We start from the raw sequence: 72,089 nt of genomic DNA on the forward strand, positions 1-72,089 counted from the left end.
AACCTCCACCTCCGGCCACCAAATTCCAGGTACAACACCTACTCAACACACTGATTCCACTTCATAACTACAACAATTCCAAATAACAACTAGAAACAGTCGAAATCAATCAATGAACACAAACCCAGAAAAATCAAGAACCCTAATTCGATCCGGCCTCTACACTTCAAATCGTGTTACAAGGCCATAGGGGAAATGATCAGTGGCAAAAACCAAACCTTCGATGAAGAGATGGGGACCGGAGGTGGCCGGAATCGCCGGAAATCGGCAAAAGTCCAAAACTGCAGCCGGAGGAGGTTTTGCTTCGATCCGTGGTTTTCCGGCCAAATCGTGGAAAACTAAGGATGCAGGGGTGCTCAGAGGGAGGAGGCGATCCTGGGATGACCGGTGGCACGCCTTGGGGTGGCCGGAATCGCCGGCAATCGGAAGAGGAAGGAAAATCGCCGAACCGGAGGAAGAGAGAGCTCGGGGGGAGGAGAGAGAAAGGGGAAGGGTGGGTTTCCGGAAATGGAAACCTACCCTAGGTAACTTTCTATTTTAATCAAAAAATTACCGTGAACAGTAATTTTACTATTTCGGCCATAACTCTTGCATACGAAGTCCGATTTTTACGAACCACATATGCACGCGCTCGGTTTAACGTCCCCTACAACTTTCGTGAAGAACATTTTCTCAAATTTTGACCCGAATAAAAAGTCAACTTTTAGGGCCACAAAAATATCCATAACGGTTCAAAATTGAAAATATTTAACAATTACCGTCCAACACGAAAGTAAATTGTTAATTCTAGGTTCGGGACGTAACAATGGTGCTCCAAAGGAGATGATGGACTAGATCAATTTTGAAGTAGACATATAAAATTTGTTCTCATTGGACCCCCTGAAGTACTCCCTGTTTTGCCTTTTATCGGACCCAATGGCACAGTTTTCTGCTTTGCTGGACTGACCTTGCTGTACTTAAAGTGGAACTGGGAACGCATATGAACTCCCAATCAAGTTTTGTAAAAACCAAAAGAAACTAGACTCTGAGACCTTTTTGTGTATATATGGTACGTCATCTAATTCCATCTGAGCTGAAAACTACAACCATCCAAATTTGACTAACTGGGCGGCCTGCACTCTGTTTCGTGTACAGCTTCAAGTCTTTCCTTCGCTTTTCCTTCCTATCTGACCTGAACACACACTAAACACATCAAATTGAACAAAATATGAATGCAAATAAATAGAAAACGGTAAATTATTGGGTTACCTCCCAACAAGTGCTTGAGTTAACGTCTTTAAGCCAGACGGTGTCCTCTCTCAAGTTTCAGAAGCTGGGGCGTCGTGGAGGGGTACCTCCTCAACATCATGCTCCACAAAGGCCTCGTAGTAGGGCTTGAGATGATGGCCATTCACCTTGAATTCACTGCCAGTTTTGTCACTCCAAATCTGTATAGCACCATGAGGAAAAACATGAGTAACAATAAACGAACCAACCCATCTAGAATGCAACTTACCTGGGAATAACCGTAGACGAGAATGGAAAAGCAACACTTTCAGACCCACAACAAAAGTTTTTCCTCGAATCATCTTGTCATGAAAAGCCTTTGTTTTCTCCTTGTGTATGTGTGCACTTTCATATGCATCATTGCAGATTTCTTCAAGCTCATGGATTTGCAACTTTCTATGAAGGCCGGCTGCATCAATGTCCATATTGAAGTTTTTCACTGCCCACCACGCCTTGTACTCGAGTTCAACAGGAAGATGACATGCTTTTCCGAATACAAGCCGAAAAGGAGACATTCCTATTGGTGTTTTATAAGCAGTCCTATATGCCCACAATGCATCGTCCAGTCTTTGGCTCCAATCCTTGCGGTTAGGGTTCACAGTTTTCTCTAAGATCCTCTTGATTTCTCGATTGGACACTTCTGCTTGTCCACTTGTCTGAGGATGGTAAGGTGTTGAAACCTTATATGTGACATTGTATTTTAGAAGCAAAGCTTCAATTGTACTATTGCAGAAGTGTGATCCTCTATCACTAATGATAGCTCTTGGCATTCCAAACCTAGAAAAGATGTTAGATCAAAGAAAATCTGCAACAACTCGAGAATCATTAGTTCGGGTGGCTTTTGCTTCCACCTACTTCAAAACATAATCCACAGCAAGAAGTATGTAGAGAAAACCTTGAGATAAAGGAAAAGGCCCCATAAAATCAATACCCCAAACATCAACAATTTCGACCATTAATTTGATTTTTAGGTCCTATATTTCCAAGTCTTTGATACCTATCACAAGACATACAGAAAACGTATGCATCTTTGAACAAACTAGGCCAAAAAAAACAGGATTCTAACACCTTAAGAGCTATTCTCTTAGCACCAAAATGACCCCCACAATTTTCAGTATGACAGAATGACAAGATATGATTAAATTCAGACTCAGGTACACAATGTCTTATCAAACCATCAACACCAAATTTCCACAAGTAAGGATCATCCCAAACAAATTGACGAGCATTTTTGTTTAGTTTATCTTGACTAGCATGTGATATAGTATCCGGAATCTTTCTAGAAACAAGGTAATTAACAATATCAGCATACCAAGGCTCACTTACCTCAACTCCGAAGAGTTGTTCGTCCGGAAACATCTCCACCAAAGGAATGGCGTCACTCTCTTGTACCATGCGACTCAAGTGGTCTGCTACCACATTCTCACTTCCCTTCTTGTCTTTGATCTCTATATCAAACTCTTGAAGCAAGAGGATCCATAGAATCAACCTAGGCTTAGCATCCTTTTTAGACAATAAATACTTCAAAGTTGCATGGTCAGCATATATATAATCACTTTAGTTTAAAGTAAATATGATCAAAACTTATCAAGAGCAAAAACAAGGCTAACAACTCCTTTTCAGTTGTGGAGTAATTCAATTGTGCATCATTCAAGGTTCTTGAGGCATAATAAATGGCATATGGCTTCTTGTCCTTCCTTTGTCCAAGCACAGCTCCTACAGCATATTCAGAAGCATCACACATTATTTCAAAAGGCAAGGACCAATCTAGAGGCATGATCACAGGTGCAGACGTTAAAAGATCCTTGAGCTTCTGAAAGGCACGTTGGCAATCCTCACTCCACACAAAGGCAACGTCCTTTTGGAGGAGTTGATTCAAGGGGCGTGCAATGGTGGAAAAATCCTTAATGAAGCGTATGTAAAAACCTGCATGACCAAGAAAAGAACGAACCTCTCTCACAGAAGTGGGAAATGGTAAGTAACGCACAACATCCACTTTAGCTTTATCAAATTCTATCCCTCTTGAAGAAACAATATGACCTAGGACTATCCCTTGTGTCACCATGAAGTGACACTTTTCCCAATTCAAAACAAGGTTAGTCTCTTCACAACGTTGCAAAACTAATTCCAAGTTTTCAAGACAATTTTCAAAAGTATTACCAAAAACACTAAAATCACCCATGAAAACTTCAATTATCTTTTCAATATAGTCAGAGAAGATACTTACCATGCATCTTTGAAATGTACTTGGTGCATTGTAGAGTCCAAAAGGCATACGCCGATAAGCGAAAGTACCAAAGGGACATGTGAATGTTGTTTTCTCTTGATCTTCCTCCGCAATGTGAATTTGATTGTAACTAGAATAACCATCAAGAAAACAATAGAAGGAATGACCTACTAACCTCTCAAGCATTTGATCAATGAATGGCAGAGGGAAGTGATCTTTCCTTGTGGTAGCGTTGAGCTTCCTATAATCAATACACACACGATGTCCTGTGATGGTTCTTTGAGGCACAAGCTCATTCTCTGCATTCTTATAACTGTGACTCCACATTTCTTTGGAGCCACCTGCACGGGTGCCACCCACTTAGAGTCTGAAATAGGATATATGACACCACAATCCAAAAGCTTGATGACCTCCTTCTTCACAACTTCCATCATAAGAGGGTTGAGACGGCGTTAAGCCTTTCTAGTTGGTTTTGCCCCATCCTCAAGAAGTATTCGATGCACACAAGTGGTAGGACTTATTCCCTTAATGTCCGCTAATGTCCAACCAATTGCAGTTTTGTGAGCCTTGAGCACATCCAAAAGTCCTCTCTCTTGCTTTGCCGTGAGCTTTGAGGAGATAATCACAGGCAATGTTTCCTCATCTCCCAAATAAGCATACTTCAAATGATCCGATAAGGGTTTAAGTTCAAGTATAGGGGCCTAAATCACTGAAGGAAGAGGTTTATTAGTAGAAGGCGGAATGGAAAGAGTTTTAGGGGAGTATCTCAATTGTGCATGGAGAAGCTTCAAGGGATGCTACGGTCACTATCATTGAAGGTGAAGCCGTCTCTTTTAAGTCTTCCATGGGAATAGCCTTACCTTTGGAGTCTAAGCCAATGCTTTGCTCAATGGTGGTGGCCAACACGTCATGATTCATTGCTTCAAAGAAATCCTGTGCAAGAGTATCTAATACATCAATAGAAAAGCAAGTATGTTCATCAACTGGATACCTCATGGCTTCAAAGATATTGAAACCAATAACTTCTCCCTCAAACTCCATTGTTAGAGAGCCTGCATATACATCTATTTTAGTACGAGCTGTTCTCATAAAGGGTCTTCCCAATAACAATGGTGTTGGACTTGGGGCATTATCCTCCATCTCCAAAACATAGAAATATGCCGGAAAGATAAGTTTATCAACCTGCACAAGAACATCTTCTAAAAGGCCCTTTGGAAAGGCTTTAGACCTATCTGCAAGTTGAATAATAACATTATCTTTTTTAAATTCTCCCAAACCTAGAGACGCATAGACAGAATATGGCATAACATTAATCGATGCACCTAAGTCTAGCATGGCATTCTCAAACCTGTGGTTACCAATGACACATGGTACTGTAAAACTTCTAGGATCTTTGCATTTGGGAGGTAATTTCCTTTGTATGACTGCAGATACTTGCTCACTGACCTTCACCACTTCTTTTTCACGCAAATGCCTTCTTGTGGTACAAAGTTCCTTCAAAAATTTTGCATATTTGGGCACTTGCTTTATAGCTTCAAGAAGAGGGATATTCACTTGCACCTTTTTGAAAGTGTCTAAAATAGCTTGTTCACTTTCCTCTTGATTTGATTTAGCAAACCTGCGTGGAAAAGGCATAGGAGAGCAGAAAGAGTTAGTAATAACCGGAATTGGGGAGCTGGACATCTTACCTTTGGTTTCTGGTTTCGTAGGGGATTGCAATGAGTCTTCAATCCCCGAAGTCACTCGGTCTGAGATTGCAAGTTTAGTTTCAATCCTGGATGGGTCAGAAACACTTTTTTCCTTCTTCTGTGCCTTAGGGACATCATTGAGTACTCTTCCACTTCGTGTTGTTACTGCTTTGGCGGACTCAAACCCTCATCTTGGATTTGGTATCATGTTGCTTGGAAGTTTCCCTTGATCATGCAACTTATTCAACTTGTTGACACATTCTCCCACTTGTTTCTTAAGGTCTGAAATTTCCTTCCCTTGACTTTGCTGTGATTGAATGAGTTGTTGAGTAGAGGATGTCAAAGCTTCGAACATCTTGTCATACTTATCCAAGATTGGAGTCATTGAAGAAATAGAAGCTTGATGTGGCGCAGAGCTATTTGTAAATCCCCCTTGAGGATGTTGAATGAACCCTGGAGGTGTACAGTTGTTGCTTTGAGATGCTTGAAAAGGGCCCAAGACATTATCATTGTTACTCTACCAAAAATTTGGGTGATTAATTTCTTGAGCCAGGATAATATGCATATGGATCATTCTTTACATGTTGTCCTCCTTGCTGAAAATTTCCCACAACTTGTACCTCTTCTTCCTAATATAATTGAGGGCAACGATCAGTATGGTGGCCTTCCATTGAGCACACACCACAAGCTGCAGCTCCATGCTTCTTGTTACCCAAGACCTAAGATAACATAGAGGTTAGATTTGATAATTGAGATTTAATTTTAGAATCGTTACCTCGTTTTGAAGAGAAAGTTTGAACACGTCTTGAGGTATTATTAAATTGTTGTGCATTCAATGCACGAACTGCTATGAGCTTCATTCCATCCTTATTGTACTTGTCCATAAATGATCCTCCAGCTGCTGCATCCAAGATATCTCGCTCTATGGGTATAAGGCCATCATAAAAGGCCGTCAACAAGCTATCCTCACTCAAACCATGCTTATGACATTGAGTAAGCAAGGTTTGAAACCTCTCAAAGTATTCAGAATAGGACTCGTCCATTCCTTGTTGAATTCCGGTAATTTGCTTCCTCAATGCAATAATTTTTGAAGTGGGGAAATACTTCCCCAAGAATGTCTTGTGCATGATATCCCATGAGGTTATATAGCCATTTGGAAGCCTATACAGCCATGTCTTGGCCTTTTCTGCGAGAGAAAATGGGAAGGCCTTCATCTTCATGATATTCTCATCTGCATTCTCCGGTGTCATGCTTGAGCAAATAAATTGGAACTCTTGGAGATGCAAATTAGGGTCTTCATTAGGTAACCCGTGAAAAGTGGGCAGCTTGTGGAGAAAACCAGTCTTGAGTCCCTGTCTTTCCTTCAGCCGTTGAGGGTAACGAATGCATGATGGAATACCTCCAGCTATTAGGGACATTGAGAGCTCCCTAATGGTCCTTCTTGGTGGTGGTGGTGGCAGCAACTGCTGATTGTCTTCATCATCCGACATTTGAAAAACAAAAGTGGGGATGATGGGTTCGGCCTCTTCTTGAGTAGCTTTTGCTTCTCTTTTCAACCCTCTGTTTTCTCGTACTAGCTACTCTAACTCAATATTCAAAGGCACTGACTCCCTTTTTGGGTTTTTCCTTGTATGCATGCACTAGTGAAGCTTCCTTCAATGAGAGAAAAGAGACGCAAGTTAGTTCAATAAGAAACTGGAAAGAAAAAGAAATTAAGAATAAATTCGAAACTAATTGTAAAAACTAGAAGAACAAAGACACAAAAACATAAAAATAAAGGTAAAATTTGATCCCCGGTGACGCGGAGCCAAAATTGCTCTGCTAAAAGCACGCAATTTAAAACCCTTTTTGTTGTCAAGTTGTAGTAGTGAAAGTAAGGGATCGTTCTATGCCAAGGATCAAGGGTTCATCTTCAATTTATGTAACCTACAAAACAAAATAAACTAGAATGTTAAACTACAATATAAAACAAATTGAAAAATGTTGTAAAATGAAAGCAAAAGTGTTTCAGAAAAAGAGAGAGTTTGGACGCATGGAGATAGAGTGTGTCTATTCATCTCACCATGAGGGGGTTTATATAGGAGTACATGATGTATACAAATAGGCAATGTTTAATAGCAACATCAATTACTCCTATTCACAATCCTATCAATCACTAATCTATAGTGAAAGGCATCTATGACTTTCCATCTATTTACATGATATTAGCCATAACTATTTACAACACTCCCCCTTGGATATTTCATGTCAATAGTGTTGCCTTGTCAAAAATCTTGCCAAGTAATAAAAACCCTGTGGGAGAAAAACAACCTTGGTCAAAGGAGAAAAAGAGCACGACGCGCGTGAATGTGGGGTAGTCGTATCACAATAGAGATAGGTGCACTACTAGAATTATGGCCCCAGACATCGGCCAAAAACCGATGAGAAACAAAAACCCGACCGATGTCTTTGTGGGTGATGAGAAAGATCCGGAAAATGCAGACATCGGTTTTTAGCCGATGTCTAGTATTCATTTAGACATCGGTTCCTCATTATAAATCGATGTAAATAGGTTTAAATGATAACAAACTTGCATGTTTTACTATTGTTAAACCCACATTTTATTGTATTTAATGCTTAAAGAAATATAGATTATACAACACAAGTTTGTGCTTTAACATTGTTATTGATTTAAGAACCGATGACTGATACTGTTACAGACATCGGTTCCCATAAACATTTCTTGTTCTTCATGATTTTGAAGGGTAATTTGCCACATATACCACGATCTTAGATTCAATATACAAAGTCTAGTATTGTAGGAACTGATGTCTGGTACTCAGTAATATATCGTTTTTGACAAAAAATCGATGGCTGTATATTTTAGTAACTTCCATTTTAATTTTGGAACTGATGTCTGGTACTCAGTAATATATCGTTTTTGACAAAAAATCAATGTCTGTATATTTTAGTAACATCGATTTTCATTTTGGAACTGATGTATCTATATTACTGGACATCAGTTTTTATGGTTAAAACTGATTTCAACTTTATATCTAGACATCACATTCTATAAAGAGGATGATGTCCACAAAATATGTTGCTGCTGTTATAAATTGCAATTTTGATAGTTGACAAGAGTGATTTGAATATTGGAGTATTATATCTGAAATCATTATCCTTAACAGTTTACAAAATGGGCAAAATAAAACCTCAATTCACCTACTACAAGACTATCATAGCAATTAGTATTCATGTTTGTTCATAATTGCTACAAAAAAGTTAATTAAAAGCTAGCCTAACTCAAAATCAAGAAACTGGTCAGAACCTATAGCTGAGTCTGTAAGTAGTCGGCTAGCCTAACAATTACTATTGCAGTTTTGTTCACAATTGCTGTAGTCACTTCATCTACCACAAAAAGGTGCGAATTGGGTGCGCTGCAAGACTGAAGAAATCATATGGATAGTTCATATTGTCTAAAAATTCTTGAAGATCTTCCAACTTTGCACCAGAGTAGCCTGCAAAAGAGAGTATATTGTAACACAAACATGGAAATGCAATGTTTCCTGTTACATTCCACTTGCACCACTGACTATCATGAACATTTTATAGCTATTACCATTACTATCATTCATCACAGATGAATCTTTGTATCAGTTGTAGATCTTATCTATCTTATTCTGTTTCGCTTCTTCAGCCTTTCTAGTCTTCAGCTTTGCTGTTTTCGTCCCAAGTTGTGATGATGTTTTAATCATATCTGCACAACACAATAATTTACAATGAGTTTTGATATAAAATTCATCAACGGATACTACCACCCAACAACAAAATATAGATACACGCAAAACAACTTCAATATGGTAATTGTAAGGATTTTCCTATTCATTAGTCTTCAATCATGAAACCAGATACAGTAAAATTGCACATAACAAAATATAAGCTTGTCTGTTGAACAAATATAATTGTAGAAGGCCAAAAGAAAGAACTACTACTTCTGGCAATTTGGGGACTAGCAGCTAGAAAATTATTCTCCATGTTAGATCAGTAAATTATATCTCATGAGAGCCAAACAATGATAGAGGACAAGAAGTCCTCAATTAAGCCTAGAAACACTCAACAGTAACAAGGAAAAAAAACACTTCAAGATAACGACATTAGTCAAAGTAATAGCAGTTTTCCAATCTTATGATAGGGCTGATAACTGATAAGAAGTAATGTCTAAACTCTAGAGCGACTGATGCCCATAGAGCAGACCAAAAAATGATTCGACCCCAAAACATAACTACAAAACGGAGCACTATTTAAAACTGATATAAAGTAAGTTCCAAAAATGAGAGGGAAGGAAAGATATGGGATAAGGATTGACTAAATATGAGGAAAAAGACAGTTATCGAACTTATCGTGTATTCATAAACACACATGCAATCATTTCTGACTCACTAATATATATCTCAAGATATAAAAACCTCATACATCTAAACCCATGCTTCCTAAATTAATATTATTCATTAGCAGCACTACAAATGGATGCTATAGCACTTTAAAATTTAATATAATTTGAAATTGTGTCTAGTTAATTACCCTGGAACATCTCGTGAAAAGAGTTTCGGTCATATAACTGCAATGTCTCATTGACAAGCACAGATAAACGGTCACTAGAAGCAGACTGTTGTTCCAATAACTGGAGCTCTCGGTTCAATGCAGCAGATTCCTCACCAACCTGTAATCACACTTCCATTAGAAGAAAAGTACAATTTCATGCAAACAAGATATCCTTGATGTTCAAGTTTCATACATGAAGCTCAGAATTAAAGGTAAAATGTCAAAACTGCGAAGGCGAAAACATAATGATGTGCAAGCCTAGGTCAGAATGTTACGTATGGTGAAACATAGACTTTGATTAACAACAAACTACTCACTGTGATAAGGAGCTTGCCTTTTTCAAAAGCTCTTTGATCTCTCGCCGCAACCAAGTTTCTGCAGCAATCTTTGGTCCTCTCTGAGACCAACAAACCCACCCAAACCAGAAAAAAATTCTTTTCAGAATCAGAATTGAACCTTAAAAAAACATGAGAACGAATCCAATTGAAGCATGGAAGCGTCGAAATTGCATGATTAAGACAGTGAATTTACCGTAAAAAGGACATTAATCCAAGTATGGGCAAGGAATTGACCACCTCTAGACTTTAAGCAGGAAAGGAGCACATCAGAAGATCCTTGATTAGCAGGTCTGGAAGACCTAGTTTACTTCTTCACACTATTGATTTTCACTACAACTGGTTCTGAATAGTATGGACAACTTCCAAATAAAACATCCAATGACCTGTAATGCAAGTACAAAAAAAAAATAAAAAAAATAAAATAAAATTATTTAGTAACCATAAAAGGAATCCTATGTTCACCACTGTAGGTTATGACTTGACATGACTGACAGATGCAGCCCAAACAATCACTACAAGAGAAAATGTCATCAGTGACAACCCAAAGTTGTTGTAAAATGTCTAAATTTCTCGCTTAATTGAAAATGTGACGACTTTGGGTTGTCGCAATCAGTTGTCGCCTAATGTGTTTTACTGATTGTCAAAAGCGACCAAATTACACGGTTGTCACTTTTTCAATATGCAACGCAATTGGTTCATTGCATATTACAAACTATGAGACACACAAGTGTGTTACAAAAAACTATATGCGAGACTTTATATTTGTTACTATTTTTAATATACGAGGATTCATTTACGTTGCATATTCCATTTGCGGGGCTTGTATGTTTGTTGCATTTGAAATATGCGACGCAATTCGGTCCTCGCATATATGAATATGTGACACATATACATTTGTTGTAGATACTTACATGTGAGACTTTTTGTTTGTCTCATATAATTTCGTTGAGGAATCAATTGCGTTGCTTATTGAAAATGCGACAATTGTGTAATTTCGTCACTTTTGACAATCAGTAAAACACATTAAGCGACAACTAATTGTAACAATTCAAAGTTGTCACATTTTCAATTAAGCGAGAAATTTAGACTTTTTACGACAACTTTAGGTTGTCGCCCATATCTTTATAAAGATATGCAATATCAGCATAGTTGTCAAAAATATAAAATGTAAAATTAAATATTTGTTGAAAAAAATAATAGGCGAGGTCACATATAATGTTGCATATACTGATTTACAACATACACAAAACTATTATCGTTTGTTGCAAATGATCTTAGATGAGGCTAGTTGTTTGTCTCATTTAACAATTATTTATTTAAAAATTCCAAAATAATTTTAATATTCAAAAACAAAAAATAATTTATTAATAATATTCTACAAATAATAATATTCAAAGACCTATTAAATCATAAACCAAATAAAGTCTACAAATATTTTACCCAAAAATAATATACATAAAATAAAAAAGATAAAGAAAAATAGTTTACTAAGACTAGCTAAAACCTAAACCAAATATTACTGAAACCCACTTTGTGAATCACAAGTCTTCATCTTCATCAAATGTCTCATCTTTCGAATTGTCTGCATTGTTTCGGACACCATCTTCATCTCTTAGCTATCCTCCATAACTCCGCCACAATTCGTACTCTTCTCTTTCGGCCCAACTTACGCTGCATTACCAATTTCTTTTGCTCAATCTAGAGCATGACACTTCTATGGAGATTTTGAAACCTATCAACCAAATAACATGTTCAGGACCATGATATAAGATGTTCTGGACTATTTCTAGTACAGGGACAAAAAAAAAACTACGGTCTAGTTTTTCATTACAAAAAGAATACGACAATCAACTTCCAATCGAGCGTCAATACCTCCCAAAAGATTTTAATCGCCAAGGTCCCTTCAGATTGACCACCAGTGTATTGTGTGTTCTTTCTAAAGTCATCAAAATTTGTCATTGTTCCATCCGAAAGCATTTATTTATTTTGTTTGGGTCAAAAGTACAGAAATTTGAAAGGAAAAGTAACTTTGAGAGGGAGTTACCTGATTAAATTTCCCTGCATTAAACAATTTTAGCCAAGTTGGTGATATCAGATCAGTTACTACATAGAATGCATTTGAAAATAGAAAAATCTGCAATTCAACATTGAAAAAAGCACAATTCTTCAACTATCAGAAAAATAAGAAATAAAAGGGTGACCTTGGTGTTCAATTAGGAGTATTTTCAAATGTAAAAGAGTATTCAACACAAACCTGTCAGATTAAGTTTATAATCAGCAGTTACATGGAAGTACTGCAATTTGTTCTTCCTGGTCACACTAACATCCTTTCCACTAGGCTTGAGCTTAATAACATGTCGTTTTCCAAATGACTTTCAGTTCCTATAAAGTCCAGATAGAGTTCTTCAACATCACCATCATAATGTTGCCAAGTGATAACTGATAACCACATAAACAATTTCAGGCCTATTAACAGCCTTCTTTAGACCAAACATGGGCAAGAACTAAATAGCTCAAAAAATTAGAGTAAATACCTTTCCTCCACTATGGAAAAGCTCTCGAAGATAATGAGATTGTCCATGAATATCACTGTAGATAGCTATTGGGCTTTTCACAGGCTGCAACACAAAAACCAAAATGGTTAACTAAACCTTAAGACAATGTCAAAAGCATGATGTGATCAAAACCTATACAATGCAAATGAAAGAAAAACATGAATGAAGCCATCCAAAACACACACAAAAAAAAGATCATGCATATTCTGTATGTCATGATCCACTCGATTTAGATATCGAAATGAAAAACAGCCAACAACATCCATTATTTAAAGCAAAAACATGTATTCAAGATAAACAAAACACCAAGAAATCAAAATTCAACTAGCTACAAATATATCTAGCAAAATATATAAGACAACCTTAAAGCTTTAACTGAACACCAGAACACTCAAGGAAACAAAAGAAAACTATATGTACATTTTCCAGTAATCCTTAATAGGAAACGGGAATACTTTCCAGTAATTAATCCTTTAGTTTGTGATTTAAGCCTCAAAGCTCTTGTTAACAATATCAATGCATATGCTCTAGTTAACTATTGTACTTTATAAAGTAACGAACTGTGAAAAGATTCTGTCTGTCAGTAAAAAAAATTGATATTCCGAAACACAATATTTACCTTATGAAGTATGAGCTGAATAGCTAGATCATGAAGTTTAGACTGGAGGCTGCACCATTCCATGTATATTGAATCAAAACTAAAGGTCCATGTAACTTACTGGGAACCAGAAATCATACAAGTCCAAAACAAGATCCAAGGTATATGTAGTAAAAATTTGAAGCAGTAATTATATGAGAGGAATAGGAGGAATATGAAACAAGAGGCTACAACCTTTAAAGCCATCAATACAGATGTTGCAGTAGTGCATCAGCATACACATTTCCAGATGTATGTCTTGTCTTTGCATATGCTAGGAAGGTACCCAAGAAATTTGACATGAGCATAGTATATAATAGAATTCACATTGCAGAGAAATGGAACAAGCTAAAAAGCAAAGAAAAATGAGCAATTACTTGATAAAACACTACAAGAATTCCAGGCATTTATGGCGTAAAATTTATGGCGTGCATTATTGCACGCCGTAATTTTTACTCTTTTACGGCGTGCATATTTTGCGTGCCGTAAATAACCTTTCTCGTTTAGTCTTTTACGGCGTGCTTTATAGGAGCGCCGTTAAAGTGTTTATCAATTAGTCTTTTATGGCCCGCGGAAGGCGCACACCATAATTGTATCATGCTTTTACGGCACACATATTGTGCATGCCGTAAAAATAGCTATCAAAAAAGTCATTTACGGCTCGCACAAGAAGCATGCCGTAAAAAAGGATTCTTAAGGCGCGAAATTTTCCCTAAAAATTTTGACTTCCCTCTCAATTTTCTCTTTCCTCATTTCTCGACTTTCCCAAAATTTTCTTTCTTTCCTTAGTTTTCTCTTCTAATTAAGAAAGCCTTACCCAGTTCGCAGAGCCTCAAACCTCTTCTAATCACTTACCTAATGGCAAAAATCTCAAACATCGTCTAATCACCTAGTTCTCAAGCTGCTGCAAAAATTTGAACTCTTCCCCGAGTTCTGCTCTTGCGCAACCGGTTAGATTTCGTGACCTGCCGTTGTGTGTTTGGTCGAGGACAAAGATGGGTGTCTTAGATTGTGATTTCTAATCATATATTCAGGTATGGCCATGTGATATTGTGGATTCATATAGATTTTGGTATATTTGCTTGGGTTTTTATATCAAAATTGAACTGGGTGTGTCTAAAGTGTTGGATTTATAGTTGGGTATTTCGTAATCTAAGATAGGTGTTTGATTGATTTGTAAAATTTGAAACTTTTGGTTTGATTGATCAGTGTATTGAATTAGTTTCTGAATTCATTTGGTCGTTGGAATTGGATTTGCTTTGAAAAATTATGGGGAGAGAGAGAGGCCTATGGATTTTGAAAATGGGGGAACCCATTTGTGAAAAAGTGCTTTCTCATTCGTAGAAGTTAGGCAATGTATAAAGGGACATTGCTTTATCTGCTAAGTGATGGCAATGCTTGTGAAACCTTGAACCTTTTTCAAATTTGCTCTGGGGCCTTTTCTTCTTTCTTATGATGTGTGTTGATGGTTGGTGTTCTGTGATGTTTTTGAGATGTGGGTATAAAGGACTATGGTTGTTGAGTAACTTAAGGGTTTTGGTCAAGGGGTTTTGAGTTGAGGCAGAGACTGGTGTTGATTATTGCTCCACTTTTTAAAAAGGTCAGCGCTAATTGCTTCACTTGCAGGTTGTTGCTGTTACACCCCATATCTGAGATTCCCTTTTTACTGAGATGCATGAAATTCCTTTTGGTTACCGTTCGCGGTTATAATTTTAACGTTTAGGGGGTGGTTAAAAATTGACTTTTTGTGAGTTAATAATTTGAGAAAATTTCCTTCATGAAAGTTGTAGAGGGCGTTAAACCGAGCGCGTGCATATGTGGTACGTAAAATTCGGAGTTCGTACACAAAAGTTATGAGTGAATTACAAAAATTACTGTTCATGATAAATTTTTGATATATAGGGAAAGTTACCCGGGTAGGTTTCCAAAACCGGAAACCCACCCCTCTTTCTCTCTCCTCTCCCCCGACTCTCCCCCTTTCTCCTTCGGGTTTCCTTCCTCCCTCCGATTCCTCACTTTCCGGCCACCATCCGGCGTGCAACCGGTCACCACAGGGGCGCCTCAACCCGCTCGTGATACCAGTGACCTGGGATTGGGGAGTTTTGGCCGTGAAAGCCCGGATCGAAGCAAGAAGTGCTCCGGCTGCAGTTTTGGGATTTTGCCGATTCCCGGCCATTTCGGCCACCTCCGGCCACCATATTCCCATCGAAGGTTCGGTTTTTGATGGAGATTATTTCCCGTAAGGTGGTTCATTCCAATTTGTATTGTAGAAGTCGAATTGACAATTTTTCATTTCTAGGGTTCTTGAAGCTTCGGGGCTTTCCTTCACCAGCTTGATTCGACCACGTCGAGGTAAAATCGGTTGATGTTGTAGTTGAGAAGTTGGTTGGGCTTGTTGTGTAGATGCTAGTGCCGGAGTTTGGTGGTCATCGGAGGAGGTCGCCGCCGGCGCGTGGTCCCCATGCGCCGCCACTGTAGGTAGCGCATGGAGGCGCGTAGAGTTGTGTTTTAATTGTCGTTTTAATCCCATATACCCTATAGTGATTGTAGAATGTAATGCATGAAGTTTGGTGGAAATCGGAGGATTTACAAATTGAGTTTAAATGATTAATTATTGATTATTGCGAATTCGATCGCCGAATTCCTTTCGATTTCACTCTAGCTATTGCATCAATGACAAATTAATGTTGGAGCATTAAGGTTGGATGTTGTTGAGAGTTGAGGAGTCGGATATTAGGAAGGGGGATGTTATGAATTACCAATTATAAGTATCGTAAAATTAAAATTCCGTCCTGTGGATTATATATATTTATGATTGTTATTCGTACAGGACGAGAGGAGTCTCCATACGAGGAGAATCACAAGCGACGTCAGGATTGACCGCATATTGTGAGTGGACCTTTGATTTTAATTGATGCATGCAAATTATATTCCGCAAGTTTTGAGTTTATCGATTTATCAATTTAATTATCGAGCATTTTATTTTGGTTTGGATTATTGAATGTTTTTTTGGTTTGAACTTTTGAATTGAGATTCGTTATGCTCGATTTGAGGATTTTGTTTTATGCGGATTCGGAAATTTATACTATTGATTTTATATTTATATTCAGCTCTTGGAGCTTTTTAAGAGATTTACGAAATAAGAATTCGAGGAAGCAAAACTTAATACTTCTTTATACCCTACTTATTTTAGAACTTGAGCTGATCTTGGCGTGCGGGGTCACGTCTTTATATACTTCGATTCTTATTTCGTGAGATATGTGGGGAAATTATACAGATTTACTGGCTTTTGACGATCTTCTTCCTCACCATACGCGGGTCATGTGAATAGGTCTCCTCCTCACTTACTTTGTGTTTGTGAGTGGCAGTGAGGTAGCTTTCTCCTCCTCACGTGGGTAGTAGTCGAGGTGATATTCTCCTCCTCACACAATCTATGTGTGAATGGAAGTTGAGGTCATTAGTTCTCCTCCTCGCACAATCTATGTGTGAATGGCAGTCGAGGGTAGGTTGAGCCTGAGGGGCTCCATTCCCGTATGGTGAACCCATTTTCCCCATGTTCTTTTGTTGTTGTTCTTGACTAGCGGGGCTAGTCGGTCTTTTCTTAATTACTGCATGCATCGGGAGTTTTTAAAGAAATAAATGTGAGAAAGTATAAAATCTTTTTTATTTAAAGTTACTTATTTTTGTCCACTCACGCTAACGTTTTTATATACTTTTCCCTGGGCTCTTCGGTTTCAAATGCCCAGATTGCAGTGTTGTTGCTCGGTATTCGAGTGTGAGCCATAGTGACCGCACCTGCTTCCGCCATCACATTCTGTAGGTTACCTGGTTAACCTACTGTATTCCTCGTCTTTTTATATTCCTAGAATGCTCTGATTACTAAGGGATATGTGACTCAACTTATATGTATTATATTTGAGGTCTATGACCTAACTTTGGTGATTGTAGTAACTTGTACTCTTTGGAGATTATGTACGATGATATTAGCTTTGGGATGATTGTTTGAATTTGGGAGCAGGGTGGCTCCAGGAGTTGTGGTTGGATGATTAGAAGTGAATTTTGGTTTTCCGCAAGTTTTTGGGTTAACCATTTTTAAGGGAGGTTATGTCGAAATTTTTTGGTAAATCTCCTTTAAAGGTGGGTCCCACAGGGCCACTTCGGATTCCAGGGTGGAATTCGGGGTGGGTCTTGTCAGTTGCTAGTTAGTTAGCTCTTTCTATAGTTTTTGAGGTGCTTTGGGATGTGGCCTGTGTGCATTTAAATTTAAATTTCTGCTTTTGGGTAACAATTTGAGATTGAATTGAGTTTCTTTGCTTCCATATATGTGGTCTAGGGATCTGATTCCAATTGGATTTCAAATTTCAATATTTGCTTGATTTCAAGCAACAAGTTGCTGGTTTTGAGGTGAAACTCTTCTGGGATTTTAGTGTAGAAGTTTCTTCATTTGGATTTATCTCACTGAAAAGTAGTGGCTAATTGTATCTAATTCAGCTGAGTGTTATAGGAGTGTAGGTGTTAGCTCGAGTTGGATATTTCTCCCTGAAAATTTGTTATATGTTTGTCCTCTAGACGTCTATGCAGTATTACTTCTCTGTAGCCACTTTTTTTTTTTTTAATTGCTACATTGTTAAACATTTAGCGAAATAATGATTTGGTCAAGGTTGTTACGTTTAATCTAATATTGTCATCATGGATGTATATGGTTCAAACTGGAAACGAGTACATCATATATATATATATATATATGGTTCAATTATGATAACTAATCATTAGCACGTGGTCAACATCTGTTGCTTGGTCCCAATTTGGCATATTCATAGTCATTCAATAGTACTTCTCATGATCAACATAGTGATCATTCCTATTCACTTGGTAATTTTGGGCAGGTCAAACTCTAACCAAGAACTCCATGATTGTAGGTTTCTTTTCATTGTGTATAAGAAATTAAATTGATAGTCTAATGATGCGCTATATCTGGAATCTCAATCAGCTATGCGTTATGTTCAGTTTCTACTTCTTACACTCTGTCTTTTTTATTTCTCTCCTTTTTAACTATAATGGGACTAGGTGAAAAAGGAATTGAATCTTGAAACCTAGCTATTAGTATACTTTTACAATTGAAAGCTTGCAAATTTGATCCGACGAGTTATTATTTTTATGAAAATTTGTTATATGTTGCCTTCTGGACGTCTCTGTTGTATTACTTCTATCTAGCCTTTTTTTTTTTTTCATAATTGCTGCATTTTTATATGATTTCTGATATAGTTTTCATATTATCCATCTACATTTTTTCAACCCTTGGAGATATCAACATTGACAGTTCAGTACTAGCTAGAGTTGGTAGCAGAGCAGCTTTGTATGCAATGAAGTATTAAATGATCTACTTTTCGTGAAATGCATTTAGCAGTAAGATCTCTCTCTCTCCCCCTCGTCCTTGTCATTTGATTTCAAAGTTCCTTTAACTAAGGCAAGCACATATTGAAACAATGAAATATAAAGAAATGCATATGTGAAGCTCTGTGTTTAGTTGGTTATTTTGTTTTTATTTATGTTTTTTATTACTTTTAATGGTTAGTAGTATCTGGATAAGTATAGTTATAGTGTTTAAATTGTAAAATTTTTGCTGTCTAAATACAAGTTAGAACGTAGCCCAAGGAAAATGAAGGTGAAACAAAATGGATACAGAATGGGCACACTGTAAAAACAGGTTATATCTAAACCAGGAACCCTTATATTCTAATGATATAAGCCGAAATTCCATCTGATAAACATTTTATTATTTTTTTGTCTTAGCAATCCTAGGGCCTTTTATGATGGAGCGCGAAAGTTTGTTACTAGTGTTCATGCAAGTAAGGGGTACCCGAAGAGGATCCAATGCCCTTGTAGTGGCTGTATAAATATCTGGTCCCATCCACCTAAGGAAGTTTTAGATCACTTGGTCTCAAATGGGTTATATGAAAGTTATAGTAACTGTACTTTTCATAGGGATGAGCCGAACACTTCTGTACAACAAGAAATGGTGGATAACATGGAGAATTTAGAGACATATAGAATGTACAGAGATGCATATTTAGATGATGAATTTATGGAACCTGCCCCTGAACCAATAGAGCCTAATGTTGCAAATTTAGTTTCCGAAGCAGAACTTCCTTTATACACAGGTTGTCCTTCCTCAAAGATGTCAGCAATAGTAATGTTTTACAAGTTTAAGGCAAGGAATAGTTTATCTGATAGTGGCTACGATGAACTTCTAGAGATGGTTCGTAGTCTTCTACCTTCAGATAACATACTTCCTAGTTCTCTGTATTCAACAAAAAAATTACTCAAAACATTTGATCTAGGGTATGAGAAGATTCATGCTTGTGTTAATGATTGTTGTTTATTTAGAAAGAGTCTAGAGCACATAGAGACTTGTCCTAAATGTGGTGCCTCTCGGTGGAAAGTAAATAAGCGCACCCAAAAGATTGAGAAAGGAGTCCCTGCAAAGGTCTTGAGATATTTTCCTATAATCCCTAGATTTAGAAAGATTTAGAAGAATGTTTAAGGATTCTGAAAAGGCAGAACAGCTTACATGGTACCACACTCATAAAAGTCAAGATGGCAAGATGCGTCATCCAGTTGACTCACTTGCATGGAAGAAGATTGATAGCAAGTGGCCTTCATTTGCAGAAGATCCTCGTAATCTTAGACTTGGTCTTTCATCCGATGGATTTAATCCGTTTGGTGATCTTAGTTCTCGATATAGTTGTTGGCCTGTGATCTTGGTTGCATATAACCTCCCTCCATCGTTATGCATGTCCAAGGAACATTTAATGTTGACATTACTAATCCCCGGTCCTAAGCAACCGGGAAATGACATTGATGTGTACTTGGAACCCCTTATCGAAGATTTAAAAGAGTTATGGGTCAATGGGGTTAATGCATATGATGCATTCACCAAGTCTACCTTCAACTTGAAAGCTATAATGATGTGGACAATAAACGATTTTCCTGCTTATGGGAATTTGTCAGGATATTCCACAAAGGGAAAGAAAGCGTGTCCAGTATTTGGTGTTCAAACATCCTCTCAATGGCTGCCAAATGGAAGAAAGCATGCATATATGTGCCATAGGAGATTTCTTGCACATGATCATCCATATCGGCATAACAAAACTTGGTTTAATGGAACTAAGGAACATAGAGTGAGGCCTAGAAAGCTAACTGGTTCAGAGGTATTTCAAGTAGTGAAGAATATTAACAATAATTGGGGTAAGGAGGCTAAGTGTTGCACGAAAAAAGAAAAAAAAAGGTTGGCAGCAGTAACAATAGAAAAAGGAGAAGAACTGAAGGTATAAAAAGTTCAGTCAATCAAATGGAGGATGATTCCTACGATAATTCAGATGATGACAGTGAGGATCCTTTAAAGCCTTCGAAGAGATGGAAGAAGAAATCAATGTTTTTTGAGTTACCATATTGGGAGGTACGTTTTATTTATTTATTATTATTTAGTTTCATTAGAGTTTGCTGAAACCTTGTAACATTGATTGCAGTAATTTAATATATACATTCTCTATGTTGCGGACTTTGTTATTGCGACACAATTTAGATGTGATGCACATTGAAAAAAATATATGTGAGAGCATCATTGGCACTTTACTCAACATGAAGGGAAAGACAAAGGATAACTTGAAGTGTCGGAAAGATTTAAAAGTGATGGGTATTAAAAAGAAATTGCACCCAAAAGAAAATGGTTCCAGCAACTCTAAAAGTGATGCAGCACCTTACGTGCTTTCAAAGAAGGAGAAGAAGATATTTTGTAAGAGGTTAGCCAAGTTAGGATTGCCAGATGGGTATTGTTCAAATCTTGCAAATCGTGTCTCTTTACAAGACAACAAGATCATGGGTTTGAAGTCACACGATTGCCACGTTTTGATACAACAGATTCTTGCAGTAGCTTTAAAAGGACTTCTGCCTAAAGGACCAAGAATTGCAATTTTTCGCGTGTTCTTTTTTCCATCAGTTGTGTCAGAGAGAGATTGAGAAGAAAACTATAGGTGTTCTTGATGAAGAAATTGTAGAAACTATGTGTATGTTTGAAAGGTTTTTTTCCTCCCTCTTTCTTTGACATTATGGTTCACCTACCGATTCACCTTGCACAAGAAGCTCTAATTGGTGGCCCTATACATTATCGTTGGATGTACCCCTTCGAAAGGTGAGCTTACATTGCATTTCATTAACTACAATTGGTTATCTCTCCTGTAAAGTATCAATACTAATGCAGATTTTTTTTCCCTTTTAGGTTTATGAAGGACCTAAAAGGATATGTCAAAAATCGATCAAACCCTGAAGGATGCATTGCAGAAAAGTATTTGGCTGAAGAGATGGCATGTTTTTGTAGTGGATACATTAAAGGAGCAGCTAAAATAGGTGTTCAAACTAGACGCAATGAGGATTTTGAGCATGAAACAATACTAGAAGGGCGACCACGTGGTGAGGGGAAGCTAAAAGTGTTCAGTTCTTCCATGCTAGAGATTGCTCATCGATTTGTGTGGACAAATAGTTCAGAAGTTGATCCATGGAAAGAGTAAGTTTGATTACTAAATTTATTTGTTCTAGTTTACTTTAGATTGTACTTGTCCAGTTTTCTTATACATTTATTTCCTATCAGACTACACAGGGAAGAACTAAAGTGTTCTGATACACGTCTTGAACAAGATGAAAACCTTCTTGAACAGAGACATCTTAGTACTTTTAGTGGATGGTTAGCTGATAAGGTTAAATTTGGTGATTCTAGAGATATGTCAGAAAGGGTGAAATGGATTGCTTGTCGGCCAAAAGCAGATGTGGTATCACATACAGGCTTCATTATCAATGGAAATTTATTTCAGACTGAGGACAGTGAGAAGAGTACACAAAATCGTGGTGTTTTTGTTGAAGCAGACACTGTGTGTCGAGCAAGTGCAAAGGATAATTTACAAAAGATGGATAGAGTCTCCTACTATGGTGTTATAAGAGATATAGTTTTGCTAGACTATCGTCAATTTCAGGTCCCCTTATTTGATTGTTATTGGGCTAACATAGGGACCGGTATCAAATTGGAAGATGGTTTTACATTAGTGAACTTCCACAAGGGGCAGCATCAGTTTGATAGAGATCCATTTATTTTTGCTTCCCAAGCGAAACAGGTTTTTTATTCAAGAGAGAGTGACACATCGAATTGGCATGTTGTACTCAGAGCACCACCAAGAGCTTTTTTGAGAATGATAGTGTTGATGAAAGTGCTTACATGCCAGTAGATGTATCACAGCTAGACCTTGACGTTGAGGATGAAGAATGTGATAGATATAATAATGAGGAAATCAATTCGGTAATTGTAGGAATTGCATACAATAATATACGTGTGTGTGTACTATTAATTATAGTTATAGTTTTAATTTGCTTGTTTGTTGGCTGAACAGAGTGACGGTGACTGAATAACTCAAATTTCACTGAAGCATTGATATAATCTATCAGCACAGCAATCTAAGGGTAAGATATAGTTTGGTTTTCTGGTTTTGGATAAGATTGTTTTACATGTTAGTACATTTATCATGGTTTTTTTGTGTTTCATAGAACATATTCTGCTGACCCTATAAAGTATGGATGGAGGAGAGACTTCAAAACAAGGTGGAAAGAGAGCCAAAAAGCAGGAAAAAGCTGCAAGAGCAGCTGCTGTTGTTGCAGCCAGGGAAGAAAGGAATGAATCTTTGAGAATCTCTAATGGAAGTTCAAATTCAACCCCTGCAGAAGATGATATTCTAGAAGGCCAAGCTACATCAAACCCAGAAAAGAAAAAAATTCCACCTCGGGGTAAAGCCAAATTATTGGATATTGGCAAAAAAAAAAAAAACGTCCTATTCTAGTTGAATTCAATGAAAGAGGCCAGCCTATTGGACAAAATGCAGCTCTCTTCTCCTCTTTCATTGGAGCCTCAGCAAGAGAGCTAATACCAATGACTGCTGCAACTTGGAAAGATCTATCTGCTACTTTCAAAGATCAGATTTGGATACACATCACAGTAAGTTTTCTAAACTCATATATAGGAATATGTTGCAACAAGCTTTTTATGTTCACCTTTGTATTCACTTATTTGCTTTTGTAGACAAGTTTCATTGTTGATGAATTCTACAAGAAGCATATTTTTTGAAAAATGATGAAGCTTTGGCGAGATCATTGATCGTTAGTGATAAAACAAGTGGAAGAGCAAGCCAAAGTTGTTGGTTTACAACGTGCTACTGCCCTTCTCAAGCCTAACAACATAGAATCCATGGATGAGTGGTTAGCTTTTATTAAAAACAGAACTAGTGCAGGATTTAAGGTATGTTTTAGACATATTTTATAATATATATACAAGTCTAAATTTGTCTTGCAATATATCAGATTTTAGAAAATGTTTTGACCACATGTTTATCATAGGAGAAGTGTGAAAAATTTAAGAGAATGCGGGCAAGAAGAACTTTACCACATAGAACAAGTAGAAAAAGTTTCGCGCGGCTTGAAGCAGAATTGGTAAGAATAATGTGGTTATTAACGACATATGATTTTGTTCATTTGATAACATAAAGATCATTTTTACTTGTTGATTTGTAGAGGGAACAAAGTGAAAATCCCGATGCGATATCAAGGTCTGATATATGGATACATGCTTATGAAGCAAAGAAGAAGAAGGGTTCAGAGGAAGTAGTTGAGGATCCAGAAATAGTGGTCAGTATACTCTTGCTCTTTTGGTACTTTTTTTTCATAATGAGTTATGGATTTAGTTTGGATTTTGGTGAAGAGATACTAGAAGGGTTGGTGTAAGTCTGCTTTGACTTGTAATTATCATTCTTGCAAGAATAATATCTTCATCTCCATTAATTCTCTGACTAGAAGTAAATTTGGTTCCATTCTGTGTATGTTTTCAATTTGCTTGCTTTGCTAGTTTGGATTATTTTTTTAATGGAATGCCATAGATATTTTTATTTCTTTAACCAAATACTTCAATAAGAAATATATATCTATGCCACAAAACTAGCTACTTGACAATCTAGTTGACATATGGTATCTACAGAAACAAGTGAAGCAGAAAAGGGTAGAGCAAGAACCCTCACAAACACCTACTTTGAAAGATGATGCTGTAGCACAAGTTCTAGGTCCTGATCCATGAGGACGGGTAAGAGGTTTAGGATTTGGAGCAGTCCCTTCAAAGTTAGAATATCAAACCAAAGTTGGAAGCAAAGTTGCTAACTGAGAGAAACAAGTGTCCAATCAAGCACAAAATATGCTTTCTCAATCACAAGAGATTGAACGATTGAAAGAAGTGGTTGCCACTCTTTTAGCAAGATCAGCGAAAGAAAGGAATAACCATGTAAGTCTTTAAAATACATATATGAACTTTTTTATTTATTTGTAATTATTTACTTTGGGTCAATAAGTCAACCAAGTTATTGATTTCTTTGCTGTTATAATAGCAGGTTAGTAACAGTGTTCAGCATTCTGCTAATAAGTTTGCACTATGAACGCAAAATGAAAATCCAAGTGTTCAACATCATAGCAGTGATGGAATACAAAGCAAACACAATATTGCTAGTGTTCGAGGTTCTGAAAGTGGGAGGCCACAAAGCAAGCAGAGCAACCAAAAGAAAACTGGAAGTATTCAACATTCTACTGGTGATGGGTCGCAAAGCAAAGACAAGGAAGGTAAAAGGACCAAAGTTACAAAGGATGATCAGAATAGAATCGAATTGTTAAGTTGGTTTGAGATGGAAGAACAAGTTGTTGCAATTGCAAAACTAGAGTCAAAAGATCCAAATGCAAAAGTCCATCATGTGCCCCTTGGTCATGAATGCTGGAAAGTTTGGGTGCTTGATGTTTTTGAGGATATAGCTTTATATCGACCAACTAGGGAGTTTGGAACGCTGAGTATGGCTCAAGGAAGTACAGTTGCATGGCCTATCAAGTACATCAAACAAGTTTAGTTTATAAACTTTTAGGTAATATATTCTAACACTAATCTCCTCTTCCTTATTGTTTTGAGTAGTGTTATTTGTTTTTGGTGGTTAAATAACATCCACCTAGATTCTCTATTCTGGTTTGTTCTTATATTGCAACTATCTGGATTTGCTTATAATTTAGTTATAGTTGTAGAATTAAGGTTGTTATATGAGGACTATCCCATTATAGTAGGGTGAATACTAAATAGCACTTTCATTAGTTCCAAGTTCAAATTATAAATATTTTCAAAAACTTTAGTTCAAGTAGTTCATGAAGATAGGAATTTCTTTTGAATACCAATTGTTGGACAGATTTAGAGAACTACATGAACTCATCGTATTTCTTATTTCCAGTATTGTACTATGCTTTTAGTGATTTAGAATTTGTTTTGATCCTTTGCTAGTATCTTATTTAACTCTAGTTTAAAGAAGTAGAAAATCATGCAACCAATGTGTAACATATATTCTCCTAATTGCTTCACTAGCAGGTACTGCGAAATTTTGAGGTGTATGCGGATTATTGCCTTATGTTGCTATTGTTGGTAACTTGGCTGAACTGATTGGGACATGCATTTTTGCAGTTGGCTAATGGTGCTTGAAAGCTTGCAATTACCCTGCAATATATTTTTGAACTGTAATATGTTACTTTTAAACTCAAGTTTGTAGGGACATGCAAATGCAATTGTTTTGTAGTTTAGTTGCATATGGCATGGAGCCAAGTTTGTACAGACACCCTATTTCAATTGATGGAATATATATATTTGATATATCATATATGTTAATTCATATTTGCTTGATCTCTGACAATCTCTATCTTTCATATGGTTTTGAAGTGAATTATTGTTAGTTGAGTAGCTACATTGAATATACTGCCATATTTGGCAAAGAAGCAGCAATATAAAATTTCCTGCAAACAAGAAATGTCAACAATGGGGTGGAGAGTCTTTCACGGCGTGCCATACGCATCGTAAATAACTCTATGGGCATTCTTTTATGGCATACCATGTGTGCCGTAAATGAGTTCTACAGAAAGTCTTTTACGGCGCGCTTTGTTGAGCATTTATGGCGCACCTATATGTCAAATTTGAGATCAAAGAATCGCTTGGAACACTTTTATGGCTTGCTTCGATGAATTGTTATGGCGCACAAATGCGTGCCGTAAATGTGATATGTCTTTTACGGCGCGAGCTTTTACAGCGTGCTTTTGTGCGCCGTAAATAGGCTTTTACGGCGCACATGGTGAGCCGTAAAAGACCAGTTTTGGTGTAGTGAAAGACAGAGAGGGAGGGTCATTGGAGTAAACTAAGATTGAGTGCCTAGTTTTAGCAGAATTGTTTCGGTAGATGCTGCCGCGACAAAATAGAAGTCGTCTGGCGCACCGTTTGCGAGGGCGAGGAGCGTGATGGCGGCCATGGACGGCGTGAGGTTGAGAATTGGTGGTGATGGAGACAGAGAAAGGTAGAAAAGAAAACAGCAGAGTCTCTAGATTAGAGTCTGAAGTTTAATTAGGTTTTCTTTTTCTTTTTTTTTAGATAGAAAGTTAGGTTTATCTTCTCTTTACTTATTTATTTTTTATCGGATCCGCTAATTTTTAAACTACGCCGCTTCTTTTTTTAATTGGATGGCGCCCTTATAAAAAATAATTCATTCCAAATCTGTATTTCATATTATTTTAGGTTTCAAAATTTAGGATTTTAGACTACAGAAAAAATCACCCCTGCTAGGTATCATTCAAAAAAAAAAAAAATATTAGAGAGCGAGCTTGTGATATATGAATTGTAGATTTGTAGGTTGGCAGTCTAAGCAAGGTCTTACCTTCCTAGTAAAAGTTGCATTTCGTTAAATCTTATTCCGTTAAAAGAAATTGACAACTATTAAGGCACTAATTTGGTACCTATGCATACATGAATTGTAGGTTGTGATATATGAATCGTAGATTTGTAGGTTGACAGAATCTCCTTATCCAGATTCTCCTCGAGGTGATTTCTCTTCACCCAAATTCCACTTCAGTGGATTACTCCTCACCCATATTCGTCTTAAGGGGATTTCTCCTCACAGAGATGCACCTTGAGGGAATTTTGCCTCACCCAATGCAAATCTGCTTTGAGAGGTTTCATCTTGAGCGAATTTCACCTCACTCAAATCTATCTTGAGAGATTTTACCTTGAGACATTTTTTCCAAACAGATTGTGCTGCCTCTCTATTAGGCCATTTCTTGACCAAAAACCATTCTTAAATTTTACACCTCCGCATAACCTTCATATTTCATAATGTATGTTTCTCTATGAATAATAGAGTAACTTTTTGATTGTTTTCTCTTCTCACATTTTACAGATATTTCTTTATTTTATCGGGATTTGAAATTCCTCGCTTTTGCTATTTTCTCTTGTAGTGAATTCTCAATGTCAATATTTTCAAGGGGAAATATCACCAATGGTCACTGAGTTATGACTTATTCAACACTTAACTCACTGTATTTTCAACAATATCACTTAACTCACTCAATTTTACATCCGTTTTTCACTTAACTCATAGTGTTAATTCTACCGTTAGAAGCCGTTAAAATTGAGGATATATTTTTTAAAACACTTAAAAATCATTTTTAACTTAAAAAAACAATCCGTAGAATTCTCCGCACTTCATTATCACATTGTGCGGTTCAGGGATCAAGATGAGACATAATGGGGACATTCCACGTCAATTCACGTCGTTTATCAGGAACTGTAACGTTCTTATCTCCCCCTAACGGCAGGAAGACTGTCTTATCAAAGTGACAATCTGCAAATCTAGTGGTAAAGAGATCGTCTGTCAAGGGCTCTAAAAAGAGTATATGGATGGGGATTCATAACCGTATGTGCCCATCCTTCGTTGGGGACCCATTTTTGTATGTTGTGGCGGCGCAATTGGCACGAAAACTACACACCCAAATACGCGTAAGTGCGAAACATCAGGTTTGTACCCAGTAACCAATTCTAACGTGGAATAAGGTTGGGTGACAATGGTCCTCAGTAGGACCAACATAGCTGGATGCAAAATTGCATAGCCCCACGCAGATACTGGAAGCTTGGTGCGCATTACCAAGGTCCGTGCGATCATTTGTAATATTTTAATGAACGCTTATGGGGGACCATTCTAGGTATGAACATAGGGATGCTCAACATAAATCCCAAGGGACATGCAAGAATCATCAAAAGATTTTGATGTAAATTCTCCAGCATTATCAAGTCTTATGGACTTTATTGGATAATCCGGGTGGTGAGTCCTCAATTTAATAACCTGGGCAAGGAGTTTAGCAAACGCAGCATTTCTTGTGGACAATAGCGTAACATGTGACCACCTTGTCGATGCATCAACCAAAACCATGAAATATTAAATGGTCCTCATGGTGGTTGGATAGGTCCACATATATCCCCTTGTATCCTTTGTAGGAAAAGGTTGGAGTCTTTTTCAGTCTTTGCATATGATGGTCTTACATTTAATTTTCCCAATGAGCATGCTTGGCATAATGTGTTACTATACACAAGATCCTTATTGGTAAGTGGATGCCCGTGGGATGAATTTAGGATACGACGCATCATATTTTGACCTGGTGTCCCAAACGGTCATGCCATAGCAAGTAGTTGCTCGAATTGGTTAGCTTCTGGCTAGTTACGTGATTTGCCTCAATTGATCTTATGCTAGTCATGTAGAGACCACTCAAAAGGCATTTTAGCTTCTCCAATGTACGCTTCCGACCGTACAAATTGGAGGTTATGCAAAGATATTCCACTCCTTTTTCCTCAGTGGTTTCAACGTGATAACCGTTGGCTTGAATATCCTTAAAACTCAATAACGTTCTTCTGGAACGTGGAGAATATAAGGCCTCATTAATGGTAAATTCAGTACCATTGGACAACATAAAATGGGCTTTGCCATGGCCTTCTATCAAGTTGGATTAACCTGATATAGTTGCCATGTGAGCCCCTAAAAATTTTAGTTAATTTTTGAAAGTAATTTTTCGCCAATAAGATTTTTCCACAAGATAATTTAAGTGAAGGAATTTATCTTGGAAATTATTTTGGTATCGAGACCACCTATTGGGCCGACAATTTAGGTTTGGGCCAAAGTTCTTTCATTCGGGCCTAGGGCAAAGTCGCAAAATAATTTAGGAGGTTTCCGACTAAAAACGAGTAAAAGAAAAGTTACGAGCCCAAAACCAAAAGCAATTAACTAGGAGAGTTTCGTAATTCGTCGCAAGGGCAAAATTGGTATTTCGCGCACATTAGTATAAATAGGAATTGGAAACGCCTAAAACCAAAACTCTCTCCTTTTCCCCCTTGCAGCCGCATTACTCTCTCTTCCCGACCTCTCGGACTCCCTCTCTCTTCTTCCTCTGCAACCGTCGGAAATGCCATCTCTGGCCACCACCTCCTGTCACCGCCACTACCAATCAACTCAACACCAAAATCCGATCCAAACCCGTGAGAAATCGAAGCCATGCATCGACCCCAACCTCTCTCTTCCGTTCTCCTTCTCTCTGATACCACCGGAGACTCTAGCTCCAGCCACCATCTCCTCACAACACCTCCACCAGTCGACGCAACACCCAAACCCAAGGCTTACCGTCCACATGAATCGCCTCCAGCCTTTGCACCGGTTCCTCAAAGCAGCGATGCCACTGCTCGTTGGCTTTCCTTGATTTTCGGCCATCAGCTTGCCACACCGCCATCACTTCTCAACTCAGAACTCGCCGGACGTCCAAACCTTGAATCCTTGTTGACTGCCGATGCCGGAGAGCGCCGTACCCGTCTTATGCCGGAGTCTTAGCTTCTGCTAAGATCGATTTGTTTCCTCCGATCGAAATTGAGCTACACCGCCTCCAAGGATGGAATCCAGGCTTCACGATCTATCAAAGCCCTAGACCCCTGACCTCTAGCTTCTACTAGAGCCACCGCACGCGCTTCACGCGCCGCCGCAGGTGCGTGGACCACCGTAGCTCCGCCGCTCACGGTCGCTGAGCCTTTAGATCGTCTCTGTTAGGTAATTCATGTCATCCTAGTCTGGAATGAAGCTTCCATTCGATTTAGATTAAAAGTCTCTAATCCTTGCCGTTTATTTTGAAATGAGTGAGGTTAAGGAGTTTGCGATTTTCGGTGATTTTGAAGGGAGAAGGCACATGTTCAAACCGACTAGTATCAACGAGTGGTAAGAATCTCGACCTGTGTTTGGATGGAAAATTGGTTGAGGGTTGTTCATGGATAGTTTATTGTCTGCTAGGAATTCAGATTGTTAGTGGTTGAGGATTTCTGTGTTTTTGGCAAATTGGAGAAGAGAGAAACTGTTGTTTCAGTCCGAATGATTTTGGAATTGGTTGAGGTGAGAACCCGACTCTGTTTTGGATATAAATGTGGTTAAGGGTTGGCTTGTTAACTTGTCGTGACTTCCAGGATTTGGAGTGAGTGTTGGTGGAGGAGAGCAACCATGGCCGGTGAAGCGGGTCCCTGTTTGGAAAAGAAGAAATGGTAAGTTTGGTCTCTACCAAACCGTGGGTTTTGGCGAGGTGATTGTAAAATTCTAGTGGTTTGTTATGGAATGGAATGAGATTTGAGATGTTGCTTGACGTGTATGAATTTACTGAATGTTTATAGAATCTGAGCTTTGTTAATTAAAAAGGAGTGAATCTATTATCAATGTAGGACTTGTTATTATGCAAGATGAGAAGGTGAATGGCTTATTTGGTGAGTTTTTGAAAGTTGGTAGTAAGTAAGGAATTTGAGTAATAACAATATCGAGTGGGAATGGGTAGCGAAAGTGGTGACCTTTCTGTGAATAAGTGAAATTGAGATATTTGGTATCGATGAATTAAGTAAATTACAAGTGAAGTATTTTAAAGTTACCATATCTCAAAAATCGTAATCCATTGGGAATGGTAAATGTATTGGTTGCTTAAGAGAGAAATGCTAGACAATGGTATCGAATATTTAATCCAAACCATATTATAGAAAGAAGCATGATCATCATATCCCAAACGGTTCAAATGCAATATCATTTGGATTATTTGGGAATGGATAGTAGATTTTATATTAAAGGATAATTCAATGGACTTTAAGGAAATTAAGTAAATACTTTGGTTGCTCGGTTAATTGAGTTATAGTGTAGTCAATGTACTCATTGATTTAATTTTATTTCAAAGGACTCAAGCGTGTGCACATAGATTTGGACAAATGATCGAAAGTCGGGAACGAACCCGAGTGTAGATGAGCACTCCATATCCAGGTAGGGTGAGCTGTCCCTTCCTTGTTAGAGGTTTTCGATATATATGGAATGTTGTACTAAGATAGTATGTTGCCTGCAAGTACGTTTTTGGTTGTTCATTAGTCGATGCCTTGTGATATCCATGTTTCCATAACTGATAATTGCTAATTGCGAAAACCGAGGCTAGACTTGCATGTTGAGATACTGTACCCTTGTATGTTTATACTTGTGACCTGAAAGTGAATGGGACCTAGACGCTTAGATTCCTAGGGATCCCACGGTGTCGATAACCGTGAACCTCCGGAGGGGGCTGTTCTCCTATGTTTGTCGAGGAAAGGTAAGTACAGACAGTGAACCAGTCATAGGAGACTCAGAGCCAGGAAATGGACACTTTCGCTACTTGTAGTTATAAGTACTACAGAGTAGTTGGCCGGTTCTCGAAGAATGACGAACCAGGTCGGTCACCGATTTGATTTATATTAGCCGGCAGGTAAGTATCTCGGAGCTCCAAATTGTGTGAAACATATTGCATATGTTTTATAAAAGAGATAAATGTTTGTGGTTGCCTATTTTAAATTGTATTTTCGATAAACGTGCACAATATTATGTAGTAAATATTTTCAAGTATATTATTATTTTCAAACCTAGCATGGTTGGGTCGGCCCCTACTGGGCATGCGAGGATGAAAGCTCACCCCTACATCAGTGTGTAGGTTTCGAGGATGTGGTCAGGGAGCATATAGAGGAGGCACATGCCTGGCTTGGCGTATTCTTCTTTGACTTTATCAAGAAATGGTTTTGGTCCTTTATCGGATCTTGAAGTAACTTGCTTATTTACTTTCTTACTAATTTATTTATTTATTTATTTCTTACTCGCTTATAAAATTCTGAGAGACCCGTAACCCTGGGGCGCATCTCCCAGGTTTGTAGTTATTTAGTGATTTGTTTTATTTTCCAAATTGGGCTCCGATTGCAAGCCAAAACTCTTAGCCCATTTCAAAGTCCGCTTTTGAAAATGTGTTGCTTGGTTGCTAGAACGACTTGTCCAAGAAAGTGTTTTGTAAACCAACAGTTTGAACCATAAAGGACTTGCGATTTCGGGTAAATGAGTTATCGGGATGTTATTCATGACATGTTGGTTTCTCATTGGCTCGGGGTCGCGGCGCTGTGGGACCCCTCTCTCGGGTCACCACATGCCACAGAGGTATGAGTAGGCAATAAGTTTGCAAAATACTTCCTATCTCGGAGTATGGTGTGCATAGTAGCACTACCAGCCAGACAACAAACTTCCCCACAAGACATGCCTATTCATAAATTTAATTCAATGGATCACATGTATGAAAATAAATAACTTTATTGAATTAAACATCCAAGCATAACCAAATTATAAAATCAATATTCCAAAAATCACCAAAGATAATCCATAGAAAATATAAACCATTATTCATAAAAATAATATAGATATGGCACAAGTGCCTATTATGTCCATGTTCTCTAGTTTTCAATCCTCGATGTACCCAATGGCTGCTTGGAAATCAATAATCTCCAAGGTGGTATCCATAGGAACTGACCCTTCCACAAGGTTGGCCTCTCGAGTTCCGCGTCTGGCATGATACTCTCCTATCTCTTCATTTGTTGCACGGCAGGTGCGGGACCAATGGTCAGTGCCTCCACATCTATAACATAGATTATGCTGATTCTGAGGGTGACGGGCCGGGCCAACATTCTCTCTAATTTGAGCTTGTTGGACCTGGGCATTTCGGTTTCCACCATGTGGGCCTTGTCCACGTCCTTCTCGACCCCTTGGGCGATTACCTTGATGGTCACAGTCATATGGGCCATTTCTGGGCCCATATCTCCTTCCATTCTCGGACGTTCAGGCCTCCTTCCCCTCCCACGACCCCGATTTCTGCTTGCGCGATTATTTTCGAGATGGGCAATAGCATTTGCTTCAGGCAAAGGAACTGCTCTAGTATCGGTGGGCCTTGCTTGATCATTTCTCAAAAGTAGGTCGTTGTTCTTTTCAGTGAGCAACAGGACGGTGACAAATTCTGAGAATCTAGCAAAGTTTCTCTCCCTGTATTGTTGTTGCAGGACCATACAGGAAGGAGGGAAGGTGGAGAAAGTTTTCTCCAATAGATAAGCTTCTGTGAGCTCTTCTCCACAGAATTTTAGGAGTGACCGAATCTTGTAGATTTCAGAGTTATACTCATTGACAGTCTTGAAATCCTGGAAACGTATGTTCTGCCAGTCGTGCCTTGCTTCTGGCAAGTTGATAGTCCTCTGATGGTTGAATCGCTCTTCTAGAGTGACCCAAAGGGACCGTGGGTCCTCTTCAGCTAAATATTCCACCTTGAGTGCTTCCTCCATATGTTTCCTAATGAAAATCATAGCCCTTGCCTTCATATCTTCAGGGACGATGTTGTCAGCATAAATCATGGATCTCATCTTATTTGCAGTCAAATGGAGCTTGACATCTTGGGTCCATTTGAGGTAGTTCCTTCCGGAAACTTCCAAAGCAACAAAATGAAGCTTGTTGAGATTTGACATTCTCTACAAGGATTTAAAGGAATATTGTTAGTGCTATGGGTAATAATTTCCACAAGCAATTAATAAGAACTTCAGGTTCTATAACATGGTATGAAAAATAGGATTAAACATGTATGGTAAATTCATGACTGAAACTTCAAGTTCCTTATATGACATTATCGAAATTACAGATTCGATATACATGAAATGTTATTACTCAACCCTTTTGGTAACTCCAACTAAATACGACCAGGTAAGAGTATGAGGTTTGGGTGGAGCGAGGCTCACTTAAGTACACAGCCTCATTGTATCTTGCCTAGACATCGTATCGAATTGGGTGCGCCTACTTGGAAAGATTCATAATCTTTCAATGTTATCGAAACTACGGGTTCGATACGTGTGAACTTCTGGTTCAATATTTATGTATGAACTTCTGGTTCAATATTTATGTGTGAACTTCTGGTTCATTAAGTACCTGCATTCTATTCATGTATATTCTAGTGCAAGGAATTTTTTTAAGCCACTAAAATATTCATATAATTAATATGAGCAAATAGATAAGCAAGTAACATCACAAAATCATTATAGTAATAAACGCAATATACATTATTAAAATGAATAATGAAATAAGAAAGAATAAATTATGAAGTGATTATGGTAATGAGCATAAATTACTATAGTAATTGCTTTGGATAAAAATCAATCAAAATCAAAACACGGATTGATCATCACCAATTAATTGGCCTCAAATATGCTTTTGGAAGCATTAATACTAAATAGTGTTAACACATACTAACTTGCCATAGTGGTACAGCGGACAACATGTTGAGTTGGTACCTATTTTAGCTGGGTTCGAATCCCAGCAACTGGACAATCTGTTTTTTTTTCTTCTTTCTTGTTGAATTGATGTTACTAATATTGATTTGGTACTACTGGACCAAGTACTACAGATATATAATTGCAGTCCATAAATTTTTCTCTTTTCTTTGCCAATCAAACAATCTCAAACACATGAACAAATATATACAAATACGTGTACCAAGTACATAAATCATGTAGGATTTGCTAGGGTTCATGCATTATGGTGATTTTTCATATTCAATCAATAGACTCAATAGACATGAATATAAAATTAGATTTTGGAAAACATTATTTGATGAAGAGTGGATGAATCTTCAATTTATATGTGCAGAACTGAGAAGGTTGTCTTCTCAGCCAATCCAAGAGCTTGAACGATGATCCGCCTCTTTTCTTGATTGAATGACTAACCACCTCTTCTCCACAACTCGCAATCTAAATTCTAGAGCTTTTCGTGCTGATAACGTGTTGTAAAATGAAAGCAAAAGTGTTTTAGAAAAAGAGAGAGTTTGGACGCATGGAGATAGAGTGTGTCTATTCATCTCACATGAGGGGGTTTATATAGGAGTACATGATGTATACAAATAGGCAACATTTAATAGCAACGTCAATTACTCCTATTCACAATCCTATCTATAGTGAAAGGCATATATGACTCTCCATCTATTTACATGATATTAGCCATAACTATTTACAACAAAAAACACAAATGGGGGGGGGGGATTGTTGATTAATTATGCTGAAAATAAAGTAAGAACAAAAGATGGATTTAAAGTAAAGTTTGTGAATATGATGATGAGCAGTTAGGAGTTCGTTATCCACCACTAAACACAATCCAAGTTCCAATTTTTCTTTCTATGTTTATTACTAGGTCATGAGAAAGAGATTGACCAAGTTACAAAGCTAGAACTAGAAGCAAGCTAAGTACCTTATATTACTTCCGTAAAATGTTCTAACAAGAACAAGCGTCGTTATTAGAACCTTTTGAAAACATGCAACATAGAGATCACAAGCGGCTCCTACATTTAGCAAGTTCTAAAGCATTAAGCACATATGGAAGGATGTCAATCTAAGTGTACAAATTAGTACAACAAGTGTGTCTAGTTGCATTCCTCATCTTTGGTACACACCTAGGCAAGAGGTTTTACTACTTCGGTTAAAATCACAAAACTATTAGGTGAATTGCTATTTAACCTAGCACCAATTACATGCATATCCTATATGTTTGCAACCACATAAAACATACATATAAAAGACTCATCTAATCCAGAACCAAAGAACAATCTCATCAACAAAGTAACTAAAACATAGAAATTTATTATGAAACTTGAACCATAGTTTAGGGCTTCAAACTAGCCCCTAACACAAAAGTATTTAGCTACTCATTGTTCTAAGGTAAACACACAGTAACATATTGTAAATAAAAGGACAAAGTCGCAGAAAAAGGGAGTGAAGAGACACGGTGGATGTTGCTTGAAGATGGATGGTCACGGTGGTGGCAGATGGCGACTTTGGCGACTTCTTTTCCTTATGCTTGTATGGAGCTTCGAAAATCAGAGAGCTAGGGCTGTTTTGAGGGTGTGAAATCTATCTGATATCGTTTGCCTATGACGCAAAGAAGCCTTCTATTTTTATGGTTTACAAGCCCCTAGCTTTTCTCCTTAAAACCGGGTTGAGTTCTCCTTATTCTTCTCCAATTCCACTTGCTTAGCTGCCACACAATCTTCTGAACCTTCCTTAAGTCTTTCTAACCATCTCTTGATAAGTATAACGCAGCAAAATTCCAATAAAATTGGTCCCAAAATCTGCCAAGAATATCTTCAGAAAATATACCTTTTAATTCACTTTCCTTTCTCAAATAGGATTGATTTTCCTCTCCATGTTTGACAAGGGTTCCCAGCAGATATGACGGTGATATTCTGCCACAGAACACTTCTGATGTCACTCTTCAAAAACTTACAAAAACCTTCTAGAAAGCTTCTTGAAACGTGGCCCAACAACGGTCTTGAAAATGCTTCGCAGAAAGACTTGGTAAAAATTCCAGATTTTCCTTATCCTCTGCTCATCTTTTGCAGCATCATAACTTATGAATTTCACCACCGTTTTGGATGATTCTTGATTTTGAACTGCTCTACAACATATATTCTCCAAATCTGGGAGAGAACTTCATGATTTGCATCCTTAAGTCCAGTAGAAAAGTCCTTGAAAAAGCTTCCTGAAAAGCTGATGGAAACAGTCTTCTCGGGGTACCAACTTTGAGCACAGCCTCCGGCTTCCTCTTTATCATTCTGGACCAAATATTTACCTGTAGTTATAGTATAACATGTGGTCTTCAAATGTTGATAGCCCTTTCTTCATAATTCCACTTGAAGGTTCTTCAAAACAACTTCACAAAACATAAGAAAATAAGGCAGACTGTAGTACTCTGTTTTCTGCTTCTCTGCAACTGTTTTTCACAGAAACTTTCTCCATCTTCCCTTGAGTTTTAGGACCAATGAATGACCAGAATCCATCCTTTTCATCACTACTTCATGTGAAGTGCCTTGATTTCACCATTGTAGCTCTCTTTTCTCCTTAACTGCTTCTCAAAGTACCTAAGAAAATAACAAAGTTAAATTGATCTTTTTAAGGAATAAACTAAGCAAAAGTATAAAGGTTTGAACTATAAATTCGTCGCATTTTATGCTCCTATCAATATGTGCTGTCAAAGTGGCTTTATGTCAAAAGAGAAAAACGATGTCAATGTTCTATTGCTAAAGTTGCAGGTTTTGAAACTTAAAATTAATTTGCACTGGTTTCCAAAGAACACAGTTGCAGACATTTGGTTTTGAATCTGATATATATATATATATATATATATATATATTGAGTAAATGAACATTCATATATCAATAGAGATTAGTACACCACAAAGGTTGTCAAAGTCTTGAAATTGATAAAGCTTCATATTGTTGCATATATATACTACATTGTTTGGGACATACAGTTTATTCTGGTATTAAGTTACACTAGATTAATCTGTTTGATAATTTCACATGCAGCTATGCACTTTCCTATGAGCATCAATTAGATTAAGCTTCTAAATGGCTCAAACTTTAAGAAATGGAAAGGGGACATAGAACTGAATATGGGGATATTGGATTATGACCATGTGTTGAAAGAAGATCCTCCAGCAGCATTAACTGAAAGTTCTAGCAGAGATGCAAGGGACAAATATGAGAAATAGTACAAGCATAACAAGATGGCATTGATCATGATCAAGAAAAGCATGCATGAGAATGTGAAGGGCAGTATACCTGATTCAGAATTGGCCAAGGAGTTCTTTAATTCCATTGCAGAAAAGTTTAAAATTTCTGATAAGGCTGAAGTGCAGAATTTGGTGAGGTCTCTTGCAAGGATGAAATACAATGGCAAGACTAGTGTGAGAGAGTACATAATGAGAGGTTCTGATATTGCTGCAAGGCTGAGAGCACTGAATATGGCAATAGATGATTCATTCCTGGTGTACATGATTCTGGACACACTCCCAAATGAATATTCTCAACTCAAGACATTGTACAAGACTCAGAAAGAAAAATGGAGAATTAATGAGTTGATTTCACTATGTGTGGAAGTTGAAGATGAAATGCAGAAGCAAGAAGGATAAGAGGTGGCTGTGAATCTGATGTCCAAAATCAAGTACAAGAAGAAATTTGGCAACAACAAGAACTTTAAACCTGTAAGCACCTCTAAATCCATTGTGAAATCTGATCATGATCGATAAAATGAAAAACAAACCTGTAGGTGGCATTAAGTGTTTCTTTTGCAAGAAACTTGGTCACTTTAAGAAAGATTGTGAAGGTTTCAAAGCTTGGCTGAAAAAGAAAGGTAGTTTTCTTTTAAAATATGTTTTCAATTTTGAGTCAAATGCTTTTGTAAATGACAACTCTTGGCGGTTTGACACTGGTTCCCCTATTCATATTGTCAATTCATTACAGGGATTGTCAAAAATTTCAATCCCAAGAAAGAATGAGACAAGGGTGTGTACTGGAAGTGGCCAAAGAGTGGCTATGAAGGCTGTAGGGATTGTCAAACTCAAGTTTAGGAATAATTATGTATTAGTATTGAACAATGTGTACTGTATTCCAAGTATTAGTAGGAACTTAATTTCTGGTTCTCAATTTGTAGTAAACAATGGTTTCAGCTTTTCAAGTAATAATAAAGTTATGAATTTCTATCATGGTTCAAATTGTTTTGGAGATGCTGGTAAATGGTTATTGGTGTGCAAATTGTGAAAATATTGTAGCTGAAACTGATGACAGCAAGAAAATTTTTCTTTTGAGCAAATCAGGTTCAAAAAGAAAATTTTGTGATGCATCATTGATAGGAACATTTTTATGCGACGTTTTAATAATTATTTCCTTATATTTACTTAGTTATTTCCTTGAACAAATCCTTCTTGTGCAGGAAAGTTTCCTTTTTAGTAAAGTTTCTATTTTTAGGAAGTTTAATAAAAGTTTCTATTTTTAGGTCCCATGAAGCAAAAGGAGCATAAATGAGCTCAAAGGAGAAAGGAAGCTAGGAAACGTTGGAAATGGCTAAGGCAAGACACATGGGTTGCTGAAATGAGCTGAAAAGAAGAAATGAAGTTTTCCTAGTCTAGCCAGGATATCCTGATTCAACCAGGAAATCCTATTCAAAATAGGAAACTTTTCAAAGCAAGCTCCTGAGCCAGCCAGGAAGCATGATCAAAAGAATGAAGAAAAATGGTGGAATTTGAAGAATCCTGGAGGCACTAAGAGACCACATGGCTTGAAGATTACGCATGGAGGCCCAAGAATCTTCTAGATTAATTATGGATTTCGGCAAATGGTGAAAGCCCATTGGATTTTGGGTTGTTGGACGTAAAAAGAGGAATTTTTGGAGAATAAAATCCCTTAATGCCGTGAAAATAAAGAAAGGATCAAAGAAGATGACGTTGGAGATATTTTGGGAAATTAAATCTGATTTTTGGCCATGGGAAATGATGGAGATAATGTGAAAAATCAAGGAGAGAATCAACGAGATTACATTGGAGAATTTCAAGGAAGGGTGAAGTGTGTGCAACAAGAAAAGGCTCAAAACAAGTCCAGATTCATCCCTCAAGATATGTTGACTGAAATTAAGGAATTAGAATCTGCAGTTTTAATGTGAAAATCAAGAGAAAATCAAGGGGAGGATGTTAAGGATAAAGCCATGGAGAGATTTAAGGGAGAAAAGGTTCAAAATGCGTCCGGATACATTGTCTAGGTTCATGCCTAGATATTTGGCTGAAAATTGTGAACAAAATCAGATTAAATCATGAGAAATTCGGCAACAATATATTAGGGATTGATTTTGGAGCTTTTTGATTGGTTAGATGACACAACAGAGATGACGTGGCACTACGTGATTGGTCGAAGCTATGTGGCATTATCAGATTAATTCCTTGGGAAATTAAAAGAATGATCATGAAGCTTGGCCGTCCCCCTATATAAACCCCCCTATGCTTGATGTTTAAACACACACTTTCATTCAGAAAATTCTCCATAACGTCATAAGCTCTCTCTCTCCATTTTCTAGTTGCAAGTTCTGCGTTTTCAAGCAAGGAGAGGAAGAAGAAGAAGAAGAAGCCGTGAAGATCCTAGCCTTCATCGTCCACCTTGAAGACTTGCTTCCAAGATTCAAGATTCCAACGTTCAAGCTCTCCATCTCCATCTCCAACTCACGGTGTAATTCATTCTTTTTCCTTGTAATCTTTTGATTTCCTTGTTTGATTTCGTATGAACTTGTTTCTAGTTAACAATAACATTTAGGGCAAAGTTTAAGCCCAATTCTATGTTTTAGGGCTGGGATTTTAAAACCGGAAACCGGTGGAACCGCGCTGATCTGAACCGAAATTGACGGTTCGGTCCGATTTTGCATATAAAAAACGCAACATTTTGCTGGAGCCGAACCGTTTGACAGCTTTCAGTTCGGTTCCGGTTATGCATTGTCCTAACTATAAGGAACCGAAGGAACCGTTCATACTCCCTATAAGCCCATATAAGAGATATACCCCCATTAGTCCATTACGTTTTAGAAGCCCATATGCAAGATTTTAGAGCCCATAACCCATATTAGATAAACAAACTAAACAACGCCAATTTCGATCACCCATTTTGATTAGAGCGATTTCGATATCGAAGTATCAAACTGTTCTTCACTTCTTCGTTCTTCCCCAATTCAAAACCCAGAAATACTCAAATACCCAGTTCATCTGGAATACCAAATCGAGTTCCCCTGATACAATCACAATCTAAATTATCAAAAAAGAAGGGAAGCCTTGGTCCAAGTGTAAAGGGCAGGGGTTGGGTTTCACACTTCATTTTCAAGTTCTCTCTCTCTCCCCCCCCCCCCCCCCCCCCTCCCTCTCTCCCTCCTCCTCTTGGTTTTGTCAGAAAGTATGTTGGAACGTGATTTGTTGACTATCTAGTTCTGTTCATTTAGCTTGTTATTGTGATTATTGATGTTTCAACCCTACTGCTTTACTCCTTCTGTAGTTCTGTATATGTGGCTGGAAATAGTTGGGAAATTGCAAAATTCGGTGTTTTTCTTGTTGTGTACAGGAATCGAAAACAATGCATAACCGAACCGGAAAAAATGGTTCCGGTTTCAGAACAGTTCCAGTAATGAAAAGCGTCGTAACCGAACCGAAGAAAACTTTCCGGTTCCGGTTCCGGTTCCGGTTCAGGCAAAAAATAACAAAATCAGAACCGATCCCAGGCCTAGTATGTTTAAATAAAATTTTTGAATTCCATAATTGTGATTCTAAGTTGCTTATGTGAGTTTGTTCGATTGAATTTGCTTGATAGAAAACTTTTATATGTTTATGTTATTTGGGTCGACACTTATAGGATTTGCATGTAATTGGTGCTAGATTTAGGTAAACGATTCACCTAATAGTTTTGTGAACCTAAATCACAAGTAGTAAAGGCTTTGGACAAACGTCAAGTTCAATTGAAGAGAATTGCAAATAGGTGAACTTATTCATAACTAGGTTGTGCACTTAAGTTGATAACCTTTCTCTATGCTTCTTACGTTGAACATGTTTTGATTAGCTAGCTTTCTAGACTATGATTGCATGTTTAATAGGATTGATTTTGGTGCTTTCACTTAGGTTAATTAGTAAAGGAAAGTAAAATATGGGAAATCGTTTGCGTCGAATGTTTCACATGATCAACTTCTTTCTCATGACTTAGATGATCAATTATAGGGTTTGAATCGAATTTAATCATATGGAATTGGTTTTGATCTTTGTTTTTCTTACATTTCATTCTTGTACATGTGTTTTTACATTTTGTTTAGTTTAATTTTTGAAATCATAATTCTTAAACCCCCCTTTTATTTCGTTATTTGTATATATTCTTTTTGTAATTTTTTTTTACTTTATATTTTTATTAATTCTTTATTTGTTTTTACAATGACAGGTGTACCCTCAATCCCCGGTTAGAACGATCCCTATATACCATATACTAACGATGACATTTTTTCAAGATTAAATTGCGTGCTTGCTTTTAGCGATATCAATCATCTTTCCTGTGGCATAAAAGATTAGGTCATATCTCAAAACAAGGATTGCAAGAACTTGTGAAACAAGGTATTTTACCTGCCTTGGACTTTACAGATTTTGAAATTTGTGTTGATTGCTTGAAAGGCAAGATGACAAATGCTAGGAACACAGGTTCAAAGAGAAGTGAACAAATGCTTGATTTAATTCACACGGATATTTATGGTCCTTTTCTAGTTAGTACAATCTGTGGGAATTGTTATTTCTTCACTTTCATTGATGTTTTTTCAAGATTTTGTTAAATTTACTTAATTTCAGAAAAGTCACAAGCTTTGGAATTTTTCAAAATCTATAAGGCTGAGGTTGAAAAACAAACTGGAAAATTAATTAAGTGTGTAAGATCAGATAGGGGAGGTGAATACTTTGGCAGGTATACAGAACAAGGACAACACAAGGGTCCTTTGCATTGTACTTGCAAGAATGTGGGATAGTGGCTCAATACACTACTCCTTATAACCCACAGCAGAATGGAGTATCAGAAAGGAGGAATAGAACCTTGATTAGCATGGTGAGAAGCATGATTGTAAGGTCTGCACTTCCCAAATTTCTGTGGGGAGAAGCTTTGAAAACAGCAAATTATATTTGCAATAGAACTCCAAGCAAGGCTGTGCTGAAAACTCCTTTTGCATTATGGTGTGGTTACAAGCCTAGTTTAAACCATTTCCATGTGTGGGGCTGTAATGCAGAAGTAAAAGTGCATAATGTGGCAGATGGCAAGCTTGATTCTCAATCTATAAGTGGTTACTTCATTGGCTACTGTGAAAAATCTAAAGGCTTCAAATTTTACTGTCCAAGTAGAAGCACAAGGATTGTGGAGTCACACAGAGCCACATTTTATGATGAACTATTTGACAACAATGCAAATGCAAGAAAAGATGCAGAAAAGGACATGGCAGCGATGGAGAACAGTAACAAGGCTTTTGAAGAATGGTTTGTGTACCAGGATTGCAATGCCTCATCAATCCTGGACCAGGAATGCAACAATTCAGTTTTAGAAAATGAAGTATTTTTGAATCCTGTTCCAGAAAATGAAGAGGATGACATTGCAGCACATCAAGTTGAAAATGTAGTGCAAAATGGTACTGGAAATGATAATGCAGTAGCAGCTGTTCAAAGTGGACAAAGTATGAATAATGATGTGCAAGTACAGCAAGTTGATCAACAAGATGAGACAAATGTAGCACCAAATGTAGAAGTGTCTCGACCTGTAGCCTTGAGAAAATCTACAAGAACCAGAAAATGTGCCATATTAGATGATTACAAGTTGTACCTGACTATTGAAGAATCTAATCTAGGAGTTGAAGATGATCTTATATCAGTTGCAGAAGCTATACAATCTGTAAATAGTGCAAAATGGAGCTTAGCAATAGAGGATGAGCTTCATAGCATGGCACAAAATGGTACGTGGACTTTAGTTGATAAACCATGCAATGCTAAGCCTATAGGATGTAAATGGGTGTTTAAGACCAAAAGGGATGCAGATGGCAAAGTAGAAAGGTATAAAGCCAGGTTAGTGGCTAAGGGCTATAATCAAAAGGAAGGAGTTGATTATAATGAGACTTTCTCTCCAGCCTCAACCAAAGATGCATTCAAAGTTGTCATGGCCCTAGTAGCACATTTTGACCTTGAGTTGCACCAGGTGGATGTCAAGACTACATTTTTGAATGGAGATTTGCATGAAGAAATTTATATGTTGCAGCCAGATGGTTTTACAGAAGATGAAAGCAAGGTTTGCAAGCTCAAGAAATCAATATATGGTCTTAAGCAAACTTCCAGGCAATGGTACCTCAAGTTTGATAAGCTAATCACTCAATTTGGATTTTTGAAAAATAAATTAGATGAGTGTATTTATCTTAAGACCAGTGGGAGCAATTTTATTTTGCTCATCTTGTATGTTGATGACATTTTACTTGCAAGCAGTAATATTTGCTTATTGAAAGAAACAAAGGCTTTTCTATTAAGTCAGTTTGACATGAAAGACATGGGTGAGGCACATTATGTGCTAGGCATAGAGATAACTAGAAACAAAAAGCAATATGCTTTAGGTTTATCTCAGAAAAATTATGTGGACAAGATATTGCAGAGATTTGGCATGCAAGGTTGTATGTCAGGTGATGCACCAATATCTAAGGGAGATAGGCTGCACAAGGGTCAGTGTCCTAAGAATGTGTTGGAAGCAGAAAGAATGAAAAATGTGTCTTATGCAAGATTGGTGGGGAGCTTGATGTATGCTCAAATCTATAAAAGGCCTGATATATCATTTGCAGTAAATATGCTTTCAAGGTTTCAATCAAATGCAGGCCATGAACATTGGATAGCAGGAAAGAAGTTGTTGAGGTACCTGAAGAAGACTAAGGATCACATGTTGGTTTACAGAAAAATTGATGAGCAAGAACTTGAGATGGAGGCCTACACAGATGCATCCTATAAATCAGACATGGATGACTTGAAATCAACATTTGGATACATATTTCTTCTAGCAGGTGGAGCCATTTCATGGAAAAATACAAAGCAAACATTGACAGCAACATCAACTTTTCAAGCTGAATATATTGCCATTTATGAAGCAACAGGTCATGCATTATGGTTGAGAAATTTTATTTCTCATTTGAAGCTAATAAGCTCTGTAGAAAGGCCTATGGTGATTTATTGTGATAATGCATCAGCAGTGTTCTTTTCAAAGAACAACAAGAGGTCTTCAGATTCAAGGAATATTGATGTCAAGTACTTTGCAGTGAGAGAAAGTGCTAGGGATGGAGAGATTGAGGTTGTAAAGATTGGAACTAAAGATCAGTTAGCAGATCCATTGACAAAAGCTTTTACCTGTAGCTAATTTTGTCAAGCATGCTGCACATATGGGAATTAAAGACATCATCTAGTGTTGAATTACATGTCAGAATCATCACTAGTTAGTATGTATTATGGATTTATTATTGTTTAGTTGTGATATGATCAATAATGTACGTGCAATTATATTATTAAGTTTTATCCTATTGAGCATCTGCTACAATCAAGTAGTACATGTACATATTGAAATTCATATGATGGCAATATACATATATATATATATATATATATATATATATATATATGCAGATTGTGATAAAAGCTTCAAAATGAGATATAATTTGCTTTATTTCTATTCATTTAGAAATTTTGGTAGGACTTTAAACATACAAGTGTGTAGTTGAATGCATTCATAGCACATGTGTGTTTATACTGTTATTGTAGCTGAGATTCATGTGATTTTAGTCTACTACAATGTGATCTTGGAACATCAATGTCGATCTATTTTATTCACTATAATGTTCTTAGGTTCCTTGTAGTTAGACATTATTGACAGAATCAAGATTACAAGATTTAAATAGCATAAATATCTAAACTTGTAGTGCACACTTAAGTAAATCAGTTCATATGTGAGCATATATATATATATATATTTATATATATATGCATTCATTTACAATTTCAAATCAATGTCAAGTTCAGTGGGAGATTGTAAGCAAATTAATATTGCTTATGGAACAAGACATTGTTTAGAATTGTATTCTGCATTTATATTTCATATATGTAATTAATCTAAGTTTAGACTATAGTATAAGCTTATGATATATATCATAATAAGACAAGCTTACCTGTTATTTGAATTCAAAATCGGGTTGCAGTTAGACAAGCAGTTAAACCTGATAAGCAGTTAAGGTATTGTAGCAGTTTCTTTATGGATGAAACTGATTTGCAAGGTTGCTGTATATATATGTCAGATTGGTCCCTTCTGATGCACGAGTTGTTCTTATTGTTAGTCCCATATACTAAGAGAACATAAGGGTGAAATCAGGAAAAGGCTATTATGGACAGTGGGAGTGCATCGAGTAAGTTTCCTGGGCTCATATTCTTGTGTTCTTGTTTTCTGCAGATTCAGGATTAATATGTTGTTTTCAATTCCTAGTTCGTTTTACATTAAGTTAATTTGCAGTAATTCTATTAACATGATTTGATCTAGTATAGGTTCTTAATTATGTGTTTTGTGATTGTTTAAGCATACTATTTCTAACAATTTAGGCCTCATCAACGGGCCAGCTCGGCCCATTGGTAGCGGGCTTGGGCCGGGCCGAGCTGGGCCTTACTCCATTTTTAAATAGTAGCAGGCTGGGCCGGGCCGGGCTTTATTGTAAATTGAAGGATCCAAGCCCATCCATTAATTGCGGGCCTCGCGGGCTTTTTCGGGCCTGGCCGGGCCGGGCTAAGCTTTGCGGGCTTTTTTGGGGCGGGCCTTGCGGGCTTTATTTACAAATAAATCTTTAAAAATAATATTTTTTATAAGGATTTGTGATGCCCCGGAAATTCGTAATTATTTTCCGAGGATTTTCCGGAATTAATTTTATAACTATTGGACGGTTTCGTGGCTCGTGGATGGAGCGGAAGTGTTTCGGGCGAATAATTAATTGAAGAATATGGTTTTAGGGGGTTGCCAAGGGTTGACTTTTTATTCGTTGGGATTCTCCGAAAACTTCCTTCACGAAAGTTGTAGAGCGCGTCAATACGAGTTCGTGGACATGTGGAACGCGAGAATCGGAGTTCGTATGAGAAAGTTATGGCCATTGGAAGGAATTTCCATTTTGGTATAAATAGAAGTTTCCCAAGTTGGAAACTTACTATTTTCATTTCTTCCATTTTCGGAAGTTACTTTCTCTCTCTCTTCTCTCTCGGCTGCTACCTTCAGAATCGAAATTATCCGGCTGACCCGACCCGAACCCGGACAATCCGACCCGACTTTTCCGGCGAACTGCGGCGGTCTCCGGTGACGAAACTTTCCAGATCAGTTCGTCTCCTCCGTCTGGTCGTCCCTGTGGTGTCCTCTAGCACTGATTCTCGGTGGTGGCGGCTGTAGAAGGCGGTGCAGGTTGGCGTTTTCGGACCCGATCGGAATTCCTTGTTCCGACGTCGGCGAGGCTTCAAGTCTTCTTGGTTGAGCTCAGAGCAGCCTCGTTGATCGATCCTTGGTGGTTGTTTGGATCGATTCACGTGAAACTTCGATCAACTCAGTTGGGATTATTGTTCACGGCTTGTGAGGTAGTTTTCGATCCCTTAAGCTTGTTTTCTGACTTCGAGCTAGTTATGAGAATTCACAAGCATGCTTAGATGAAGAACTTTGATGTTGGGAGTTTTGTGAAATAATGAGTTTTTGGCCGGCGGCGGTGCACCACCGTCTGTGGTGGCGTTCCGGCGGTGTTCCGGCCACTTAAGGAACTGGTTTTGGTATTATATATGTTCTACTCGTTGATACGAGCGTTTCGATATATAATATGCAAATTTTGGAGTTCGTATGGAATTGTTATGATTTTTGCAGTTTCATACCGATCGATTTATTTGATCCTTGAGGATTCGAGCGTCTGATCGACTTGTGATTTGGTCACATCGATCGTGGACATATTCCGGGGACTTTGGGAGGCCTCGGATGTGGTTTCGCCTCATTTGGCATCACCTTGGGAATTTTGGTTCGATTTAGGGTTTCGAACGTTATTCCTTGTGATTCGTTGACTGAATGAGAGCTGTAATTCCTTAGGTACGTGAAGTAGTACTCCTTCGACAGCTATTTTGTGGATTGGCTGCCTTGTCCTGAATTGAAGACGCAGCGGGAGATTCAAGGTGAGTAATCTCACAAGGTTCATTAGTGAACGAATTACCTTTATCGTTTGTTGGGGAAATCTCACGATAATTGTTATGAGTATGATCGATATGTGTTATGAGCAGGATCGATGTTTGTTATGAGTAGAATCGATATTTGTTATGAACAGGATTGATATTTGTTATGAGCAGGATCAATATTTGTTATGAATATGATCGATATTTGTTATGAGCATGACTACCCTATTGTCTTGGAGTTATTAGGTTAACTACGACTATAGTTGGTATTAGTGGCATTTCTGAGTGGATGACTATGTGTGTCTATATATATATTATGGGGTATATATATATATATATATATATACATATATATTCCTGTATTAGTGACTTCGTGGTGAATCTTTGTGATGATTATCATGAAAAGCTTGTGTAGGAATATTTGTGTAATGAATCGATGACATCAGTATGGTGAATTTTTGTGATGATTGTCATGTAAAGCTTGTATGGAAATATCTGTGTAGCTTGTGTAGGAATATGAATAGGATGGTTGATATCTATGTGATGACCAGCGAAATCTATGTGATGATCGTTATCTATGTGATGACCAGCGAAATCTATGTGATGATCGGTATCTATGTGATGACCAGCGAAATCTATGTGATGATTGCTATCTATGTGATGACCAGCGAAATCTATGTGATGATCGCTATCTATGTGATGACCAGCGAAATCTATGTGATGATCGCTATCTGTGCGATGAGTGGCGATATCTGCGTGAATCTATGTGATGATCCTTGAAATCTAGGTGATGATTAGTTGGACGATGAGTATCTGGGTGATGATCGGTGGAAATCTAGGTGATGATCAGTGTGATGATTGCTCGGTAGCGGAGCTAAGTTGTTATTAAGTTAACAAAGATCGAGAGGACTGCTGTGATGGTTGGGGCTACCTACAGACGTCAGAGTGTGGGACTTCGATGACTACCTTGACTTGAATTGTTTGACTAAGTGTGACCTCCTGAACTAAATTATATGCAGGGGTTACTATGATTGTTTTGCTTGCTTTGATATGTGATTGCCCTGTTTCTTCTTGATTTTATTGATTGATGGTTTGATTTATCTTAAAAGCTATAGTGGTGACGAATTGTACTCTGTGTTGAGGATAGGAAGGTAATTCATTGATTTTCACCTTTGATGTCATGTTGATGACAAAAGCTCCTAGGGGGGAAATGGGAAATGAGTGTGATGTTGGAATTCGCCGTAGTGCGTTAGGATGGCGTCAAACATTGCTTGAGGAAGTCTTGTTTGACCGAAATTTGTGTAATTGAATGCTAGGATTGAGGTTATGAGCGGGAGGCTTTTGTGAAATTTGTGTAATTGGTTTTGAGTTACTCATACGAGCTTCATAAGCTTACCGGGTTTTGTTGTGTGGAAACCCGGTGCACTATTCAATGGAATGGTGTAGGGGTTAATCCTGCAGGTCAGGGAAATCGTGGTTGAAGCTGAGGTGACGCTTTGCAGCTTTACGGTAGGAAGCCATCTTTGTGACTTTACCGTTGATAAGGACTTCCGTTGTATAGTTACTCTGAGGAGCATTTACGTTTTATCTTGTAGTTGACAATTTAATTCGTAAGCTTGTGTAATATATAACTCTATGGAGCGAGTGTATATTAACTTTGAGGGTTCAGTGCATCAATATCTGTGTAAGTTAAAGGGAAAAAGATTCCAGGTATTTTGTATTGATGACTGGACATTCACGCATATATAATTATGGGGTTATATATATATATCGATTTTCTTGTGTGTAAAATCAGGGTCGTGACAGTTTGGTATTCTGCATACTACCTTGTACTTTTAAGGGTTCATCAGTTCAGTCCCTGCATTTCTAATTTAATCAGAAAAGTCCTTGCACTCTCCAATTTCATCAAATCGATCAAATCCATCACTATTCGGTCAATTTTCGCTGTTAAAATGCTGACGTGGGACCTTTTCATAGGAAAAATTCCCAAACTACCCATCGCTAGGCAGCCCACCGACGTGTTAGTGTTGTGAATGCAGATGGGTAGTTTGGAAATTTTCCTCAAAAATTGACAGAGTGGTGACGGATTGGATTGATTTGATGAAATTAGAGAGTGCAAGGACTTTTTTGATTAAATTAGGAGTGCAAGGACTGAACTGATGAACCCTTGAAAGTACAGGGTAGTAAGCAGAATTTAGTCCTTTTTATAAACTTATATTTATATATCATACACTCCAAAGAGAAACCTCTATCAACTTAAATAAAATGGAAAAACCGACCATGGGATGAGATTATTATAATAAATTATGAGTGTGATAAAAAATTTAGCCAATTTCACCATATTTTCCAATCCGATCGAATTGGTCAATTGTCGTTACTTGTATGTTTTCTTGGTTGACTGATGGCATGACGACCGCGAAACGTGCTTATTTTTTCAAATCACGTCTGTAAATATTCCATCGATGGATGTGCGTGACATAAGATAAAATTTTCAATTTTAATTGCAAAGATGTTGGCCTATATCAATTTGCCTCCTAAAGTCATATGACTTGTATATTGCGTTTAAATTGTTGAGGTTCATTCTAAAGCAACCATGAAGTGGAAAATGAATTCAGAGAAATCAACCGCTCGATTGAGAGATTGTAATGTTTTATGGTGATTGTAAAAAAATTCAGCTAATTTGATTCTCGTTTCGAATTCGATCAATTAGGTCAAATTTAGTTACTCTTATAAACCTATATCTATATATCATACATTTCAAAGAGCAACCCCTATCAATTGAAAGAAAATGGAAAAATAGACCGTTGGATGAGATTATTACAATAAATTATGAGTGTGGTAAAAAATTTAGACAATTTCACCATATTTTTGAATCCGATCGAATTGGTCAACCGTTGTCACTTAAATGTTTTCTTGGTTGACCGATGGCATGACGACCGCGAAACGTGCTTATTTTTTCACATCACGTCTGTAAATATTTCATCAATGGATGTGCGTGGACATATGATAAAAATTTCAATTTTAATTACAAAGATGTTGGCCTATGGTCATATATTTCAAAGAGCAACCCCTATCAATTGAAAGAAAATGGAAAAATAGACCGTTGGATGAGATTATTACAATAAATTATGAGTGTGGTAAAAAATTTAGACAATTTCACCATATTTTTGAATCCGATCGAATTGGTCAACCGTTGTCACTTAAATGTTTTCTTGGTTGACCGATGGCATGACGACCGCGAAACGTGCTTATTTTTTCACATCACGTCTGTAAATATTTCATCAATGGATGTGCGTGGACATATGATAAAAATTTCAATTTTAATTACAAAGATGTTGGCCTATATTAATTTGCCTCCTAAAGTTGTATGACTTGTATATTACATTTAAATTGTTGAGGTTCATTCTATAGCAACCATGAAGTGGAAAATGAATTTAGAGAAATCAACCGCTCGATTGAGAGATTGTAATGTTTTATGGTGATTGTAAAAAATTCAGCTAATTTGATTCTCGTTTCGAATTCGATCAACTAGGTCAAATTTAGTTACTCTTATAAACCTATATCTATATATCATACACTCCAAAGAGCAACCTCTATCAATTCAAAGAAAATGGAAAAATGGACCGTTGGATGACATTATTACAATAAATTATGAGTGTGGTAAAAAATTTAGCCAATTTCACCATATTTTCGAATCTGATCTAATTGGTCAACCGTCGTCACTTGTATGTTTTCTTGGTTGACCGATGGCATGACCACCTTGAAACGTGCTTATTTTTTCACATCACGTTTATAAATATTCCATCGATGGATGTGTGTGGACATGAGATAAAAAAAAAAATTTTAATTACAAACACATTGGCCTATACCAATTTTCCTCCTAAAGTTGTATGACTTATACATTACATTTAAATTGTTGAGGTTCATTATAAAGCAACCATGAAGTGGAAAATGAATTCGGAGAAACCAACCGCTCGATGGAGAGATTGTAATGTTTTATGGTGGTTGTAGAAAATTCAGCCAATTTGGTTCTCGTTTCGAATTTGATCCACTAGTCAAACTTAGTTACTCTTATAAAATTATATTTATATATCATACACTCCAAAGAGCAACCCCTATCAATTCAAAGAAAATGGAAAAACCGACCGTTAGATGAGTTTATTACAATAAATTATGAGTGTCGTAAAAAATTTAGCTAATTTCACCATATTTTGGAATCCGATTGAATTGGTCAACCGATATGTAGAATGTATATATGCACTAATGCATATATTTTATATAGAAGTATAAGAATTTCCACACACACACACACACACACACACACATATATATATATCTATATATATATATATATAAACACACACACACACATACATACATATATATATATATATATATATATAAACACACACACACAAATATAAATCTATATGTGTGTGTGTGTGTGTATTTATAAACACACACACAAATATCTACATATATATATATATATAAAATATTTTACGGTCTTTTACGGGTCGGGCTTAGCGGGCCTACGGGTTGGGCTGGGTTTTTGCCGACTTTTGGCGGGCCGGCCCACTACCCACTGAGGCGGGCTTTTGTGGGCTTTTTAACGGGCCGGGCCGGGCTTTTAGCCCTCAGGGCCGACGGGCCTCCATCGGCCCACTTGATCCGCGGGTTTTTTGATGAGGCCTAGTGATGGCAATTCAGTGATTCTGTAACATTTTGCTCACTGTGTCCGTAATTATCTGCTTCTTTTCTTCTCAAAACAATGTATGGTGGCAATGTACCCCAACCTATGATGCACGAAAACGCGAAAATGCCCGCGTTTCCCATATCGAAACGAGAAACGGGTCGGAAACACTCGGAAACGCACATCCGGGTTTGGAAACGTCTGTATCCAATGCAGAAAATCCAAAATGTAAATAAATAGGAAACATGGAAACGTCCTAAACCGAGCAAAAACCGAACAGATTTCGGTTTCACGATTCTTCGGTTCCATTTGTGGAAGTACCTCTTGCACTTGAAATTCAGGAACAAGAAACCTAAACCAAGCCATAACTCCAGTATTAGTGATGGAGTCGATGAGTATAGAAATCGATCACAGAGAGAGAGAGAGAGAGAGAGAGAGAGAGAGAGAGAGAGAGAGAGAGAGGTGCAGTTAGGCTTTGGTGTTTAACTTGAGAATCGGAGCGGATGAATCTGATGCCCCTACCCGGGTAGATCTCGGCGCCACTGAAGCGGCAAAGCTCAGTCTTGAGAACCATGGCTGCTACTTGCTTGGGCTCTATAAGACTGAAATAGTTGAATACGAAGAAGAAGTGAATAAGAAGGAGGAGGAGAGAAGAAAAATAGTTGCTGCTAAGAGGGCAGAGATGAAATCGTGGAAGAATGATTAAAAAGAATAAGAGAATAGAGAAAAGCAGGTGGTGGGGGCCGAGAGACAGAGGGAGAAGGGAGTCAATGGTTTGCATTTAATTAGAGAAAAGATAGTACAAAGTAGCCTAGTATAAAGGCAAGTCTATCAGAGGTTGCCCATTAAAATATTGCCACCTAATTATATATAGGAGAAAGTGTAATTATACATTGCACTCTCGGTTCGGGTAAAACGAGAAACAATGGTTGAGAAAAGATAGTACTAGTACCTTGTTTATGTTTCATATTTTTTTTCTCTAATTTTATATATATATAGATATATATTTAATTGGCGTTTCCTTCACGTACTCGTTTCCTATTACATTTAAGATTTGCCGTTTCCACGTTTCCGATCGTATCGTATCTGGAAACTCGTACCCGTTTCGGTGCTTCTTAGACCCCAACTCACCATTTCAATCAACTCCAAGAATCAAGCTCGGCCAGATATCGAATCATGCTCCAGGAGCTTGGAGACGAACCCATAAACTAGGAAAGCCGCCGTGAACAATGTATTCCGGTAAGCTCGACGCACCCCAGAACACCAAATCATCAAAAGTCAATCAAAATTGAAAACCAGGCACGTCAATGTGTAGATCCTGAAGAGGAGGTCGAGTTCTATGCCTCAATCATCGTCGACGATCGCCGGAGTCGCCGGAAACGCATCGAAACTGTCGAAACCCGGAAACAACCCAAACACCAGTTTGATCAAAACTTAACCAAAATGGAAAACCAACTAGAACAACATGTAAAGCACCTCGAGAGGATTAATTTCGATACCTCATGCAGGCCAATTGGTGGCCGGAAATCACTACCAAGTCACCTGAGCAGCGGGGTCTTCTCGGCGTCGATTCTCTCTCCATAATCGACGAATGATCAAGCTATAGACAGTGGCGTGACGTCGACGGCAAGATGAAGAGAACGGTACCAGTGCGCCGTTGTATGGTAGACGGACGCCTGAGCTGTAGCCGGGTTACGGGATCGGGTCTCCGGTTCTCTCTTGCGGGTCAAGAGCGCTAGAACTGACAAGACCCGCCCCGAATTCCACCATGGAATCCGAAGTGGCCCTGCGGGACCCATCTTTAAGGCCTTTAAAGGTGGGTCCCGCAGGGCCACTTCGGATTCCAGGGTGGAATTCGGGGCGGGTCTTGTCAGGAACTCTCTGAGATGATCTGGATCTGATCCTTTCAAGGCTATTTATACCATCGTGAGCAACCAATCCATCCAATTTCCATCTGATTTCATCATTTCATGTCTTGTAACAATTTCATATTCATCCGGGACAAATCCAACTTTCTCACTTTTCAATACAAAAAAAAAAGGTGAAACTTCCGTGTTTTGGGTAGTGATGTCTTTTTACATTCTAAAAAGGCTAGATTTCAAATTTTTTTTAAAAGGTTAATAATCAATTCCATCCTTGAAAAGAGGTTATTTTCCTAAATTTCTAAGTACCGTGGCGTTGCTGTGCTGCAAGCTTCTCTGCAAATGGGTGTCTAGAGTAAATGGGCACCCAAGGTTGTCTTTTTCTTTTTTTTGGGTCACCGCTGAAGATGGGTAACGTTTGCCGTAAGAGGCTAGTGTGCCACTGAATGTTGGGGCGGTTGGTACAAGGCTAGGCACCTATGCTGCTCAGTATATATATATATATATATATACAGATTCTATCCAGAGCGAGGTCTTGCTCTGAAATTAAAGTGCGAGGCTCCTTTCTTAGCCCTTGGATCAATTTACTTAAATCTAATGGACCATAACTCATCTCTCTTAACCAAGGTTGAAACCCATGGGTTAACAAATAAGAAAAACAAAAAAACAAACGCACAAATCTAGAGTTTTTCACGCTCAAGACGTCTCATCCTCTTCTCCTCTGCTGTGCTCAATCTTCTCCTCTCTTCTCATTCAAGACGTCTCAATAACTGGTACATATATGTGTGTTCTCTTTCTTCCCTCACTACTTACCCATTATTGATATACACTTCTCAAACTTCATGAAAGGGTGAAGGGTGGGGTGATATAGGTCTAGGGACGGGAGACCCATATTTCTTTTTGTAAAGATATTTTATACGTTTTAACTATCCGTGACTTACAATAATTGCATTCAATGGAAGTTTTGATGCAAAATGTATTAGAGAAATTCTCAGCCCAGGGCTGACATTTGTTGGAATGAAATTTCTTGAGAGTATGTTTCTCTATTGCTCAAGGAATTGATGTGTGTTTTCTTTATCATATAAGAACTCGTTGTATGTTAACATTGTTCCATTAAATATTGGCAAGTTATTTGTTTAGTTGCCCACCACTAGTGTTATTCATTCCATAGTTGAGAAAATTATGGTTAGTTAAATGCATTAGCAAACTGATGTCTGGGGATTTTCTAAATATATTTTGGTAAATTTAAGATCCCAACAGATATGAAAGTTTATATTCTAAGACTTCTATGACCCATATTTCTTCTTGTAATTAAAGATATTCTATGACCCACATTCTTGCATAAGCATATCGTCTGCTCTTGTGTTTAGTTTTTTTTTTATTTATCTTTTTCCCCCCTTCTCTTATGATGTTGTTAAACAAAGGTAACATTTCTGTCTGTGCCTTGATGCAGGAATGGAGTCACAACAAAGTTTCGATGATACTACTATATATTGTCCTCAAGTGAAGGTCGATCTGTATCCTGTAAAGAACCAAGAATTTCATACACTAGAAGACGTTGAGACGTTTTACAAAAGCTATGCAAAGGAATCAGGGTTTGATATCAAAAGTTTTACTAGCGAGAAGAAGAATGGTGTGATTGTAAGAAAGGTGTATGTGTGCTCTAAAGAAGGAACATCAAAGGTAACAGGAAAGAAAAGAAATAGGAATCAAACAAGAGAAAATTGCAAGGCAAGAATAGTAGTTGTAAAACGTGCTACGATCGGCAAATATGTTCTCACTATTTTTGATGAGGGTCACAACCATCCTTTAACTACCCCATGACGAAAACATCTGACAAAGATCCATCGTGAGGTTTCATCGATTCATAAATCATTAACGAAACAACTGACTGCGGTCAATATGCCAACATGTACACAATTTGACTTTCTTGGAGTACATTCAGGAGGAGTGGAAAACATTGGGTGCTTGCAACAAGATATTTATAACTACAAAAGGGATTGTCACAAAGAGGTGAAGGGGCATGATGGAGATATGTTGCATGAGTACTTCTTGCTAGAGAAATAAAAAGATCCTTCATTAATTTTCAAAATAGAGGCTGATAACGAGAACAGGATCACACATATCTTTTGGGCTGATGCAATTTCTAGACGATTTTACAAGTTTTATGGTGATGTCGTAATATTTGACATAACTTACAATACCAATATGTATCCGTTGATCTTTGCACCTTTGGTGGGAGTAAATAATCATGGGCAGACAATAATTTTGGCTTGTGCATTCTTAAGCAACGAGACAACTAATTCTTTTGATTGGTTCTTTAAAGAATTTTTAGATGCAATGCCTGGTGATGCTCTGAGGATGATTATTACTGATCAAGATCCAACAATGGTGAAAGCTATCTCTAAAGTACTCCCACAGACATTTCACAGGTATTGTAGCTGGCATATTCTAAATAAATTCTTTGAAAAAATAGACCCAGGAAAATATACTCGTTATTATGATGAATTTCAAGATTGCATATGGAATTTAGAAAATAGAGATGAGTTTGATGCAAGCTGCACAACTATTGTTGAGAGTAGTGGTTTAAGTGATAATGGATGGTTAAAGACTATGTATGATATTCAGTCAACATGGGTGCCAACATATGTAAATCATATCTTTATAAGAGATTTGTTTCTAAAGAAAACACATTGTTAGATTTTATGGTTCAGTTTAATCGGGGCGTCACATGTCAACGACATATGGAATTAATGGAGGACCATGTCGACCAGGCGCGGAACCACGTAGTAGGCTCTATGGGCTCAAGCCTAGACAACATTTTGGGCCAAAAACCCCTAAATATATATATCTACCTTCAGCCCATACGAGCCCAAAAAAAAAAAAAACTTATCTGCAACCTCCCTCACCTCCTCGATCTCTCAGCCTCTCGCCTAGTTGCCTCTTGGACGCACAACGGCGCAGCAGCCAGCAGATCGATGAGATGCAGCCAGTTCTTCTCGTTGTGATATTGAGTCGAGTTCTTCTTCCTGCACTGATTTTCATTGCAGACTTGCAGTCATCTTCTCTGGCTTTCCCCATCAAAGCTTGCTTTGTTTCTTGAGTTGCTCCAAAACGGAAGGTCTTTCTTTTCTTTTTATCTAAGTCTCTTGATTGGTTTAATGGGTTTGTTAATGGAATTAGTGTTCCTGATCAATTTTCTCTTGATTGGTTTAATGGGTTTGTTGATGGTTTATGGGAATGCATTGAGGCCAGAGATATATGTAAGGATTGTAAGCTTACTTTTCTAACAGCTGCAGAAGGTATGGAAGGAAAAGAGTTTAGATTTGTTTAATCATGTTGCTTCTGTGGTCGAAGAAGAAGAATTCGAATGGTTTGGAGTGGTGCCGTGGTTTTTGTGTCATAATTGCAAAAAAAGTCTTTATGGTCAAAGGGGGATGCAAGGTGTTGAATTATTAGATAAAGCTGCTTCTTGGTTGGAGTTTTGTAAGGCAGGAACAAAGGACAAGTGGGAAATTTGAGATTAAGGTAAATGTTTGAATGATGCAACTATGTTCGTTTTGAGAAATTTGGTATCAAGATGGTCAGTTGGGGTCTTATTCCAAGTTTACCATACAACTTTGAGCTCAGTAATGCATTGTATCCATTTCTTACTACTTCACATTGTCTTTTGAACAAGGAAACCTACGGATAAAGTTGCTGCAGCTGGATTTTTTGTGGTGGTTCTTGATTTCTTTTATGGCGATCCTATGAATCTTGATGATCCTCAATTTGACCGAGAGTCCCGGTTTAAAGCTCATAGCAAGGTTAGTGACTTTTCTTGAAATGAGTATATATGTACAATGTTTGGAATAAATAGGAACTAGAATAAAGATGAATTAGGAGGGGAAACATAAATTTTCGCAGATTTTGAAGGCCAATACACTTATGTACTGAATTGTCTGCAAGTGAAGCAAGAATAGAACAAGTGGGGATAAAAACCTATTGAAAGATTCTCAATTTGGACCAAACAATCAACATGATTCCACCTAGAAAAAAAATTAGTGTACTTCTAATTAGCCTAAGCAAGTCTTGGATCCTAGTTCCGCCACTGATGTCGACATCAATGAGAAGCCAAATTTTCACTCACCCTTTGAGATGGCAGACCAAATGGCTCGTGTTTATACACATGAATGCTTTAAAGAATTTTATGATATGTAGATATATTTGGGCATTTCTCATATTTATACAACTTGTTGATAGATTGCCAGATCAATACATCTTAAAGAGGTGGATGAAATCAAGAAAAGCTGAGACAGTTCTTGATGATGTCGGTGTGGAGATAACAGATAATAGAGATTTGCTTGCCAGGCGGAGTCGGTTATGCCAATATGCTATAGATGTAATTGATAAGAATATGGGTAGCGAAGAAGCAAGTGGTTTGTTTTTAGATTCATTAAAGAGTGTTCCAGAGAAGTATAATTCCATGATGGCTGATGGTGAGACTGTTAAGTCTGCAATAGTGCCAGTTGAACAAAAAAGTCTTTCTTCTCAACACATTTATAATGAACCTACTCAAGTAAGGGCCAAAGGATGTGGGAAAAGATTGAAGGCAGGGAAAGAGAAGGGCAGATTGAAAGCAGCAAAGAAGGCAAATGGTAAAGGTAGATTTTGTCATGGATGTAAAAAAAATGACCAACAACATGATAAAAGAAATTGTCCTGAGTTGAAGAATAAAAATGGCATATCAATCCCTCAAACTGGGTAAGCATTTAGTTGTTGTATCTAATACTTATATTGCATTATCCCTCAAACGACATACTTATATCAATCCCTGATGGTATTTTTTGGTTTCTTGTTTTTGATTTGCAGAGAGGATACAAGTGACCCAAGTACAGATGAGGAAGAGTATTCCAGCACATGAGTTGATGAGTCTGCAATAGCAAGCCGAGCATGATTGTCAAAAATTATTTGTCATCCCTTGTCGATTTTGTTTGATTATGCACTCATCTGCAATGCTAAACAATTTTCTGATGTAGGATTGTTTAATTTGTAACCATTGTTACTGTTCAGAGATGTTAAATCTGTTGCAAGTCCATTGTTATGCCTTTTCCTTGCGAAGACAAGTCATAATTTTATATGCATTGCAGTAGAATAACAAGCTACTTGAGTTTTTCAAGTTGATATTGTACTGCAGTAGAATAAGATCCTTCCGCAATATATATATATATATATATATATATATATATATATATATATATATATATGCAAATCTTGATTTAGCAAGCTATTTGAGTAGAGATATAAACTAGGCACTAAAAGCATTAGCTCCTTCTTGATGAGTAGAGATATAAAATTAGGCACTAAAAACGTAGAAGTCTTTAGTCGCTTGCAAGTTGTGTTTCTACTTTGTACAAATTCTGATATTGGTATCCAGTTCATTCCTCCAGAATTGTTGACATAAGGGATTAATAAGGTCAAATATGTTTGCCTGATGATAATATGGGCATTCTTCTCATTCTAAATACTTAACAGAATATGGAATAGAGGAGTGAGCCCAAATGATGCATAAACTACTAACAGAAAATGACATTTCTTGAAATGAACTGTTTGAGTACAACAGTGGTAACTTACAGCTTCTTGCCTTTCCTATTCAACTTTAATCATTCCAAGCACTCTAGAGAGGGTGGATTGGATAGAACTTTGTTTACAATACATACCCAAATGGCAATTGTAGAGTGCTTGGAAATACAAGAAAAGCTACTTACCAGTAAATTACCAACTTCACAAATCAATTAAGAGTTAAGGCCAATATAAAACTAAAAAGCTTCCTTATGATAAGGGTTACATATGATCTGCAGGCTTATTCAGAGACTCTTGATCAACTTTTACACTTGGTTCCTCCATAGACCTAGAGTCCATATCCAAAGCCTGCAGACATCAATGTCAACAATGATCAGTGTCAAAGCAGTTTCATATCAACGGAGTCTTGATTCTATCAGTTCGCTAATGCATTTAACTAACCTTTGCACTTGTTATAATTTCATCTAGTCCTTCATCATAGCCTCTAGAATTCTCTGCAACTCCTTTCTGAAATAGGCCACAGTAAACCAGAATTAGAAATTGCTGAGACAAGTGAACATGAAAAATAGGATCAAAATGGTTCAATGTTTTGAATCCTACCAAAATCAGTAGCATTCAATACACATGCAGAAAGGATGTCCAAATGTCGTCAACTTGTGATACATAAGGATTATAAACTACGCATTGTTGTAAATGATATGGCTATTCATGCAATAGGTATTGCTTGATGCATGCCATTACTATTGATTGGCGATTGATATGCTTCTAATTAGCGATTGACACATTCGTAATTGTATGAGTGATTGATGTTTTACCTTTTGTACACAAGATGTAGCCCTATATAAGACTCCTCATAGTGAGATGAATATGACACACACTCCATTTCTCTGCGTCTAAACTCTCTCTCTCTCAAATTATTTTATGTTTGTTTTACAACACGTTATCAGCACGAAGCTCTAACCAAAGCTCTAGCCAAGAGAAAAAAAACCCCCCTGCTGCAGCCTGTTTGCACGCCACGAAACCTCTTGATCGGGACCTCAGATCAAAATCTTTCCTTCATCAAAGTTGTTCGTCTCTGCTGGGAGGTCAGATAGAAGAGGCAGAATAGTTCTTGGATTGGCTGAGAAGACAACCTTCTCAGTTCTGCACACATAAGCTGAAGATTCATCCGTTCTTCATCAAGTAATGTTTTCCAAAACCTAATTTTATATTCATGCTTCTTGCTTATTGAGCCTATTAATTGAATATGAAAAATCACCATAATGCATGAACCCTAGCAAATCCTACATGATTTATTTATTTGGTATACGTATTTGTATATATTTGTTCATGTGTTTGGGATTGTTTGATTGGAAAAGAAAAGAGAAAAATTTATGGACTGCAACTATATATCTGTAGTACTTGGTCCAGTAGTACCAAATCAATATCAGTAACATCAATTCAACAAGAAAGAAAAAAAATAGATTATGCAGTTGCTGGGATTCGAACCCAGCTAAAATAGGTACCAACTCAACATGTTGTCCACTGTGCCATTATGGCCAATTAATATGTGTTAACATTATTTAGTATTAATTATGCCAGAAGCAGATTTGAGGCCAATTAATTGGTGATTGATCAACCCGTGATTTGATTTTGATTGATTTTATCCAAAGCAATTACCATAGTAATTTATGCTCATTACCACAATCACTTCATTATCACATTGAGACAATTATGAATTATTACGTGAATTATGATAGAAGAATTATGGGCTTAAATTTTGGTTACACTAATTTGAATTATGCCATTATAATTCTTTATGCTAGAAGCATTATGGGCTAAATTATTACGTGATTATTACATAAACATTGTGCCAGAAGCATTTTGCCCAAATTTATTACCTATACGAAATGCCAGAAGCATTAATGGGATTTGAACCCATTTCCTTAGGTATATAACCGCTGCATTAATTTATTTATGTTACTATTTAATAACATTTGTTGAATTTGGTTATGTTATAATTGTGAGTATTAATAGAGGTTGAGTCAGAAGCTCAAACCAAGCCCAAAGTCATAGCAACAAATTCGAGCCAGAAGCTCAGGCCCAAGTTGCAAACTACATGTTACCATGACAAAAGTTATGAATCTTCTCAAACTAGGCTCATCTAGTTGGATGCGATGTCTAGGAAAGGTTCAGATGAGGCCGTGTACTTAAGCGAGCCTCGCTCCACCTAAACCTCATCTTTCCTTACCTGGTCGTATTCAATTGGAATTACCGAAAAGGTTGAGTAATAACTTTTCATTCCTTGGCAGACTAGCCTGAGCCCAGCAGGCCCACTCTCCCTCTGCAGGACCTAGCAGCCCAGCAGGCCTCACATACTCTTTGACCAGCACATGAAAGCCTAGGTCACGAGCCCGCAGACTAAGCTCGATAGGCTTCACTATCAAGCCCACTCCTTCTTTGGTCCAGCAGAATCAAAAAAAAATAAAATAAAATAAAAAATAAAAAAAATAAAAGGAAAAATGATTTCATATTGTAAATAGATTCTCCATATCTAATATGTGTAATTAATTGCCAGAAGCATTTATTCACATAATTGTGTGATAATTAATCTGTTATTTACTAGCATGCAATTATTATCTCAATTGATTTGTGATTTTCATTTAGCCAATTTGTGAGATATTATTACAATTTGCTCTATTCAGTATCATTTTGTTACTTGCTAAATTTTCGCATTAGAATATATGTGTAGAAAATGCAGGTATCTGATGAACCAGTAGTTCATACATAAATCGAACTTGTAGTTTCGATAATGCCATTTAAGAAACTTGAAGTTTCCTTCATAAATTCACCACACTTGATAAAATCAGTAGATTTTACATGTCTAATCCGCATGTTATAGAACCTGAAGTTCTTATTACTTGCTTATGGATGATATTACCCAAAGCACTAATATTATTTGTTCCTTTCCTGTAAAAAATGTCAAATCTCAACATGTTTGACTTTGTTGCTTTGGAGGTCTCCAGAAGAAACTATCTAAAGTGAACTCAAGATGTGAAAATTCATCTGATCGCAAAGAAGATGAGATCAACAATCAATGCTAACAATGTCGTCATTGAGGTTTTTAATATGAGTGCCATAATTTTCAAAGGAAACATATGGAGAAAACACTCCAAGTTGAGTATCCGATGAAGAGGATACACAGACTCTTTGGGTCGCTCTAGAAGAGCACTTTCACCATCAAATGACCATTTTCTTGCTTGAAGCAAGACATGATTGGCAGAACGAAATTAGCCCATATGACCGTCTGCCACTTGGCCAAAGCCCAAGAGGCCATATAATCAGGCTCCACGTGGCCAAGGCCCACATGGTAGGAACCATGATGCCATAACTCAGCAAGCCCGAGTTGAAAGGAACACTGGTCCGGCCCGCTGCCACAAGAATCAGCATGATCTTTGTTATCAATGTGGAGGAATTGACTGCTGGTCCCGCACCTGTTGTGCGATAGCCTAAGCAGTAGATGAGTATTACGCCGGTCGCGGAACTCGAAATACCAACTTTATTAAAGGGTCATTTTCTATTGATTTCCACTAGGGCTGTCAATTCCGACACGACCCGATAACACGACTCGAAACCCGCACGAAATAAAGCGGGTTGAACCCTCACGATTAAAAAGCGGGTCAGCCGTGGGTCAACCCGCCATGACCCATTTAATAAATGGGTTGGCCACAGGTCAACCCGCCAACACGAAGTGAACCCGTATAACCCGATTATGTTATACTTCTTCTTGAAATTTTGGACGTTAGGAGTATTTGATCATAGGATTAGACAATTTGAAATATTTTGCTTTATAATTATTGGATTTAATAATTTATATTATTCGTCTTGTGGAGTTTTTAGTGAATTTAATCAATTTATGCATTTTTTTAGTTAAATGGGTCGCATTGTTAACCCTTAAATGAGTCATTTTGTCTAACACGACATGACCTATTTGTTAAATGGGTTAAGCGGGTTGGAAACGGGTAACCCGTTTAATAAATAGGTTGGGTTTGAGTTTAGATTTTTGACACGATTATTAAATGGGTTGGGTTTGGGTTTGTATCTTGCGACACGACAAATACCTTGACCCGACACGAACCCAACCCGACACGACCCATTGACAGCCCTAATTTCCACACTAGAGATCATGGATTTTCAGGCAGTTACTGAACATACCGAGGATTAGAACTCGAAGACATGGGTATAATTGGCCCCTTGTGCCATATCTATTTCATCTTAATGAATGAAACATCTTCGGATTTTGGTGATTTATGTTTTCAATTATTTTGGATTATAGAAATGTGGTTATGTTCGAATATATTTAATTCAATAAACTTATTCATACATGTGATCCATTGAATTAAATAAATGAATAGGCATATTTTGTGGGGAAGTTTGTTGTCTGGTTAAAAGTGCTATTACGCACACCATACTCCCAGATCGGAGATATTTTTCAAACTTATTGTCTATTCATACCTCTGTGACAACCGTATCAGGGCAATCCAACCTGATAGAGGGTTATGGCAAATCCTACTTTATGTTGTCCAATGGTACTGAACTTACCATTAATGAGGCCTTATATTCTCCACGTTCCAGAAGAACGTTATTGAGTATTAAGGATATTCGAACCAACGGTTACCACGTTGAAACCACTGAGAAAAATGAGTGTAATATCTTTGCATAACCTCCAAGTGTGTGGCCAGAAGCGTACATTGGAGAAATTGAAATCTGTTAGCTAGAAGCTAACTAATTCAAGCAACTGCTTGCTATGGCATGACCATTTGGTCCACCCAGGTCAAAGTATGATGCACCGTATCCTCAATTCATCGTAGGTGCACCCCCTTCTGAATAAGGGTCTTTTATATAATGACACGCTATGCCATACTAGACCATCATATGCAAAGACTAGTACATACACCACCATTTTTCTGCACAGAATGCAAGGGAAATTTGTGGACATATCCAACCACTATGTGGACCAGTTAAATATTGATGGTTTTGGTTGATGTATCGACAAAGTGATCACATGTTACACTATTGTCCACAAGAAAACGCTGCTTTTGCTAAACTCTCACCCAGATCATGAAATTGAGGGTTCACCATTCGGATTATCCCATAAAGTCTATAAGACTTAATAATACCGGAGAGTTTACATCGAAGTCTTTCGATGATTATTGCATATCCCTTGGGATTGATGCTGAACATATAGTTCCCTATGTTCACACCCAAGATGGTCTCGCAAATAGAATCTTGGTAATGCGCACCAAGCTCCTAGTTTTTGTGTGGGGCTATGCAATCTTGCATGCAGCTATGTTGGTCTCGTTGAGGCCCACTGCTACCCAACCTTACTCCGCGTTACAGTTGGTGACTGGGTACGAACCTGATGTTTCGCACTTACGCGCATTTGGGAATGCAGTCCTCGTGCCAATTGTGCCGTCACAACGTACAAAATTGGGTCCTCAACAAATGATGGGCATACATGTCGATTATGAATCCCATCCATTATGTGCTCTTTAGAGCCCTTGACAGGCGATCTCTTTACCGCTAGATTTGCGGATTGTCACTTTGATGAAGACAGTCTTCCCGCCGTTAGGGGGAGATAAGAACGTTACCGTTCCTGATGAACGACGTGAATTGACGTGGAATGTCCCCACTATGTCTCATCTTGATCCCCGAACCGCACAATGTGATAATGAAGTGCGGAGAATTCTAGATCTACAGAGTGTAGCCCAAAATATGCCAGACGCTTTCTTTGATCTAGCTAAAGTGACGAGATCACATATACCTGCTGCAAATGTGCCTGCAAGGATAGATGTCCATGTAGGACATGTCGCCCCAGATGGACGAGGTACGACCATGGCGGCTAACCAGTAATATGTCCCTGCCCAGAAGTGAGGTAGACCATTAGGTTCGAAGGATTCTTATCCCCAGAAGAGGGTAAACTTGGCACAAACGAATCCTCTTAATATCGCAATCTCAAACCGATCCATCTCATGAGATAAATCCGGATTATAGGTCTGTCCTAGAAGAGACGATGTTGGGGGACGCTCCAACATTTGAACCCACTCCCGAGAATAGAGAAATCTCGGTAAATTTAGTGAGATTTGGAATTGGAATGAGAACATCATCGATGATATATATTAGTATTTGTGGTGGCCACCGAAACTATAATATGCGATGACCTCGAACCTTGCTTTGTTGATCAAATTCAACGAAGAGACGACTGGCCAAAAAGGAAATAAGCAATCCAGGTCGAATTAGATTCCTTGATAAAGAGAAAGGTGTTTGGACCTGTTGTTCCTACACCTCCCCATGTTAAACCCGTAGAATTTAAATGGGTATTTGTGAGGAAGCGTAATGAGAAAAACGAGATTGTGATACATAAGACTCGTCTAGTGGCGCAATAATTTTCTCAACGCCCTGTGATTGATTACGAGGAGGCGTATTCTCCCGTAATGGACGTCATAACGTTCCACTACCTTTTCAGTTTGGTAGTTTCCGAAAAACTAAATATGCAGCTTATGAATGTGGTCACAGCTTATCTCTATGGGGATCATGATACAGAGATATACATAAAAGTTTCAGAAGGACTTAATATACCTGATGCAAATAGTTCTAGACCACGGAACACGCTCTTCATTAGTTTTGAGGCGTTCACTTTATGGATTGATACAATCTAGACGGAGGTGGTATAACCGTCTAAGTGAATATTTGATCGGGATGGGATATATGAATAATAAACTATGCCCATGCGTGTTTATTAAGGAAACAAGTTCCTAGTTTGGAATTGTGGCGGTCTATGTCAAAGACATGAATTTGATTGATATTCCTGAAGAAATCAAGGAAACCGCAAAGCACCTGAAGTTGGAATTTGAGATGAAAGGCCTTGGGAGAACAAATTATTGTCTCGACCTGGAGCCCGAGCACAGTGCAGATGAAATTTTGGTCCATCAACCAAATTACATCCAGAAGATGTTAAGATGCTTTAATGAGGATAAAAGCAAGCACACCCATGGTCATCTGAAGTCTAGAGAGAATCGTATCGTCCTGCAGATGATAACGAAGAGATATTGGTGCCAGAAGTCCCATATCTAAGTGCAATAGGCGCATTATTGTACTTGGCTTAAAGACCTAGACAGGACATCTCATTCGATGAACTTGTTAGCTAGATATAGCTCTGCGCCAACACGCTGCCACTGGAATGGCATAAAAGACATTTTTCGCTACCTTAGAGGTAAGGCGGATATGGGCTTGTTCTATCCCTACGCATCAAGGAATGGATCAAACCCCCTGGATCCTCAGAATGATGCTTGCCTTGTTGGATATGCTGATATAGACTATCTACCAAATCTGCACAAGGCACGTTCCCAAATTGGTTATGTCTTTACCATTGGGAATACTGCAATTTCTTAGAGGTCTACAAAATAGACACTTGTTGCTACCTCTTCGAATCATGATGAGATACTAGCTCTTCACAAAGCAGTATGTGAATGTACATGGCTAAGAGCCGTTACAAACCATGTTCGAAGCACATGTGGACTGCATTCCACCACTGATGAACCAACCATTATCTACAAGGATAATGCTGCTTACATAGAGTAGATAAAGATGAGTTTCATCAAAGGAGACAACACCAAACATATTGTATCGAAGTTCTCCTTCAATTAGCAACAACAGGATCGGAGCATCAGAAGATTGAAGTTAAGCATATTTGATTTGAAGACAATCATGCAGACCTCTTTACCAAGTCACTACCAAAGTACACATTCCAGAAGCATGTTCAAAGATATTGGTCTACGTAAACTATCTGAATTACTTAACATGTAATTTTCAGGGGGAGTCGAAATCAGGGGGAGTATCTTGAAGCATACCCACTTGACCATCGTGTACTCTTTTTGTTCTTCGTCCAGGGTTATTTTGTCCCACTGGGTTTTGTTACCTGGCAAGGTTTTAACGAGGCACATCTTTAGCATGGTCACCCCAATTATAGTACATCCTGAAGATGCTTTGATTTGACATATATGCATTTGCTCATCTTTTCCCTTCGACCACGGGTTTCTCCCACTGGGTTTACCGGGCAAGGTTTTGGTGTAGCAACTCTAATGCATTCCTCTCGTAGACATACTACCTACTTATGGTGTTGATAAGAAGACTTCACCTATCTCTAAAGCTGTGATACTGCTACTCCACACTCAAGCGCGTTGTGCTCTTTTTCTCCTTCGACCAAGATTGTTTTTTTTCCCACAGGGTTTTTATTACTTGGCAAGGTTTTTGACGAGGCAACTTAGAAGCGCATAGCAGAACCAACACTATTGACATAGAATATCCAAGGGGGAGTGTTGTAAATGATATGGCTATTCATGCAATAGGTATTGCTTGATGCATGCCATTACTATTGATTGGCGATTGATATGCTTCTAATTAGCGATTGACACATTCGTAATTGTATGAGTGATTGATGTTTTACCTTTTGTACACAAGATGTAGCCCTATATAAGACTCCTCATAGTGAGATGAATATGACACACACTCCATTTCTCTGCGTCTAAACTCTCTCTCTCTCAAATTATTTTATGTTTGTTTTACAACACGCATAATTGGACCTAAATGTAGCATAATAATAAAAATGAGTACATCACAAGATGTGCAATGACGAGAACATAAACATATAAGCATAAGCAGCAGCTACCAGAACTTGAAACAATACTAATTTAAATTAGGCTTTGGATAACATCATATTTGAAACAGGAACAATATATGGGAGAAAAACACAAAAGCAGACTATATGCTTATGCGAGAATGCAAAAGAGTAATCAGGAAACTATAGAATGAATTATACTAGTGGCAGGCAACTAAAAGGTATAGAATATCTTTACAAAAAGAAATATGAGTCATAGAAATCATACAAGTCATAGAATATAAACTTGGATATCTGTTGGGATCATAAATTTACCAAATTATATTTAAAAAATCCCTAGACCTCTCCTTGCTCTAGGCTTTTATAGACACTTCAGTTTTCTAATAAATTTTTTACCCTCCTAGCCCTGGACCTATATCACCCCACTTTTCACCCTTTCATGAAGTTTGAGAAATGCAAAACAATTATGATGAAAAGAAAATTTCAAGCAGCCTCCAAAGTCTAAATCTAATTAAAATAAATTAGAATTAGAGAGATGAGTTGTGCGTGAAAACCCTTCGAAATTTCAGCTTCTAGTTGCATACAATTATCTAAAATTGATATGGTAAATCTATTGAAAAGAAAGGAGCACAGATTAATGGGTAAGTAACGAGGGAAGAAAGAGAACACACATATATGTACCAGTTATTGAGATGTACGTCTTGAATGAGAATAGAGGAGAAGATCGAGTGTACCAGTTATTGAGACGTCTTGAATGAGAACAGAGGAGAAGATTGAGCACAGCAGAGGAGAAGAGGATGAGACAACTTGAGAGTGAAAAACCCTAGATTTGTGCGTTTTTTTTTTCTTATTTGTTAACCCATGGGTTTCAACCTTGGTTAAGAGAGATCAGTTATGGTCCATTAGATTTAAGTAAATTGATCCAAGGGCTAAGAAAGGAGGCTCGCACTCTTAAATTTCAGAGTGAGGCCTCGGTCTGGATAGGATCTGTATATATATATATATATATATATATATATATATGTATATATATCTGTGTGTGTGTGTGTATAGGAACTACCTCTTGGCAGAGCAAGAGAGTTTGGCGGAGCAAGCTTCTTGTGCAGAGAAGCAAAATTGCTTTTTTGTTACCTCCAAGGATGGGGTTTGCTCATCAAAGGAGGTGATGCCCAGTGAGTAGATAACTCAAATAAGAAAAGAAAAGAAAATTTCTTTGAACTTCCATTATGGTGACTTAACGCATGGTAAGTGACGAAATTGTTATATGGGCTTCCCACAGACGGCGCCAATGTTAATGTTAGAACCAAAGGCTCTAGTTAGCTTTAGATAGAGAAAATTTAGCGTTAGCTTGAACACGAGAAGTATAGTGGGTCGCCTCCCGCCTTAGCGGGAGACTACGTCCACTTGAAATGTTTAACTAGTGTTTGGGCCTTGTGGTCCAATAGGATTACAAGAGATGTAATGAGATGATGAGTAAGTGGGAAGGAGTCCCCTTTTATAGGGAAGAGAGGCTCCTTCCCTTGAATTGTTTTCTAATGTGGGATGCAAAAACAACTATTATAGTCTAGAAAGCATGTTGTGAAGGCAACTTGGCAAGGACGGGAAGGTTGCTTCCCGGTGAGCTCTTGGCCGCTTCCGACTACCACGGGGTAGGTTGAATATCAGGCTACGAAATGCATGTGGAGGTTGGGCCACACCATGGCTCGTGGGCCCCCATAAGAGGGTGTTACTTATGCTTGGTGACATATAAAACAAACTTGCTAGTAGAGGTATCTACATAGAGTTTACAAAAACACACAGCAGACGATTTATGTTCTATTGTGTGATTAGTGTTGTGTGATGTCCTTTTTATAGTAGTGCTTGATTCTCTTGTTTTCTAGAACGTAATGAATCCTTGCATGTTAAATTTATGTCTGAGAAGGATAGACTACATAGCTAGGGAATAAGATTTTTACCCGAAAGGGAGAGCATCATACACTTAGATACGAGAATTGTCATCAAAAGAAACAAAAGAATCTGTTAATTGCATCGAAACATAGATATAATTGTTAGTGGTAAATTTTGATACCCTAGGATTTATCATCTTTGCTTTTTAACTTATATAAACTTCATTTTGTTTGTTTCACATTATTTCTTTATTCGAAAATCAAAGAACAATATCTTCTTTCTCTTAATTGTTCATGGTGCTTTTGTGATTTTGTGTTTGGATTAATTGAGTTAGGTTGTAAATTGATTATCAATCCTCAGTTTGAACAACATTATACTTGCACACTATACTAACGACGATTCATGCGCTTGCCAGTTTTAATTAAAATTTCGCAACACTTAACTAAAAGTACCAAAACTAGCCAAAACTATCTCACTGACCCCAGCAACAAATTTTTATTCCTACTTACCATGTTTAAAGAAAAATGACATTTTGCTCTTGACTTAATTAATTAATTTCATGTGCCCCTCTTGTTAGCGTGAATCATAGCTTACATTAGGAATAGAATATATTGTAATTATATCATAGTTAGTACTTACCTTTTCTATGTGTGGTAGAGAATAGAGACGTAAGTCAATTGTATTCCTGTAATCCTCTTTATATACCTCCACTGTGAGATGAATCAGATATCAGTAAATTTATTCTCTCAATATTTCTCAAGTCATTATTCTGTTTGACTTGGTATCAGAGCAAAGATCTGAGAGGACTTTGTCTCTTGTTTTTTCATTTCGAGGAATTAATTTAAAACCCCATTGTTAGGGTTATTGTCCTCTCAACAGCGTTACTCTCCGTCATTATTTGTCCTGCATCAACATCCGTCCAAGAACAACTAGAACACGTCTTCTTAGACTTCTCCGTCTCACGACCAGACCGGCTTCGTCTCTTGTTGTTCAGACCGCCTTCGTCTATCTTCCTCTGTTCAGACCCAACAGTTGACTTTGGGCACCAGAGAACTTCGCTAGATTGTTTTCCTCTGTTGCACCGTCCGGTCATCTATTCCAGTTTTCGGCTTTGCCTCAGTCTCCGATCATGCCCATACTCATTCGTTCAGATCATGACATCACACCAGTTCGTGGCGTCATCCTATTCGCGGGTCTCGACCAATCGCGCGCCTCCATCTTCCTGCACTCCTGCTCCGTCGCTCAGCGTCCGGCACTCCTGCTCCGTCGTTCAGGCCA

General features: G+C 37.8%; 3 protein-coding genes and 1 long non-coding RNA gene across 4 annotated transcripts; 2 read left to right on the top strand and 2 right to left on the bottom strand.

Annotated features, from left to right (window-relative positions):
* Positions 1 to 8,445: 8,445 nt before the first annotated feature.
* Positions 8,446 to 10,421, bottom strand: LOC121051554. Its single transcript, XR_005806091.1, has 5 exons — positions 10,294 to 10,421; positions 10,080 to 10,159; positions 9,742 to 9,880; positions 8,780 to 8,917; positions 8,446 to 8,678 (listed from the first exon to the last, which is right to left on the bottom strand). It is a non-coding gene; the product is annotated as an uncharacterized LOC121051554 (long non-coding RNA).
* A 10,838-nt stretch (positions 10,422 to 21,259) lies between these two features.
* LOC121051012 lies at positions 21,260 to 24,014 on the top strand. Its single transcript, XM_040512779.1, has 8 exons — positions 21,260 to 21,483; positions 21,571 to 21,855; positions 21,940 to 22,638; positions 22,730 to 22,799; positions 22,884 to 23,328; positions 23,413 to 23,628; positions 23,727 to 23,819; positions 23,901 to 24,014. The coding sequence occupies exons 1-3, from the start codon at positions 21,401 to 21,403 to the stop codon at positions 22,565 to 22,567; spliced, it is 996 nt and encodes a 331-aa protein (XP_040368713.1). The 5' UTR covers positions 21,260 to 21,400; the 3' UTR covers positions 22,568 to 22,638; positions 22,730 to 22,799; positions 22,884 to 23,328; positions 23,413 to 23,628; positions 23,727 to 23,819; positions 23,901 to 24,014.
* A 9,121-nt stretch (positions 24,015 to 33,135) lies between these two features.
* On the bottom strand, positions 33,136 to 34,065 carry LOC112191201. The gene has a single exon (XM_024330576.1). It carries the CDS (start codon positions 34,063 to 34,065, stop codon positions 33,136 to 33,138), a length of 930 nt encoding a protein of 309 aa, XP_024186344.1.
* Positions 34,066 to 56,914: 22,849 nt separating this feature from the next.
* Positions 56,915 to 59,628, top strand: LOC112191232 (protein FAR1-RELATED SEQUENCE 9-like). The gene is made up of 3 exons (XM_024330578.1): positions 56,915 to 57,138; positions 58,907 to 59,349; positions 59,558 to 59,628. Exons 1-3 carry the CDS (start codon positions 56,915 to 56,917, stop codon positions 59,626 to 59,628), a joined length of 738 nt encoding a protein of 245 aa, XP_024186346.1.
* The last annotated feature ends 12,461 nt before the right edge of the window (positions 59,629 to 72,089 follow it).

Source organism: Rosa chinensis, chromosome 1 (genome assembly GCF_002994745.2).
Source record: "Rosa chinensis cultivar Old Blush chromosome 1, RchiOBHm-V2, whole genome shotgun sequence".
NCBI classification, from domain to species: domain Eukaryota; kingdom Viridiplantae; phylum Streptophyta; class Magnoliopsida; order Rosales; family Rosaceae; genus Rosa; species Rosa chinensis.

Excerpts from the sequence above, each read along its gene's own strand:
- LOC121051012 (XM_040512779.1), top strand. The coding sequence starts at position 21,401 with ATGGTTCACCTACCGATTCACCTTGCACAAGAAGCTCTAATTGGTGGC. Across the intron at positions 21,484-21,570 it reads TGGATGTACCCCTTCGAAAG|GTTTATGAAGGACCTAAAAG; the intron begins GTGAGCTTACAT and ends TTTCCCTTTTAG. Across the intron at positions 21,856-21,939 it reads GAAGTTGATCCATGGAAAGA|ACTACACAGGGAAGAACTAA; the intron begins GTAAGTTTGATT and ends ATTTCCTATCAG.
- LOC112191201 (XM_024330576.1), bottom strand. The coding sequence starts at position 34,065 with ATGTCAAATCTCAACAAGCTTCATTTTGTTGCTTTGGAAGTTTCCGGA.
- LOC112191232 (XM_024330578.1), top strand. The coding sequence starts at position 56,915 with ATGTATCCGTTGATCTTTGCACCTTTGGTGGGAGTAAATAATCATGGG. Across the intron at positions 57,139-58,906 it reads CTCCCACAGACATTTCACAG|ATATATTTGGGCATTTCTCA; the intron begins GTATTGTAGCTG and ends TATGATATGTAG. Across the intron at positions 59,350-59,557 it reads AAAGAAGGCAAATGGTAAAG|AGAGGATACAAGTGACCCAA; the intron begins GTAGATTTTGTC and ends TTTGATTTGCAG.